The sequence below is a fragment of the Dipteris shenzhenensis genome, chromosome 3 (genome assembly GCF_047967505.1).
Source record: "Dipteris shenzhenensis isolate YYH24624 ecotype China chromosome 3, Dip_SZ_1.0, whole genome shotgun sequence".
NCBI classification, from domain to species: Eukaryota; Viridiplantae; Streptophyta; class Polypodiopsida; order Gleicheniales; family Dipteridaceae; genus Dipteris; species Dipteris shenzhenensis.
The window spans coordinates 15,914,944-15,987,032 of record NC_141598.1 but is presented as its reverse complement, the minus strand read 5'-3'; the positions used below and the strand labels follow the sequence as shown (position 1 = coordinate 15,987,032).

General features: G+C 40.2%; 1 pseudogene; it reads right to left on the bottom strand.

The window, feature by feature from the left end:
* Window positions 1-23,149: 23,149 nt before the first annotated feature.
* Window positions 23,150-25,819, bottom strand: LOC147903427 (uncharacterized; annotated as a pseudogene).
* Between the last annotated feature and the right edge of the window lie 46,270 nt (window positions 25,820-72,089).

Genomic DNA, 72,089 nt, shown 5'->3' with positions numbered 1-72,089 from the left:
GTGCATTCACCAAGATGTACATTGCCTCATCTGATAGCACCGTTTGGGAAGCTTGTGGAGGCAGTGCTATTGTGGACCTAATGGGTCATAGAGGTGGCCTCAAGCCTTGCACTAGTGGCAGGATCCATTGGGTTGCTAGTACCACCGTTGAGCTTGTGAAGCCTACTCTCCCATACATCGGAGCTGCGGCTACTACAGGAGTAAACTGTTGGCCTCCCGGAGGAAGTGGGCTACCAGGCATATGCATGGATGTTCCTTGCATTGGTTAATATGCCAACGGTTTTTGGGTTAGCGCTAAAGCAATGGTGGCAGTCGGATGGTTAGCTGTAAGTTGACGGGGCATGGGGATAGAACTAATGATATGGTCGACGGGTTAGTTGCCTTGGAGGGATGCTAGAATGGCAACGGTCGTAGGGTTGATAGTATGGTGACTGATCATGGGAATAGGCTCACTGCCATAGGTCAATGCCTATCAATTTGATAGGATAGCAATCCCTAACACATCATAAATAAGGTGGCGGACTAGGTGTCTAGTAGGTGTCAGGTTGTGGGGATGGTCTAAGGCGATGGGTCACGAGGATAGGAAGCTAAAGCAACGGGTCATGGGGATAGAAACTTGCAGTGTTGCCAATTGGTATTTGATGATTCTTGATGATTTTGAGGTTTCTGTTCAAGTTCTTTTGGGATAGGGGGATGCCAAACTACCTATTCTACCTACTCAATACAAAAAACAACAAAAAGCAACAACATTTGAATGAAAAATGGAGGTTTTGCAAAATGTGAGTTTCTCCTTCCAAACCAATTTCGAAATTCACTCAAATCATCACTTTTGGATGTTTTTGTTGGAGTTTTCTATCACACACACCTTAGCAAACCTCTAAACTATATTCCTATCAAATCTAAACACTAAAAAAGAAAAAAGCTTCACACGATCCACAATGCTTTCCAACAAGAAAATAAGAGCTTCATCTTTTTCCATCCAAAATTCACACTTCTTCACTCATTTCTCTCCTACCACTCTACTATCAATACTCCTAGCTAAGCTTGAAGCAATGAGAATGGGTAAATGATGAGAGAAAGCAAGTGCAATGCAAAATCATAACTTGAACTCCCTAGCAACAACGATGCCAAAGATGTGTAGCCTCAATGGGGACTCACGTGTCGTGGGGATCTTGAAGGAATGCCGATGGAGCCTCCACTCTAAGCTACTCCTCGTGAGAGTAATGCAAAGCATGAGCCATCTGCAAGTGTCACTCAAGTGGCTCTTGGATTGTTGCAATGTGTTTTCATGAGAGAAAGAGGGGAAGGGGAGATGGGAGAAGAGGGGAAGGGGAGATGGGAGAAGAGAGGGAGAGGGGGAGGGGAAGGGAAGAATGAAGGGGGAGGGAGTGGCAAACACAAAGGCACTACAACAGAAAGAACACCCAAAGACACTCTTTGAAGAGAAGAGGGAGCTTGTATTCCAAACTTGTGCACACAATAATGAAGACCAAAGTCAACCATTTGGCCTTTTATACAAGTCACCTTTTGAAGGGAGGGCCAACCCTTTTCCGTATACCATTCTCTCTCACCTCTCTTTTGCTACAACCACTTGGGACCACATGGCGCCAAGGCATTCTCTCAACCTCCTCTTGTCTTCAAATGACTCTGGTGTTATCCTTGCCAATTTGGATGATCCCGATGCCTACCTTTGTCCTAATCTATTTGAGGCTCAAAATCCATGGGACTAGATTGATGTTGAGCCATTTGTGGCTCAAAACCCATAGGACTAGATTGATGTTGAGCCATTTGTGGCTCAAAACCCATAGGCTAGATCCGTCATCGTGCTCCATGGTTGTGGTTGTTAACAAACAATCTAGTTGATGGGAGTTCAACTCTTATGTCAATGAAAAACTCATTTCAAATGCTTACTTGATGCAGGCATTAGAGGCCTAAAATGGGATGACATTCCCTAGGATGTGATGCAATTTCAAGATTTTATGGAGGGAGAATAGCAATGAATTTCATAAGCATTGACCTAGAGCTAGCATTAGAGGCCTCAAGTGGGCATACATTTTTGGGTGGGCACTTTTCTAGTCTTGGAAAAAGCATTTAACAACACGTAGGTGAATTAAGAAATAGAGGCATGATATGAAATTTACAAAAAAATGGCTTCTCATGAAAACACTTACTAATCTTGGGACCAATTAGCAATGTGAATAAGAAAAAAGGCTTTGTTAGAAATTTGGCACTCACATACTTGATTTCAAAGATTATTAGGGCTAATAATAATATTTATTAAGAATTGGTTATGAATCTTGATAAGGTTACAATCTTACAACAAGAAAAGGACAATGAAATAAATCTTCAGGTAATTAAATTATTTATATGTGAAGCCTTTTATATAAGCCAATATTTCAAAAGTATTGTTTGAATGAAACAACTCATGCAAATCTAGTCTCTCCTAGATTTGCATGGAGTGATTTTACTTTAGAGTCTTGAAACATCTGCCTTGATCTACTCATCGATGATGTAAACCCTTTTGGTTTGAAAAGTTTGACATGAAGTACTTCTCTTGTGTGTCTTATAAACTATAGTCTTCTTCCACCATGGTCACTAATAAAGAGCTAGCATCCTTTGATGGCATTGATAGTCCATAAAGAGTACAAAATATCTAGCATTGTATCTTGGACAACTCATTAAGGAGCTTTGAACATTGTGCTTTGTCATGCCTTACTGTAGGTGAATTTAGTCTAGTGTTTAGGCAATTTAATAGCTCAATCAATGGTGGTATGTAGACAAATCTTTGGATGATTTTCAGGTGGTTTACAATCTTGAGGTGCTTCTATTGCTGTAATCAATGATTTCAATTTCTTTGATTTATGATGTGAAATGGAGTCTCATGAAACTTGTACCTATTTCTATGTTTGCTGTGCTTTTATTTTCAAGCTTACCTTATTTTCTTCCTTAGCCCACCCTTTTGTGTACATACATAGAATTGGTACATTCTCTTGACAAAAAAGAATATTTAGAATGCCAATTTTGGATATGTTAAATGAATTGCAATGTTTTGTCTTGAAGAACGCTAACCTTCACTCACTATGAGTTGCATATACCTCCAATAGATATCATTGCATGGTAGTGGCGTGTATCAGAGGATTGGCTATTGGATGCTAATGTGGCTTTCCTACTTTTGATACTATTTCTAGACCAACTACTGATAGTAGTGTGAAGTCCAAATCGTGCAGCTTATCAATGTAATGGATGAATATAAAAGTTTGGCTAGCCACGTGGCATTGCCATGGCATCTATAATTGCATCTGTAAAAGACAAAAGCTAAATGATAAAAAATTGTAGCTATTTCATTTGCACGATAGGTAGTGATTGTTGATTACTTTACAATAACCTTTTATACCCAAGTTTTATATAACTAGCAAATCCAACTTGTTCTACATAAGTAGTGGTAGAGTAGACTAAAGAAGTCACCTGTGAGCAAACACGACTTGAGGAGTTGCTTGACTAGTGCCTACAAGATAATGAACTAGGTGGAGAAAGAATTTTGGAGCATTATTCTAGTGGTTGATGTTGTTTGCACCATTTGTGGCTGCCTCTACAAGGCTTTTGCGAGCTCAAGAAAAAGAACTGCCCATAAGAGAAACTAGATAGAGCGGAGTTTTGTATCAGTGTACCAAATAGCTACAGCCATGATAGTCACAAACACAACTATGTGAATGTAAGTTTTGGGAGGTTTGTTAGTAAAAGATGACCTATGAGACAACAAACTGAAAGCTGGAAGCAGATGATAGAATAAGACTTCGAAGCAATGACTAGTAGTAGCAACCATCTAATGACACCAAAGCTTGATCCATTATGGGTCTTTTCTAAAGCATTTCTTGACTTTCTTCGCGATAAAAGTTCTCCTTTTCTTCGTCTGAAGCCATATTCTTGGATGCCTCTTTCGCTTTTGTCTGGTGCAAGGTGCACTAAATTCTGAGCCTCCAATGCGCTGAAATCTTCATTCTGGTGGACAAATTCATGGCTGATTTGTTGCAGCTTGCTGGACGCTAGAAGGTAGTCAAGGATAGCTCCCTCCTACCAAAGTCTACTATCTTCTATTCAACCATCTTTTGAGGTTGTTTCGAGTTGAAACATGCTCCTTTTATTGGTTGAATTCTTGTCTTCTCCTTCTACTTGTGCTACTATCATTCTTGCTGAGTTTTTGGAAGGGTGGATGCCCTGCTGTTGGTGGCCTGGGAGAGGATTGGGGTACTAGTTGTGATACTCTTTTCCTAGGGAAGCAGTGGCAAGCCTTGGGCTCAGTAATGGCTTTGGTTTGTGTAGATGCATTGCTTGGCATGATGTTGGGTTGTTCTACTTGAGATATGCTTGGCTACTGAAGGGAACTGAGAGGATAGCAGAGTTGGTCACTTGTAGAGCCACAGGTTGGCATTGTACTAAGTTGCACTTGCGGGTAAGTTCAAGAAGGGAGTCCCTTATATTCGAACTAACCAGTGAATAAATAAATACCCCAAGGGGCACCAAGTGTGTCATTGTGTATGCTATTGAGTAGGGGCATACTAGCCTCTCTTGTTTTGTATGGTTCAGTGATGCTATGCTATGGAATTGTATGCTCTAAGTATTGTGTTTGGGCAATGGCAATGGAACATGGTGGTTGTATTTTGGTGTTGTGAGAAAGTAGAGTAGTCAAAGGCCGGTTGCATGATGTACCCCAAGTAATGTACTTCCTCCAAGAAGCAACTGCTTACTTAGAAGTTCAAAGGTCACCTACATGAGGATGAGGAAGCTCATGTGAGCAAATTTCTTAGTGCATGCAAAGCCAAAGGTGTAGAGAATGAGCATGCCTTTGTACACATATTTCCCTCATCATTGGAGTATAGCCAATTTCCCACTGACCATTTTCAAACTTGGATAGCTCTAAGGGAGGAGTTTTACTAACTTTCAAATTGGAGAAGTTTGAACATATGATTTTCCAGGAGTTGTCCATTGACACCGTGAAGCTTGGGAAAAGCATCTCTGAGATGTACACAAGGTTGAGGGTCTTGGCAGCAAAGATGTCTATGCCACCTAATGATGTTGTCATGAAGGGGTGGTTTTTGAAAGCATTACCCCCTACCATTGCTATAAGGCTAGCTGACAAATTCCTTGAACATGCCTCACTCCAAGACTTACTAAAGGAAGCAGTCAAGATGGAACGGTCATAGTTAAGTTTTGCCTCATTATAAATTATGACCACCAAGTTCCCAAGAGAGGAGGGATCATCCGCATGGTAGCAACTTAAGGAATTAGAAGAAATTAAAGGAGGTCTGAAGGATAAAATAAAGATGGATGGCCAGTCCTTCATTGAGGCCCAAGTTCGAAGTGGTCTTTGGTGCATAGAATGCAAGGGTTCTAACCATGGTCACTGGGAGTGTCCCTCCAAGTGTAAGGTACCTATTTCTACCTCATTTTGTACATATCGTGAGATCCATGGACGTGATGCCTCTGAGTGTAAGTAGGTCTCAAAGGATTAAAGAAGCTTCTCATAGAGTATACTTTAGGGGAACCTCTAGTTGCTCTGTAGTCAATAGAGCTGCACCAATAACTTCTAGCCTGACACCCGTACCTCCTTCTTCTCCTCTTGCAAAAGAATCTAAGCCACCTTCTCCTCCTATCATTTTGCCCCCATTACTTTTGACTCCCCCTTTGCTCCAAGCTTCCGCACCCAATCCGATTGGTGCCCCTTATTTCTATCCTCTACTATGCGTGCAAGAGAAATGCTTGGAGGGTACCATTGCGTAAGGGGCACAATGACTTGGATAAAAAGAAATCTGGCTTGCAAACCTTTGAGATGAATGCTTTCAACAATGTCTACTTAAATGTTGAGAAACTGCAACAAGCAATGGTCAAATTCTATGGCATGAGAGAAGATGGTAAGAGGAAATCCATTATAGCATTGCAATTTACTTAGTTCATTTCCTATATCATGTTTATCCTAATGATTTTTCTCTTTTATTGTACAGATTACAATGGAAAGCTCATATTTGTCATCAAAATGGATGAAGCTCAATTGGTGAAAGAACACAAGTTAGAGAGAGTCACCATCTGCATTATGAATAAAGCCTTAGCCTTTGTTCAAGGGGATGAAGAAGTAGAGCAAGATTTCTCAGTGCAATTAGAGAAAGATATATGGTGTCTTGCAACATTTGAGACTCCGAAAGAGTGCCATGAGACATTGAAGTGGGTTCTAGATAGAACAGGAATCCCATCAACCATCCAAAGACAAGAGGAAGGGCAAACATTGACAGCCGATGGCCATGGAACCTTTCAAGTTGAATGGCATCTTGCTGGTGATTTGAAAACCCTCAAGTGCTTGCATGGTTGTGATACAGGGGCAAATGCAATGAACACATGCCTTTATTGCATGTGTTCACAACATAAGCAAAAAGCTGGCTCACAATGGGAGAATGGCATTCTATCTTGTAGCCAAATGCAAGCTCCGAATCGTGACAAGAAGGATCCAAAGTGGGATCCCATCTTGCCCATCCCACTTGACAGAGTACACATATGTACTTTACATGCAGAATTGCATGTACTTGATAAGTTGTTGTATTTGCATCTTTTTTATGCTTGGAATTTAATTCCACAAGAAGTATCCACATGGTGCATTGCAAAAGCTGAGAAGTTGTTGTCAGAGATGGGATTTCATGGAGGACATGTCAAACTTAAGGAGGATAAGAAAATGTCTAGGGCAACATAGAATCTTCCTGCAAAAGTGTCCATGGGTGGAGGGAAGACAAGGAGATTCCTATCGAACCACAATCTCGACAAAGACAAACATACATTTTCTCAAAGTAGTTTGGGTTGGGAATACTGGAAAGCATTGTGTGAATGCACGACCAATAAGGCTTCTCATCCTCAAGTAGCAACCAGCTAAAGTATGGACAAAGGTAGATGCATTGATAAAATTGCTTCGCCAAGTTCAAATCGATGAGATGTATTATGAAAGGTTCAGGATGGCTGTGAAAGAGTTTATGCAATTAATGGTGAAAGCATGGGGGGAGTCGCACATTATGCATTACATGGTAATCTTGGCACCATCGTAATATTTAGCACTTGCTTTATAAACACTTTTTGTTGCTGATTTGATTCTCATCATGTTTGCAGCATATTCTCTATGCACACGGACCATGGTTTGTACAAAATTGGGGTCCTTTATCAATTTGGAATACACAAGGCATGGAGAAGTCGCACTATAGAGCCAAGGCAGCCTACTTCAAGAACTCAAGGCATCGTGGTGGTGTCACTTGCAGCAATGTGTTGCATGAGATGTTTGATTGGTTTTTTAGATGTTTACTAGGAAGGACTTTGAAGTCTGAAAAGGCAAAGGCACTAGAACTTGCAAAAGCAATTCAAATTGTATCAAAGAATAGAAGGCATAGTGCTTGGAAAGCATCCATAGGAAGTCAAGGAGTCACATGTTGGTTGCAAGCTAGAGTGAGAGAAGGGAGCAAATGGGTCCAACCATCAATAAAAGTTATGATGTAATTGTATACAAATATGAAATAAATATATTGCTTATTTTGACCACAATTTGTGTACTCACTCTTTAATATCTTGCTTATTTTGACCACAATTTTTGTACTCACATCACGTTGGGAAAAGTGGGGACATGGTGAAGGAGGGGGGAGAGAAGGGAGGGGTGTGGGGTAGGGCAAGGGGAGGGGTGGAGTGGTAGAAAGGGTGGGGGAAGGGGGGGATGGGGGAGGGCGACGGGTGTGGGTGGGGCAAGTAGGGGGAGGGCAAGGGGGGGGGAGGGCGACGAGGGTGGGGGGGTTGGAGGGGTTAGGGCGAGGACAAGGGGCATGATGAAACCCTAAATGTTATTAAAAGGGATGTCAAAACATGATGGGCCCTTATAAAAAGTTAAAAAAAACCCTAACTCTCATTATTCAATGGCAACACTACTAGACCCACTGGACGCTGCCTCTACTCTTCCTCCTCTAGCTCCACCACCTCCATGGCATGCGTGCACATGAACCTATCTAGGTCTGGTGGCACCTCCCCTGACTCTCGTGAGCCCTCCCCCAAGTCCCGTGATCCCACTTCCTAGTCTCCTGAGCCTTCTTCTCCTCCCAAGTTTCGTGAGCCCACTCCCCAGCCCCAAGAGCATGAGCCTTCCCCTCAGCCTTCTCCCCAACCTTCCCCTCAACCTTCCCCTGAGCCTTAGCCTCAACATGACCCTCAACCTTCCCCTCAGCCTCAGCCTTCCCCTTAGCCTCAGGCTCAGCCTCCTGACCCTCAGCCTTCCCCTCTCAGCCTTCCCCTCAGCCTTCCCCTCGGCCTTCCCCTCCCCATTATATCCCTCTCCCGATCGAACAAAATGTGTTCGATAACCTCTTGGATATAGAGAGGCTTCTTGAGGGTCAACAGACTACTAGGAAGAGCACCATCTTCCCTCTCCTAGAGATACAACCCATGGCAGAGATGACCCCTATGCCCATGAGGAGGGTAAAGCAGACTCCGAGGAAGCCCCATCCCAAACAAGGCCAAATCTCCAGACGTCAGCGAGAGGACTCGGAGGAGGACCAATGCAGATAGGAGCAATGGAAGAAGTTCAAGGTAGACAGGAGGCCATGGAAAGGTGTTCAGGTACCTATAAGGCCCCCACCAAGAGTCAAGAAGCCGTATCGAGCAAAACTAGGAGCACGGGCCCTGAGGGAGATCAGGCAAATGCAGAAGACCACCGACAACTTGATCCCGTGTGCTCCCTTCCAATGTGTGGTACGGGAGATCGCATAGGGATACAAGGATGATGTGTGCTTCAACACAAGAGCTATGGGGGCGCTCCAGGAGGCTGCAGAGCAAGTGACCACCGCTCTGTTCGACGATCCAACTTGTGTGCCATCCATGCAAAGCGCATCATGGTCATGGACAAGGACATGGCTTTGGCGAAGCGACTACGGAGTGACCCATGTTTGAAGCCTTAGATTCCCTTGCAGTCCACTCTTAGGACTTAGACCACCCCCTAGCCTTGAAGGCACTATCTTGTATCTAAGGCCCAAGGGTCGATCTTTTAAAATAAAATGTATCAACATTCTCTATACTCTCGCATTGTTGTATATTTTCCATTTCAATGCTTGTAGTAAATGATCATTTTAAGTTAAGTTTTGAATTCTATCAAATCCTAAAGGAATTTCACTGTCGCACAGAAGGGAAAAGTGCCCGGCACGTCGGTAGGACCCCAAAAAGCCCAAAACCTACCACGGTGCAAGCAAATTCGGGCATTCTAGACAAATCTGCCACGAGAAAAGTGTCCGACACGTCGCCAGGACCCCAAAAAGCCCAAAACCCACCATGGTGCAAATTTGGGCATTCTAGACAAATCTACCACGGTGCAAATTTGGGCAGAATTTGCACCGTGGCAGGTTTTGGGCTTTTTGGGGTCCTGGCGATGTGCCAGACACTTTTCCCTTCTGTGTGACAGTGGAATTCCTTCAGCATTTGACAACAATGAACTCTTGATACCCAGAATTGGTGAAAATGATACTAAATTGGCTAAAAATTTATTAAATTAACACAATTAAAATGATGGAGAAAATATATCATCAACGACTTAAACAAAGTACAATGGAATTCATGATGAACAATGATAACTTAAAACAAATAATAAAGACATGTAGTCATGTATCCATTGAAATATCCATTTAAATATATGTTTATATATACAAAAGGCCTCACAGGCTATCTTTCTTCTTGGCTAGTTTGAGTACATCGAGAATAGGGGTCTTTGAATCCCCTAGTGGATTCCTAGATATAAATCTAGCTGCAACAGCACTAACATCCTCCTCTCCTGCTACCAAAGACATAGTTGTTGCCGTCAATGCCCTGCCATGAATGTTCGATCCAAAGGCATTGACAATAGCCAGGCGGTGTACCAAAATGAGTTTGTCGACATTCTGAGTAATGTTGGAGTATCCAATAGTGCGTGACAATGCCTTGCACTTCAATAGCTCTGAAGGACCTCGAGGAGAGAATTTGCCGTGAAAGACCACGATATGCTCTGTGACTTTGCCAAGGTAATGGGCCAAAGAATGATCTCGCCCAAATGTGCTACGAACATTACCCCGTCGAGATGAGAATTCATCAAGCTTGAATGCATCCTACAATAATTCAACAAACATTAGAAGACCGACAAAACAAATTATACTAAAAGAACATCAAAATAAAAAATATTATTCAGACTTACCACTATAGCGTTGTCAGCTTCTATCCCTTCCTCATTTGCAATGTTGATGGAACCAGGTGCTGTGTGATGTTCCATTTGGGAGGTGGACGCTTTCTCCTGACCTGACCTATGTTGGAGGTGGAAGCTTCTGTAGGAGAGGGTTGTGCATCGTATACGGACATGTCTGCATCTCTCTTTGAAACCAGCGTCGTCAAGAGAAAGTCTTCCATTGTCTGGTCTTCAGTACCTAAAACCCCAGGATCTTCAACACTTGTGTCAACATCGAACCCTGATAGGACTCCGAGTGCCTCATCCTCTCGTAGTCCAAAAAAAATCTCTATGTCATGGAGGAATACGTACTCTTCTCCATCGATGATGAGGGGGGACAAGGACCATAATTCTGAGTCTAGGTCAACGGTCTCCGATGCAGATTCTTGCTCTACTGGGGGCTCTTAAGTAGGCTCAATGGTTGAGCTGCTTCCATCTCCTCTGTCAGATCATCAAGACTCTCTTTTATGTAGATGTCCGAGTCTAGTTTAGGGATGACCAGATCAATAGTTCTAATAGAGGGGGTGCTAGACGATGAGGCTTCTTTCTCTAAATTTTCTTCTTAGAGAAGGAAGATGAATGCCATCTCCCATGAAAGGAATTTGGTGCCTATATTTCCTGTGATCCCTGCATCTAGGATGTCTTGAACTTCGACTGTTTTAAATTCTTCATCTGTAAGGTTGTCACAAAAGCGGGCCAAGCGCTTTACAAACTTGGGTTCCTCTATAAACAGTTACTTTATGTAATCTATAGGAACCCATCTCTTTGAAGTGTGGTCAAGTGTATAGGCAAAATTTGAGAAATTATCTTGCATGTAAAGGATGAGATTTGAGAAGTCATCCTTGGCTCACATATATGTGCCTAGGATATCTAAAGTCCACTAAAAATAGCTCTTCCTCATGATCTGCAAATGTAGTTCATGAGATGAAGTCATGGAACACAGTTCTAGCTAAATCCATGGCAAATAGTAGTTGATGCAGGGACAGAAGTTTCTATGGCTCTCTAAATGTGAAAGTGAGAATGTGATGTAAAAAGGGCTCTTACCCCTTAATATATATCAAAACCCTAAAATTTAAAATTAATCATAAAATCCCCAAATTTTTTGAAAAACATGTACCACCATGAACTGAAAGGAGAAAACATTAAAAGAAATAACATTTTAATTTAATTGTCCATCATCTTTTGAAGCAATAACTAGGATTTGATAGACAAAAAATTAAATGCTGCACTAGTCAAACACATTGTTAGCAATCTTCAAAGTTGCAGGAGGAATGAAATTGGCACTATGCATGCACTTCTCCACATGACTGCTGATCTTACCACCATTTAAGGTAAAGTAGAAGCACTCTGACTTGCCATCCTCCATGACCAATAGGTGTTCTTGCACATCCCTTAGAGTCCATTGCGATGTGACATTCACATTCTTGACATCTCCCTCTTCAACATCAATAGACAAACTTATCCCTATATTGTCTTCATCATTAGAGTCTAGGGGAAACCACCGGCCACTTGTTTTCTTCTAGTGCCTATATTGAAAAGCTAAATACAACATCTGGCGTGACAAATGGTATCTAATAACCACATTGTCTTTACATGTGTGACATTGAAACACATCACCCTTTTGGTCACTTGACCTGGTTTCCCAATTCATCCCAAGTAAATCTTCCAGAGCATTTTCATCTACACGCTTGCAGGACCACATAGTTTTTGTTCTATGCATATGTATATTCTGAAATAAAGAAGCAAAAGTATGCAGAGGCATAAACCAAGATAACCTTGCCCATTTGGATCCAAATGTAAACTTCATGGCCATGCCCACATCCTTTATAATCTTGTCCTTGTACGATTGCAATGTCCTCGAGTCCACATTGTTGCAATCCATGTCTTGAAGTTGTGGTGGTGCAATGGTTTGCAGACGGCCATAGCTTGATGATATCGTTGGAGTGATATATGTTGCATTATACCAATACACATTCTTCATTCGCAAGGAGGCCAACTTCTCCCTAGCATGCATTTGCTTACCTAAATCCTTATGAATCGCAGTGAACTTGCCTATGAATGATTCAACTGGTTCCCACTCCTTGAGGTCCAAGGGGAAGACATCTACCACCATGAATAAGAGCTCTTAGAAACCAAACACAAAATTTCCAAATGGACTCATTACACTTACAGGTGAAAAAGGTACATAGATAGAAAGGCTCACACTGTGATGGTATCCTAGATTGATTGAATGATGGAGGAAGCTGCGTATCTTTTCCCATGTAAACATGTTGCACTTTTGTGAGCCATCCTTTCTTCCCAAACTTGAACTTCAAGATGCGCCCCTTCCACTCATGCAAGATTCACCTCTCTTGCTCTTGGGAAGCTTATGTGGACCTTTGGTTGATCCTTTCATCACTATCCAGTCATTTAAGGTGTAGGTGTAAGGGATCCACTCATCCAATGCATTTCTGGTGATGTGGAAGACATAAGAGGTCACAACATTGCGTAGTCTTGTGACCTTTCTCCTCACCATGCTTGCAGAGGATTTAACAGCGAGAATGGGACTCCTACACAAGGCAATGTAGCTCTAAGAGAGGCATAAAAGAGGGAGAAGGAGAGGGACAGAGCAGCAGTAATAGAGGCATAAGAGAGAGAGAAGGAGAGGGACAGAGCAGTAGCAATAGAGGCATAGGAGAGGGAGAAGGAGAGGGACAGAGCATTAGCAACAGAGGAATAGGAGAGGGAGAAGAAGAGGGACATAGCAGCTCCAACAGAGGCACAGAAGAGGGAGAGGAGAGAGAGAGAGAGAGGAGCTGCAGCAAGTAGGCCAGAGTAGGAGGGAGCAAAGAAAGGGGGGGAGAGGGAAAATGCATGGGATTTGGTTCAAATCTGAGCGATTTGGCAGGTTGGACCAAAATAGTGGGGGGTAGAGGTCCTAGAAAGAGGGAGGGGAGAAGAAAAATTTGCCACAAGGGCCCTACCATCCCATTAAAGGTAGTTTTGGGCTCATGTCAGAGAGGTGCACATGGTAGGAGGGTCAAACATGGGTTAAGAGGGGGGGGGATGGTTTTGGGTGGTCCCTAGTGTAAGAGGAGCAACCAATAGGGACTCTCTATAGGCCTGCCCACCCTCCACCTCAACATACCATTGCCCCACACCTTCTAGCACTCTCATTGGTACACCTCAAATCACTCTCTAAGCCCTTGAAATTAGGAAACACTAATTGGAGGCCCTTTTGAGACCCCAATTCTCCCCTAATGTCAGAGTCATCTGCAGAGGTGCTCAAGCTATAGTTGTGCTATCCATGCAATACAAGCAAGTAATCATTTTCTTATATGGATATCATTTTCCCTTCAAGTTCATTAAAGCTTGCATGAACATATCATGGATTTTTGTTTTAGGTGGTCTTTCAACCCGATCGAGTGGACAACTAGTGGGGGTTTGTGATTCAATCTGCACCCAAGACATTGACATGTATTTGAAGATCTAGGAGTAGAGAATGAACTGGAAGATCAAGAAATAGATAGGTTGGAAGCTAGTAGGATGATTTGTAAGCACTCAATTTTATAAATGTTGCTATATAAAAAGCTGTATTTCTCATACTTCATCTTAATACATTATTATTGTTTTAAAAAGAATTGGAGAAATAATAAATGAAAGACAATTAAGAATACTAAATTTAACAAGCAACACAATATGATATTTTCTAGTTTAATGTTTTCTTATATTGTTCTTCTACTTTGCATACTCTTTCCTCTATTGTGTTGTCTTGTCCTCTTTGCTTTTTTGTCTTTCTTGTTGGTTTTGCTTTCATGTTTTATTCATGAAAAATTCATAGATAAGGGACTTTTAAATTAGGCCTTGAATGCACTTGATATAGAGGATTATATAGTGAACCCCCGAGCAATTTGTTCCTTGTGCCTTGACCAATCTTTTTAGCTTTCCTATCCCATAGCTTTTGTATAGTTCTCTTGCAAGCCATGACGAGTTGCATCTTGCCATTGACACCATGGAGACGATTAGTGAATCGCCACCAGAATAGAGACTAGGTAGTAGCTTGTGAGGAAAGCAAAGAATAGAACATGAATTACTCGAGTAAAGAAGATAATGCCAAACCAAAAGAACGTGGTCGCGTTGAGCTAACTTAGCATGGGGCATGTTGCAGGGTGGGAGAAGGAGAATTTACTTTGTTGGATGACAATGAAGATTTATAGGATAGGAGATGAATTTTTTTGAAAGTGCACAAGGATAGTGAAATTTTAGCCACCGCCGTGATTTCCCTTAGTCAACAAATTGGATATACCAGCTGCCCTCAAGCAAGTGCAATGTGGCCCAAAGTACTTCAAAATACAAATAGGTCAAAGGGCAAGCTATTGGATTTGAAGCTCTATATTATAAAATGCAATGATCTTTGACATGCTTAGAGCCATATAGCAAGGAATTGCATGGAAAGAACCAATACAAAATTGTAAATAGTGTTGGATTTATTAAAAGATCTTTGCACATGCACAAATTTCACATTTTCAAATTCTTTCACTCTAGGGTGAATCTAAATACCAATATCACCAAATATCAATGTTTTAAGACCACCATGCACTAGTCCCACTAGTTTGGCTTTCATTTTTTCAATTAGTTTTTAATAAAACATGAAAAATTTATGGAGCGTGCCTTTGAATGGTGTGCATAATTTTAGCACAACATTGGAGGGCCCTTAAACCACATCTAAGGTTCTCAATTAGGTCTGTCCTTTGGTTGAGGAGAATCTTATGTAGTGTAGTCTTGAATGATCACTTGGTTGTATGTATTTGTAGAGCAAAATTTTGTTGTTTTTGAATAAATTGTTATATCCTATACTCTTCACGATGCATGCTTCACATGCAACATAGCACTTGTAGTGCTTTAATAGTCTTGTTCCAAATATTTATTCCATATGTTTTTTGGTCTCATGTTCAACTTTGGAATGTGTAGTACAACTTGAAGACAAATTTTGTTGAATTCCATTGAGCAATGCATAAGTTATGGGCAAGATACCCATATGCAAAAAATGCCGTGAACCTCACGAAAATGGCTACAGCCAAGCAAATATTAGCCCTATGTGTGGATGCTTTTGGGTATGCTACTCATATCATATTGGCCCAACCAAATTGGAAGTTGGATTATCTAGTGTATTATGCAAGCTAATTGACAACACAACTTGAGTCCATGTACATCAACCAAGCGTGAAGCTCTTGGCATGGCATATAGTGTGTAAAAGTTTTGATATTATTTGCTCTAAAATCAATTTATTTTCTATGTTGAACATCAAGATTTGCATTAACTCATTAATAAAACAATGATCCAAGGTAGATTGGTGAGATGGATGCTATTGCTATAGGAATTCAATTTGCAAATTATTCATAAACTAGGGAAATTACATGTGAGAGCTAATTGTTTATCTCAGTTGCCAATCTCAGGTAAGAATAAAGGTGTTGCTATTGAATTACCAGATGCCCATTTGTTAGTAATTGACCTATAGAAACCCCATAGAAATTGAGTATGATAAGATGCTACACTATTTACCCAAGGGAACTTTTCCCAGACATATGACAAATGGTAAGTGCATACAATTGGCCTTGAAGGCTTGGATGTATAGCTTCATTGTGGTAGTGAGTTATATCTATGCTAGGGTGCTGATGGCATTCTACAAAGGTGAGTTCTACCATATGATTAAGCCGTGGTACTAAATCAGACACACATAAGCCTTGCAGGAGGTCACTTTGGTGGTGACCATACTACTCAAAAAGTTTTACAAGCTAAATTATTGTGGTGGAATACTCTCTTTAAGGATGCACATACTTGACGTATTTCTTCCTTTAGATCACATGCCATTGCAACCGAGTCAACCATGGGAATCATTCTAGCATTAGGTTTTGGATTACATAGATCCATTCAAGAATATAGCTCAATATACATAGAATAAATATATTCTAGTAGCCATGATTATGCTACTAGGTGGGTTGAGGCTAAGTGCTTAAGGGAAAACTCAGCTCGAATTGTAGCGAGACTATAGCAAAGTTTATTTTTGAGAGCATTATTTGCAAGTATGGCTACCCAATTGAATTTCTTAGTGATCAGGGAACTCATTTTATGAATGAAATGTTTACGTTGTTGACCAAGGAATTGATGGTGGAACTACTTACTATCCTTGATGTAATGGACAGGCTAAGTCTATCAACAAAACTCTCAAATTGGTGCTTAGGAAGACTAAGAGTAGACACTGATAAGACTAGGGTACAAAGTTTCCTATTGCTGTATTCTCGACTTACCAAATAGCTTATAATTTCACTATAAATTTATCTCAATTCTAGATGGATTTCGTATTGAAAGCTATTAGCCCCTAAGTTTGTGAGTTGTAGTTGACCATCACTACAAGAAGCAATCACAAGGCAATCATAGTAGCTAGTTGAGCTGGATGAGTTGTGCATTTAAATTAGATGGGTTATAATCGATCATATAGAGGTGGAGAAAACCTAGAATGATAAGGAGATTATTTGAAACAATCTTACAAAAGGAATTCTTACACTATTATAGCATGCAAAGATACGGCCAATGATTACCAATCTCAAACTCAGATGGAATGGACCCTCCATGCTAATAGATGTCCATTAGTAATGGTACAATTCAATTGACTAAAGTAATTGTACAATTAAATTGATTGATTTGCAACGTCAAGTATATCTCAACTTGATCAATGGCCTCGAGGGGGGGGGAGGAGGGGTTCACTAAGCAATATGTAAGATAGCACGTGCAATTAATAGAACGATTTTAATATTTTTATGTAGTTAAAATATTCATACATGAGGCCCATTTTTTCATTCAAAAAGTGGAAACTTCCACTTTTTGAATGAAAAAATTTATGGAAGGGTTGTATACTTTTATCATCTAAAAATTTATAGAAGGTTTGTATATAGGTTATAAAAATCCGTAGGTAGGGAGTTTTTTAATACCCAGGTTGATCGCACTTGCTATATGGGGGTTTTACATAGTGACCCCCTAGGGGTCAATGGAAGTCATACCAAACTGCTAGAGTGAGTTTAGTGCCAGTGTGTAGTCCACAAGTGCATAGGAAGATGCCACATGGTGGAGAATCTCCTTATCTCACCTTAACTAAAGATAATCATGGCATTGATAGCAAGTTTGTTCTGATTGAGGCATCACATGGAGCACCAAATCCAATGATGGATCTTCTCCAATGAGTTGTTGCTACATGAAGAAGCAAAGAGTGCTTTAGTTTCTCAGCAATCACACCTCATAGTGCAATTTCTTGCTAGTTGACCCACTTTCTTCCCTTGAATCACGATTCACTTCAACCACCCACAATCTTGTATCACATACTTGTTACTGCTACTATATCACATACTGCATCTTACTTGTCATTGTTACTCCCTTTCTTGCCTGTGACATGGCTTCAGCTCCTCTTGGACATGGTGAGAAACTTGTAAAATGATGTAAGATGATTCTGCAACTTACAAATCCTCATCCAATTGAGTACCCAAAGACAATTGTGAAGATGTGCAAGGGGAATAATCTCCAAGCTATGGAAAATCTTCCATGGCATGACAGTTGGAGTGTAGAGGTTGCTACTTTTAACTTATGATGTAGATATGCACAACACCATGATCAATAACAAGCAAGTGCATCTCAAAAAATGGTTGTTAGTAGAGATTTTTCAATTATCTCCAATGACTTTGGGGATGCCGAAGCATACTCTAGTGCTCAGTCTAGTGTATTGTAGCAAGATTTTTTAGCCCAAGACCTTCCACTAGTCTCAAGGCTATCTTATCAATAAGGCCATTAGCCCAGATATGCAACTTTTCTTTAGGTTCCTCTTAGAGTATATGGGGATGAAGGAGAGCACCAATTACAGCCTAAGGGTGTATGTGGAAAAAGCCCATGTAGCTAGCTTATGAAGGCAAGGTACAAATCAGCTGGCTAGAGGTATTTATGAAGAATTTTGACTCATATATTGAGCATGTATGTCTAAATTATCAGTCCACACTTGTACATGATAACATACAAGTTGATCTCTGGAGTAGTTTCATGGCCAGAGATGCTTACCTAGAAGGCATAGCATCATAATTTTTGTTGAAAATGGTTCCATATGCATTTGAATTGGCTAGTGGATCGAGAGCATCTAGAGGTTCGAGATGTGGTTTTGAAGACCTTGATAGAATTTGAAGAGGTGAGTGTTCTAGAATCATTATCTAAAACTCCTCCACCCCCTCCTCTTCCAAGATAGTTTTATTAAAGAACCTGATCCACTACCCTATGCCTTCACATGAAGCTCACTCCAATCCATGAGTCTCCTTAGCCCTCTCCCCCAAGAAATGAGCCACACTTCCCTCTCCAAACCATCTCAAATCCTCCTCTTGACATTGCCAAACACAACCTCATAACCCCCTTCCAAGCAGCAGACCACTCTTCTTGAGAGACAACCTTCTCCCAAGACGTTTGTTGAGAAGAAACCTATTATAGAGACATAAGAACAAGTGGGTGGGACTATGATTGTGACTAGTATTGGTGGTCAGCTTAACCATGTAGAGTTTGAGGATTTAACTCCTCTAGCAAACTCTAAGGAGTTGAGTTCAAAGAGCTAGACATAGTTAGATCTTGGGTTGGAGACATAAAGAAGGATTCTCTGAATGGCAAGGTGAGACTTGAACCAGTTATTGAGAAAGAGGCACAACAAGATGAGGAAGAATAGGTTGATATGGAGACCCCGTGAGCGTCGAGAAGTGCACAAAGAGCACATAGAGGCCATTGATGAGACAATAAAGACCATTCTCAAGGGATAGAGCAAGGTTACCATAGACATGGAGGAAGCTACTACCAAGTCAAAGCAGGCCGCTGCTATAATAAGGAAGATTTCTATTGAGGCCAAGAAGACTGCACAATTGAGAAACTATGCTTACCTCCATGTCTGGCAATGTCGAGGTGTTTCACTATATCTCCACAATTAGTTAAAGGGGAAGTAATAGACTACAATGACCATTGACAAGGGGATTGTCACCGACCCATTAGACTAGAGTCGAGTGATCGACTTACCATAGAATAGGCACCCGGTCCCCTACTTAAGACTTTTGTGACACAATTCCCAATTGATTAGGGGATGTAGGTGGTAGATCCGAAAAGTGCAATTGTAGCTAGAAAACTACATATTAGAGATGCCTAGATGGAGGGTTGATAGTTTTAATTCCATTTTCCAAATGCCACACAAGAAATTCCATTGCTACCTCCTCCTTGATGTGTACTCCTAGGAGGTGGAATTCACCAATTGTGATGATTTGATATGGACTCCCAAGGTGTAATTTTTGCGAAACACATTGCTGCACATTGGGAGCCTCCCTAAAGGTGATGGAGATGCCATAGGCAAGGTGGACTAGCACAACTAACAGAGCCGATGGACTAGTTGAGTGTGGTTATGATTGTACTAGTGATAGGAGCAAAAATTTTAGTTGGGTGAGCAGAGACTTAAGTGGGAGAAGGAGTTGGTCTTTAAGATCACAACACATATTGTACTTCTCTTGGATTCCAAGTCTTAACCTCCCAAAGAACAATTACCTCCCTGGATGACAAATTTTGATAAAGTACACAAACTTCTCCCCCATATTATTTTGATACTATGGACCAATTGTCCCTAGAGGAGGATCCAATGTTTAAAGATAATGGATTGGATGATTTGAGTGACATGGTAAGAGTTACTCCTCCTAGATATTTATATAAACCACCCCTTAGAGAAATTTGGTTTTCCTGACAATATGGAGAGTAATATAGTTCCATGAAGCATTTTTGGATGCATTTGATAACCCTACTAAGGTTGGGAATATGGTTATTGGTCAAATCTAGAGGTGAGGAAAAGACCATCAAATAATTCTTAGTGAGTGTTAACCCTTGGTGACCATGAGGATTCACTTGAACATGGCTAAGGTGACAGTGACAAGGTGGTAGGCAAGTGGTAGGGGTTTCAGGCCAAGAACCCCTAGGTGGTTGGGTAGTGATGGTCGGAGGGACATAGATGCACACTGCACACTATAGGATCAATGTAAGAAGCCAATACAAGAAGTGGATGGGAGTTCACAGGCATAGGCCATCCCTTTTAGAAGGGATGACAATGACTAAGCTAAGGCAGAGCTAGAGTTAGGGTGAGAGTTGGAGCTTGGAGGAGCATAGTTGCTTGTATTCTACACAACCATGCTAGTGAAGTGTCCACACCACATTGCACATATACTCACATTATTTCTGAGTGGGCATCAAGCCCCTTCTATAATATAATTTGACATTTCCTTTAAGTCTTGATTCTATATTCTTTGATGAGCATTCCACATGTCTTCATCTCCATGTTAGAGCATTTAAGCTAGGACTCTTGGCTTGGCTCCCCTTACAACCTGGAGCATCGATAGTAGTATGGTGTTAGGCTAGTAATAAGAGTATCTTAGCAAGTATATGAGAAGTGAGCACATAGGGTAGTGTCCAAGTTGAACCATGTAGCAAGGGAAAAATATGTCAATAGGTGGGTGAGATTGCTCAACAAAAAGAAATTATAAGGAAGATGATGGAATCTTTGATGGAGAAGGTAAATAAGTTTTGTATTCTTAGTGGCAACGACAAGGAAAAGTGGATTGAGAAATATGAGAGAGCACCTGCAAGGAGCTAATTTTGACAAAGATGTAGGACACCATATCCAAGGGACGCTACTCTTCAATTCTCCCCAAAGATATATCATGTCATTTGCTACAAAAAGCTCTCCATTAAGGTGAGAAAGATAGGAGACAATAAGTGAGCATGAATGGGAGATTGCAAGGGGATGCCATCTACAAGTAACCTACTTACTTATTAATTTGGCTCAAACTTATAATTATTTGCTTATGAGCTATGATACACATAGCTTAATTTCAATGCAATTTTGTTATAGTACAAGAAGTATAATGAGTTTTGGTCATATGGGTGGAACTTTTATGTGAAATGCATCAATTCAAATAGGACCACATTTGATTGTGAAGTCATGGCTAGCTTAGATAATTCAATATTTTTACTTTGAGGTAAAATGGTTTAGAGTTTTCTATAATGGTCCCAATACTACAATGTAAAAGATGGAAGTGGATTTTAATTTTTTCGCCATAGACTAGAGACAAATTAAAGTGATAGCCCTTCTTGAACAATGTGAATAGGTACATAAAAATGAATTAACCTAATCATGACCTTGCTTTGAAGCATTTCTTGTATGTTTACTAATAATGCTATTTTCAGGATGATCATAAGTTATCTTTCGTCCCAACATTCTAATCAAAGACGATGGTATGTGCCCTAGTTATTGCTTGAGGTAAATCATCTTCATAATATAGAGATGTGTATATGCAGATGCCAATGTTTCCCATTGATCCATATATTGCCGTGGAGAAGAAGTCATAGAAATGATTCATAATCTTCCGAGGGATCTATGAATAGTACATCTTCTAGTGCTTCTACTGCATCATCATCACCACCTGAGGATCAAGATTTAGCTACTATAGATCATGATGATATAGGAGACTTAGGGATAAAACTAGAGGTAGACTTATACTAAATGCAAGACTTAGTTCCTTTGCCAATTAACTTGTATTTGCATTATGACATTTGAATTTTTTATTGCATCATGATTATATGAAGGTATGCAAACCCAAACTTGGTGTGGAAAATTTTAATATTTTGATCTTTTTTTCTATCAAAAGTACAAAGTAATACTTCTACACAGTTATGCAAAACCAAAAATTGTAAAAACTTTAGCAATCTTAGTGTTGGTATGTTGGTATAAACACTGGTATTATTTTCAAAATAGATGCTAGTTAACGTGTCCCATATTGATGCAAATACAGACAACTATACCATTAATGTACTATACAGTTAATACTATTAATATAAATACTGACAACTATATCATTATTCATATCGATGAATGTACTAATGATGACTTAGTTACTAGTGCTCCACTACCATTTTGGGCAAAAGGCCCTTTTTAAGTTGAAAGAAACTCAAAATACCTAAAAGCTTTGCAAATAAGCGATGAAAATGGCCCCTTTTGTAATAGTGTTTACACATGTGTGCACGTAGAATGGGGACTGATTTCATCTATGCATTGTGTGATTCCTAGGCATAATTCCACTTAGTGTTGGCCGTAGCATGGAACCTCCATCTATTATCATAAAAGGTGGTCATTTGGAAAGTTACTTGTACCAAGGTCCAAAACCTTACCCCATGGTATCCTCCTAAAGGAATTTACTATCAAGGAAGGCAAAGTAGGTTAGGCCATGCCACTTTAATGTAGTGAGAATCCCATAAGGCAAGAACAGAGGAGAGTAGGGGTGATTTGCCAAAACTGTTTGTCAGGGCTAGCATTCACGGATATCATAGCATCACTGGTATCATCCAAATAGCTTGCCATCGATTGAAAATGACCAGCCACTTGTTTTCTTTGAGTTGAGTGGCTATTTTATATATATATATATATATATATATATTACATGCCGCCTTGAATTAAGAGGAGGGATGGTCAGTCCCAAAAGTAAGACCATATATCAAAAATGGGCCAACTCAAGGGGCAAGCGCCCGTGGCTCACAATCAGTGCTGAAATTTGAAGGCCTGGGTAAGCATTCATATGGAAGGCCTCATACAATGAGCGGCCTTCGATAGAGAAACCCAAATCAAAATTTGGCCTTCAAATGTAGCCCTAGAATAAAATCAGACTTCATGAATTTGTTTTGAGTTTTCATCGCCTTTAAGGCATTCAAAATTCACTCTAGGCAATGAGAAAGAATGATTCATTTAAAAAAAGAAGAAATGCCGGATATATTAAGTAGGTTGGTTAAGCCCATGGAAAAGACCAGTACATCAGAAGGCTTTTATGCATCAAGCCGTAGAGGCCTACAATTTTTCATATTCAACCACGCCTCATAAATCTTTGCCCAATCAACTTCATTCAATGATTGAGGTGCCGTGAGGGATAAAAACATTAGTGTCTCCCGTGTTTCAAGGGTAAGACTGCTTCTATCATCATCTTTAATCCTATTTTGCTTTGAAAATCCATGCTCACATGAAGCCATACTTACTAGCTTGCAACCATTCGATCTCACCACCACATTGTTCCCATGTTGCATGCAAGCCACACCTTGGATATGCCCTATGGAGTGTCAAACAAAACCGCTCAAGCTCCACCTCACATCGTGACCTGTCCATAAACTTATGATTTTCGACCCCAAACCTACCACACAAGTGACTAAGGAATAGCCTTAATTGCTTGTCTCTATCATCTTCATCTTCATAATAGCTTTTGGGACAAAATACTTTTGCTGCATTAAATAGTGGCAAATCCAAAAAAAGTGCATCCAATCCCTCAATGATTTTCATCACAAATGCTTTTCCTAAGGCAATGCATTTACCAATTGATCCCCCAATAGAAGTATTGTAACCAAGACATGAAAAATGCAAGCCATACCGATGAACCACACCATCTTTGTCTATGAAAGACATTACACCATCTTTGCAATTTGCCAAGAACTCTCATAAGTTTCCTCAAAAGTCCTATGAGAACTTCCAAACGTGTACTGATCTAAGTGATGTCAATGTTTTCCTTTTGAAATTGCTTGCTCAAATCATTCATCTCTACCAGAACATCTGCAAGAAGATGAATTAAGAACTGTACTTGAAATGTTGATGCTGTTGTAAATAGTGAAGCATCATTTTGAAGAAAGTTCTGAAGCAAAGCTAGCATCATTTTAACGAAGCCTTTCCATGACATGTCCTCCAGACATCCATCGAACGTCATAGATTCTTAGAAGTTCCAATGGTGTGAGTTTAAATGCTTTCATTAGGTCCCCTAAGTCTTCATGTCTTCGTATGACCTTCCGACCCATGCATGAATTTTATTAGCAAAGCCATCAATGAATAAAAATTATGGAAAGTGCCCACAAGCATCCGAGACTACTGATGCCTCTCTATGGGCAACACAGTGTACACCCACAAGGCAAGGCACCTTTTCTCTAATTCTAGTATATAAACCTGTTATAGGACCTATCATGGATGATGCTCCATTTGATGCAAAACCAATCAAAAGTGTTAAACGTAGTTGCATTCTTTCCAACAAGCTCATCAAAGCATCGAACTTGGTTTCAGCCTTTGCATCCATGATTGGTAAAAGTGTCACAAAGTTGCATACAATAGGTCCTTTTTCGTCCTCCAGCAAATATGTCATGTAAACAATTAAGTGATGCTCAAATGTCGCATCTGTGCTGTCATCGACCAAGATAGAGAAGAATGGACTTTTAGAAATTTTACTATTTAATTGTGCCCAATAGATCTCTTTGGCTACTTTTAAGAAATCCATTCCTGAAGTTCAATTTGTATAAGTGGAATATTCATCATTTACAGGCATATATGGAGTTTTCATATACCTGAGGAAGTCACAATGACTCTTATATGGTTCTAGAGGCATGTCCGATATAGCAACATCCTATGTTTCTCTGACTCTACCAACAAATCAATGTGCTTTTCAATGGGTAAAGCTGATCCCTTATCCTTCATGTTCCATCTTTGAGCAGCTAAAAGATGAGACTTTGATTTTGCATGTTTATCTAGTGCTTGTTGTTTAATTGTGGTGCTTCCCTCTTTACCAAAAGTATTTTCCATAGAGTATTCAGTGCACCAAGTGCATTTTATTCTCTCTTTACCATTAGCATCTTTGATGCAATAGGCCCACTTGTGGATAAATTTCCACTCTATCTTGAAGCTCCTCTCCTTCCTTTTTTTTTTCTTTTTGGGATCATTAGAAGCTTCAATATCTTCTCTTAGAGAATGTCATGTATGGATGCATTAAGATCCAAGACAACTGACTCTTGAGGTTGAGTAGGTTGAGTAATGCAAAAAAGCATCAGCAATGGTCCTTTGTCTTGAATCCTTTTTTGGTCTACCAAAACCACTTTGCTTGTATCTCTTTCCATTGAGAATGCATTTAATGATAAGACCTCTAACCCTGGCACAATTAATATGCATAACACTTATAAGCAAGAAATCCAATCTAGCCATGTTTTAGCAAATCATAAACTTAGCCAAGTTTCAACAAATCAATACATTGGAATCATAAATATAGCCAAGTTTTGGCAATTCAAAACTTGCAACCTTCCTACTCTTGGAACCAAGGCGCTCGCCTTTGAATGGGTCTATGCTCAACATACAAAGGACACAACCACTCGGGAGTGTGCACAAAATCAATACACTTGCAGGTCAAAGCCCTTTGATGGATGGCATCATCAAGACATAATGCCCTTGATAATTTCAGAGGACAAGTGCAAGGCTCAAACATCCTCTCTCGTGCTCTCGTGGAGCACAATGAAAGCATAGACATGTGGGTCTCTCCATTCCAAAATTATATCCTGCATTAAAATGTAGTGTTTGAAATTCATACTCATATAATCATTCTCTCTCTCATGCAAAAAAAACATTGGAAAAATGAAACTCACCTGGGCTCCACGGATATTCAGAAGCAAGAAAGCCTTCGTCACCCTCAATAATGGCATCTAGAATCTCTCTCTACCTGTTTTATTGATGACCAAAACCGCACCAACAAAATGAAACCAATAACACCAAAACCACAAATATTAGACCAACAAAATGAAAGCGAGAAATGCAATTTCCAAAAAAGAAAACCAAAGACATGGTTGAAGCAATGACAGACAGGCAGCGAATCGCGATGGCAATTCATCTGTAGTAGGATTGATAGACAGCGATGGCAAACTACATAAAACTTCCGGTGGCACATTACCATGCCCTTAGCCAATTCAGAATCAGCAGCAGCAGCGGGAGGGTTCATGTGTAGCTGCGGATGCCGCTTCTCACAAACCACAAATGCAAGTGGTCAGAATGGAAGAACGTGGAGAAGAAGGTGGTGGACGACGAGAAGTTATAGGTAGCGAAGGGAAGCTGGAGAAGTTACAGGTAGCGGCTGAGATGAGTGAAGCAGAGAAGTTACAGGTAGCGATAGGGGAGCTGGAGAAGGAAGAGCGTGCGCTGGCAGAGGATGAGATGAGAAGAGTCAAGACGATGCTGTAGGTGAGTAAGAGATTTGCGTGGCTCGTGAGCTTGAGGGGTTCGTGAGATAGAAGGGGAAGATGCAAAAACACAGGAGGGGCACGCTTCACTTCCAACTTCATTCGATGATCGGATGCAGAACTCAGCCAAACAAGAGACATTTATAGAACTCACCATTTGTCTGTGATTTTGGCCGACTCTCCGACTCCGCTTAATGAGCCTCACTCGTTGGCTTTTCTCCATGGAAGTCGAAACTGTGGCCGCTGGCGTTGTGACTATTGGCGATTCACACTGGAGTTTGGCATCCTGGAGGCTGGCGTTGAGAAGAGATGCTGCAGCGTTGGGGAGAGATGCAGCGTTGTGACTGTTGGCGGTTGACACTGGAGTCTGGCATCTTGGAGGCTAGCGTTGAGAAGAGATGCAGGCTGCAACGTTGAGAAGAGATGCACTGCAGCCGCCAGCCTGCTTGGTGCCTCTAGTCTCCCCGCCCCCCAAGAGAAATCACACACACACATTAAATTTTTTTAACAGGTTCGTCTGCATATAAGGTCTTCTTTTGCAATCTGCTCCCTGCACGTGGCATTCTATGCATGAAGGCTAAAATTTTGGAGTGAGTTTCTTTTGCAGGCCCAAAATTTTCCCCTACTTCGTATGAAGGCTTGGAACGCTTTGATGCCTGATGAAGCCTTCAAATTTCAGCACTGCTCGCAATAAACAAACTCGAGCTGGTGGCTTAGCTGATGCATGAAAAATGAGCCCAACTTTAACAAAGGCATGGCTGTTAGGACATGGGCGCCGCGCATTCAACTGCGTTCGCTTGCTCAGACGTGAGCATTTTCCTTTCTATCCATGACTTGTCATATGTTGATACGCGACCAACTTAAGCACTATTTTTGGTTTTTGGATTAGAGCGCTATATTTGTTACGTTCAACGTGGCCACGTTATTCGAATTTCGAAGCCCAACACAGACACAAACACAACCAAGCCAAGCTCTCCTGGAAAGTGGTACTTACAGAGTGTTCCAAGCGTCGGCCTCGGATTGCGATGGTGTAGCCTCCTCATGGGGCCCGAGGGAGTGTGGAGGAAGCCGTAAAGTAAGCCTAAGACGAGATTAGCTCTTTGTGCTTCCATTTCTTTATTCATGAAAGCAGATGAAAATTTGTAAGGGCCTTATGTCATGGAAGGGAAATACTTAAGAAATAGCCATTTGTGTTATGTTGTGCAAATGCATTATGGGAAATAGGTGGGAAATATGCTCTGCAAATGCTCTATATTTCAGGGTGCTATTTCCCACACTCTTGAGAACCATTGATCGTACATTTCCTTTATAGCATGTCTCATTTTCCCTTGGATCATTATGTCATGCATCATAGGAAAAACATCCAAATTAGGCTCTTCCAAGGGAAAAGCATCCGAAATAGCCATCATTATTTCCCTCCATGACATAAGCCTCTAAGTTTGGAAAGTGAGAGTGCCTGTGTCAATGTGTGGACTAGGGCTCGTTGTATTAATTAATTTGTGTATGTTTGGGAGCTTGCGATCATAATTAAGCTCACGATGCTCAATTAATCGTAGGAGGCTCGTGGCTTCTTCGAGTAGCCTCTCACTCCAGAAGGTTTTTGTTGTGGGTATAAAAGGAGGAGGGGGGTGGTAGAGTACAGGCAGGGGGCCTGTGAAGGTCTCTCCAATGCAAGGAGGAAGAGAAGGGGATGATGTTGGAGAGAGGAGTGGGAAGGAGGAAGGGGGAAGGGGAGGAGTGAAGGAGGAAGGCAAAAGGAGGAGGGGAGGAAGGAGGGGGCGAGAGTGGGAAGCACTCTACCTATTGTAAGGTTTTGTCATTCTCTTGTGTGCCTATGCTTGGTCTGTGCCATAAAGTCATGAAGATTTGCTATGCAAGTGTAACCAAAAGTAGGAACATAGAATGGAAAGCTAGCATCGAAGTATTTCATGTTGCTTTAGTAATAATCTCTATGATATAGTCAAGGAGCTAGGAGGTAGTAGTGTGGGACGAGTCCAAAGTTCTTGTCTTTACAACTCCCAAAGCTTGGCAAAGCTTCGACCTTGGTTTAGTTGTTCTTCTACTTATCCTGGCGTTGCTACAGTGGCATGTAATACAATTACGATACTCGAGGGAAGGGAGAGAGATATCACCCTCAAGGGAGATGGAATTAGAGGTCTAAGGGATGTCAAAGGAAGAGGGCAAAAGTGTTAATTGAAGCGACAAAACAGAGGGATGTTGGGTCCTAAATTGCATCCCTTCGGGCTTAGACATGCCTTTTTGCATTGTTGTGAGCCTTACATGACACGTGTCTTTTTTCCCTCTCCTTTAAGCTACCACATGTCCTTCTTTTCTCTGTGGTTGATATATAGAAAGATGTCAGCCTTACGAGGTCTATGCAGGTATATGTATGTTTGCTTTGCAAGGGTAGTTTATGCACGTGGTCCATGCCATGTAGTCAACGAGCTCTTTTGCACCTAAAAGTAGCTCAATAAGTTTCTCTATTGGACAAACACTCCACCTTGCTTTAGCTTTAAAGGCATGTAATTTCTTATGGCATGCGCAATTTTGAGGTGTGCTTACATACTTGGTTTGTGCTACCTAATCAAGGAGCATTGTTTATCGATTTTGGATACTTTTGTTGATTCAATTGTTGCTAAATCAACAAATGCCAATGCACTCTGTGAAACAAAGACAATTTATCTTTTGCTATGTGGGTTATTTATTGCATGCAAAGTCTAAGCACGACCCTATGCTATGGTTATCTATTAATATATTGAGAGGAGAGAATGGTTCTCAAATGGTTATGACCATTAGAGGAATACAAACCTTAAGATTCGATTTGGTCAATTTGAACAATTGGATGCCATTGGCAACCACCACCACCTTGCCCACCTCTCTTCTCTTTCTCTCAAGCAATTTTGTCTTTTGTATACAACATTGTTGCTTTATTAGGTTTGTGGTCTCTCTCTCTCTCTCTCTCTCAAGCAATTAAGCATTAAGCATTACAAGCCAATAATGATTGAAAAGTTTGGATCCACGCCAGTTGATTTAACTTTGAGCCTTTCATGGTTGATCTCCCTTTCATGCACTTGATAAATCTCTCTTCCTACCAAATTGTGTAGCTTTCTTGAAGGGAGTGGACTCAAGTTAGTTTACTTTTGGAAGAGAGTAAATGCACTGAAATTTTCTTCATATGATCAAACATTTATTCACAACAAAAAAATAAATGCAAATTTGTTAACTTTGTAAGAGAAGTCATAGGATGGTTTTACAGAAGAAGGTGATGGTGGATAAACAAATGCCACAAATTGGGTGATTTGGTAGGTTTCTCAATAGCTTAGATCCTAGTGCAAAATATAAGCTTCATGTTAGTGTAAGTTAACCATACACCTAGTCGTATATGTGAGCTAATATGCATAGATGTGACTTAGTATTCAAGAAAGAAACACACATGCACTTTAAGCAATCACACATGCATTTATTTGTTGTAGCAATCCATAACAAAGTCTAGCAAGTAAGAAGTTTAGCCAAACTAGTTTGCTCATGTGTAGTTCACAAGCATGCTGCATGTTTTATTGATGCTATGCCTTTATATTTGTATAAAATCTTGGTGAAAGTTTATCAAGCTCATTATTTTGGTTTCACAATATTAATAGCATGTAGTACAATTTTATATATGTTCTTTTGAATTTTGAGGTAAGAAATGTAAATCTTAATGGGAAAACTTTAAAATTTTTTGCAATTCAAATCCTTGTGAATATTTCAAATGCTTATTTTTATTAGGACATACAAACTTTTGAAACCAATATAAAAGTTTAGCTGCTTAACGAAACTAATTAAAAAATCACAAGATCTACAAGGAATAGAAATTAGAAAAGTTTTATGATTGAATTATTTAGTGTGGGGGCTTGGGGGGGAGTAAGGGCCCACTACAAGGCATAGGCCCTTTTCCGATGAAAATACCGACGCTTTTTACATTAAAATTTTTTTTTTCACGGGCACAAACATCGTTATGAAAGTCGCTAAAAGCGTCGAAAAAGAACCCTCGCTATAAAGTGTTGCTATATAGCGACGCTGTTAAACGTCGCTATATAGCAACACTGCTAATTGTCACTATATAGCGACACTGGTAAACATTGCTATATAGCGACGATTAACAGAAGTTAAAAAAAACATTAGTGGGGCCTAACAGGGCCATAGCAAGCCCTGTTTTGCCCCACTAATGCTTTTTTTTTTAAAATTACAAAAAACAGTTTTTTATTACAAAATTTCCCTTGCGAAAAGGGTGATACAAAATCGCTCAAATGAAATGATCGAGCAACAAAAGGATATACATGTCGAACATATACAACATTGTTTGTTACAAAATTACCCTTTCGAAAAGGGTGATACAAAATTGCTCAAACGAGTGGACATACAAAATGACATACATGGCGAAGTATATGCAAACTGCTACTACTACTACTACTACTCATTCGAATCGTCCTCGTCCTCCTCCTTGTCTTGTTGGCTTGATCCTTGGTCCTCTTGAGTTGCACCTTCTCCCTGATCCTCGTCTTGTTGGCCTGATCCCTGGCCCTGCTAATCGCTCACCTCCGATGATGGGATGCTGGAGCTTGCATCCTAAGAGTGAACCATATAAATTGAAAATTAGATCGAAACTTAAAGAATAAAATAATTTAAAAAGTGAGATTACAAGTAGGAGTAGACTTATACCGTGCGAGCAGCCACCTTAGCCCAATCGACCATCGCTCCCATGTCCTCTTGCTCAATAAACCGCGGTTTTGTTCCTATGTGAAATGTGCATCGCGTCTCTGCATCTGTAGGAGGACGACCCATCGCAACTTGCTGTGGATCCAATTTACGAGAGTTAGAGTTAGATAAGAGGAGGGAAAGGAAAGAGGAGAAGAAGAGGGAAGAAGATGGAAAGAAGAGGGAAAGAGAGAAAAAGAGACATATGCTTATGCTTATGCATGAGCATAAGAACATGAGCATGAAAGAGGGAAAAGAAGGTGGAAAAGAGGAGAAGAGGGAACGAAAAGAGAGATTGGAAAGGGGGAAAGAGGGAAAGAAAGAGAGAAGAAGAGGGAAAGTAAAGAGGGAAAAAGAGACATATGCTCATGCATGAGCACATGTCTCATTCTCTTATGCTCGTGCATAAGCATAAGCATGAGCATATGTCTCCTTCTCTTATGCTTATGCTTATGCTCATGCATATGAGCATAAGCATAAGCATAAGAGAAGGAGACATATGCTCATGCTTATGCTTATGCATGAGCATAAGCATAAGCATAAGCATAAGAGAAGGAGACATATGCTCATGCTTATGCGTATGCATAAGCATAAGCATAAGCATAAGAGAAGGAGACATATGCTCATGCTTATGCGTATGCATGAGCATAAGAGAATGAGCATGAAAGATGGAAAAGAGGGGGAAAAAGAGAGGAAGAGAGAAGAAGAGGGAAAGTAAAGAGGGAAAAAGAGACGTATGCTCATGCTTATGCATGAGCATATGTCTCCTTCTCTTATGCTCATGCATAAGCATAAGCATGAGCATATGTCTCCTTCTCTTATGCTTATGCTTATGCTTATGCATAATAGGATAGAAGAAGAGGGAACGAAAAAAGAGATTGGAAAGGGGGAAAGAAAGAGAGAAGAAGAGGGAAAGTAAAGAGGGAAAAAGAGACATATGCTTATGCATGAGCATATGTCTACTTCTCTTATGCTCATGCATAAGCATAAGCATGAGCATATGTCTCATTCTCTTATGCTTATGCATAAGCATAACAGGATAGAAGAAGAGGGAACGGAAAGAGAGATTGGAAAAGGGGAAAGAGGGAAAGAAAGAGAGAAGAAGAGGGAAAGAAAGAGAGAAGAAGAGGGAAAGCAAAGAGGGAAAAAGAGACATATGCTTATGCATGAGCATATGTCTACTTCTCTTATGCTCATGCATAAGCATAAGCATGAGCATATGTCTCATTCTCTTATGCTTATGCTTATGCATAAGACTCCGGGAGCTCAATAGTATTTCTTTAGGAAACATGGTTTTTACACTTTTTTTTTCATTAGAACTAGATTCCTTTATCATAAAATTATACAGACTAGTCACTCATTTATTTTTACATAACATAAAGCTTCTTATTCATAGACATCGCTTTGTACCCTTGTTATTATCTAAAAAAAGTGTTGAAAAATAATTCCTTTAAGAAATATCCCTCATAATCACTCTCAATGTAATAATATTATACATAAATAATTGTCTCTCTCACCCTATCCCCACTGTCATCTTCATGGAAATGGAGACTTCCTCCATGCATTTGGAGAAATCTCTCGGTGAGAAGAAGTCATTTTTCATCATAGCAGGTCTAGAAAGACTCCAAGTTTACTTATCCATGGGGCACAAAAAGGAGTTGTCTGCAACACCTAGCATTCTCATCATAGCTACCTAAAAAATAGAAAGAGAGATTGGAAAGGGGGAAAGAGGGAAAGAAAGAGAGAAGAAGAGGGAAAGTAAAGAGGGAAAAAGAGACATATGCTCACGCATGAGCATATGTCTCCTTCTCTTATGCTCATGCATAAGCATAAGCATGAGCATATGTCTCCTTCTCTTATGCTTATGCATAAGCATAAGCATAAGCATTATGCTCATGCTTATGCATATGCATGAGCATAAGAGAATGAGCATGAAAGAGGGAAAAGAGGGGGAAAAAGAGAGGAAGAGAAAAGAAGAGAGAAAGTAAAGAGGGAAAAAGAGACATATGCTCATGCATGAGCTTATGTCTCCTTCTCTTATGCTCATGCATAAGCATAAGCATGAGCATATGTCTCCTTCTCTTATGCTTATGCTTATGCTTATAAGCATAAGCATTATGCTCATGCTTATGCCTATGCATGAGCATAAGAGAATGAGCATGAAAGAGGGAAAAGAGGGGGAAAAAGAGAGGAAGAGAGAAGAAGAGGGAAAGTAAAGAGGGAAAAAGAGCATATGTCTCCTTCTCTTATGCTCATGCATAAGCATAAGCATGAGCATATGTCTCCTTTTCTTATGCTTATGCTTATGCTTATGCATAAGACTCCTCTTATGCATATGCTCATGCTTATGCTTATGCATCATAAGAGCATGAGCATGAAAGAGGGAAAAGAGGGGGTGAAAGAAGAGAAGAGAGAAGAAGAGGGACAGGAAAGAGAGATTGGAAAAGAGGAAAGAGGGAAAGAAAGAGAGAAGAAGAGGGAAAGGAAAGAGGGAAAAAGAGACATATGCTCATGCTTATGTCTCCTTCTCTTATGTTCATGCATAAGCATAAGCATGAGCATATGTCTCCTTCTCTTATGTTCATGCATAAGCATAAGCATGAGCATATGTCTCCTTCTCTTATGCATAAGAGGAGTCTTATGCATAAGCATAAGCATATGCTCATGCTTATGCATGAGCATGAAAGAGGGAAAAGAGGAGGGGAAAGAGGAGAAAAGAGAAGAAGAGGGAAAGGAAAGAGAGATTGGAAAAGGGGAAAGAGGGAAAGAAAGAGAGAAGAAGAGGAAAAGGAAAGAGGGAAATTAAAGAGACATAGGCTCATGCTTATGCATGAGCATATGTCTCCTTCTTTTATGCTTATGCTTATGCATGAGCATAAGAGCATGAGCATGAAAGAGGGAAAAGAGGGGGGGAAAGCGGAGAAGAAGAGGGAAACAAAAGAGGAAAAAAGAGGGGGAAAGAGATTGAAAGATTGAAGGAGAAGGAGAAGGAGAAGGAGAGGAGGGAAAGAAGAGAAGAGAAGAGGGAAAGAAGAGGGAAGAGAGGGGAAGAGAGGGTTCCTATGCCTAGCTGCAGGCCAATGCAAATAAAAAAAATAACAAATGGAAAAAAGAGGAAGCACTTACCTGGAATAGTACGTCCTGCTCGGTGTTTTGTGGACTGGCCCTACAAATAGTAATTAAGCATGAAAACTAGTAAGCAGCTTTAGCAATACAAGGAGAAGCACTCACAAAACGAAATCTCACAAAAAACCTATCTACATTGTTCAAAGAGACTCACCTCTTCAAAAACTTCATTTCAAGAAACCAAAGAGGGAGAAGGGTGGAGGGGGAGCACAAGAGCTAGGAGAGGGGTGAATAGTGGTGAGGAGTGGAGAATAGAGTGGGAGGTCATCGGAAATAGGTGGGAGAAGAGATTGCTTTGCTTACAATAGAGATTAGAGAGTGCTAAAGAAAGCCGCGCATCATGACGGGTTTCGGTTTTAACCCATAGTGTTGCTATATAGCGATGCTTTTCCGTCGCTATATAGCGACACTAAAGAGTTGCTATATAGCGACGTTTAACACTAAACCCTAAACCCTAAACCCTAACCCTAAAAGTCGCAATATAGCGACTTTTAATACTAAAAGTCGCTATATAGCGACACTTAACCCTAAAAGTGGCTATATAGCGACCTTTTACCCTAAGTGTCGCTATCTAGCGACACTTATACCTTAAAAGTGTCAATTCAAGGCACTTGATCTAAGAAGAGAGGGAAGGAGCTCATGGGTGGCTATTTTTTGGATCTTAATGGATTTCCTTGCATTTTGTATTGTGACTTTAGAGGTGTGCAGATGGAAGGGACGAGTGAAAGCTTGTCAAATGATGCGCCAATGCTCGAGAGCGCAGAGTGGCTTACAGAGAGGTTGTATTGTCATTGCACTCATTGCAAGCAAGAAGTATGACATTAACGCCGTATTGTCATGCGCCACTTGAGGATGTATGGGGAGGAGCCCAAACCAATACCCACCGTTGGTGGTGCACATGGTGATGGATCATCAAAAAGTCATTGCTATTTGAGTTCATGATTAATATTGCATGTGTACATGACACGAAATCTTGAGATAGGATGAGGAGGGTGGTGTGCATATACCTTCACACTACCAATGTGGATATGAAGATAGAGATCATGTGGATATGGAGATGCCACTACCAATGCCGGATCCAATTGATCTAGATGGATTTAGAGAAGAAGATGAAGATCACAATATGAGCCAAAAGAAAGATGTGCATAATGACATCATATGGGAGGAAGATGGAGATCACGATATTGAGGAAGAAGGTGACGATCATCAAGAATCACCCGACTTTATTGAAGAAGATAATCAAGTCTATGGTGAACGTACGATGATGATATAGGAGATCAACTCAGTATAGAGTTGGAGATAGACTTGTTTGGCACACAAGACTTGGCTCAAGATGAAGCCAAGTCTCAAACGCAGACATGAATATGTGAGCTTCGAACTTGATGTACATGCTCTTGTACTTTTATTCTTTCAAAGGATCAAACATGTACATGCTCTCGTATTTTTATTCTCTATGAGATCAAATGTATGAAAATTTTAAAAAATTTATCATTGGAAAAAACTAACTTTTAAGCCCTATATGAGTAAAAAACATCTCTGGAAAATGTCGCTATAAAATAGTATCTCAGTGTCGCTATATAGCGAAGTGCCTAATACGATGAGGCACGAGTGGCAAGAGCACTAAGGGATGGCGGACACCTAGACAGGATGACACAGGGCATGGGCATGAGTGGGGTGAGGGGGTATAAAGAGAGAGAGTGTTAGAGAGTGGTGAGGGGTGGAGTTAGAGAATATAGCGACACTTAAAAGTCGCTATATAGTGACCTTTATAATCATTGCTATATAGCGATGTTTGCTTAACGTCGCTATATAGCGATGCTTAACGGGACGCGCTTTTCATACGGACGATTAGCACCCCGTGCACGCTAAATGTCAGTACATAAACGTTGCAATAGTATCCATGTGTAGTAGTGCCGGGGAAGAGAAATGTGAGAGGGAAAGTGGTAAACTTTGAAGAAAGGGTTCAAAAGAAGTTTAGACATGTTAGCATATTTAAGAGTACATTATGTATGTGGGGAGTGCATGCTCAATGTTTCTCGATATATGTGGGCTAAAGAATAATGTGTGGGGAAGGGAGGGTCATTTTCACTTCAAAAGACATTACAATTTCCTTAAGACCACATGGGATATATGGGTCTAAGCATGCTACAATGTATGTAAAAGGTATTCTTTTTGGCAGAGTATAAGCATAGATAATACTAATTCATATAAAAGTTATGATTTGAATGGTTCCCTTGCACAACCAGGATTCATGGTCTCTCTCTCTCTCTCTCTCTCTCTCTCTCTCTCTCTCTCACACACACACACACACACACACACACACACACACACACACACATACACACACACACACACATATACACACACACACATTGTCAAGGAGCCATCTCAACATCATATGTTCAATATGTGCATAGCACTAACCCAATAGAGTGCTCTAAAGGAAAGGTTTAGAAACCCTAACCCTAACCCTAAAGGGGTTTGTATATATTCTACATTTTCAACTAAATCTAGTGTACTGCTGGTCATTTGTGGTGTGCTTTCTAGCTCTGCCCACTCTCCTCATCTCCACTCTTCTCCTCTCTTCTCTCCATATTTGTTCATGGTATCAGAGCTCCCTTGCCTTCTATTGAGGCATCGAGATCTGTATGAGAGTGTGAGAGATTGAGAGATCAAGAGGTTCTCTTAGTGTTCTCTGTGAGAGTCTACTTCCATTGAGAGAATTTCCATCCATTGGCGAGAGATTTCCATCATTCTTGAGAGAGAGAGAGATTTAGATTCATTCGTCGATTCATTTGGTTGAGAGATTGTGATAGTGAAATGATTTGAGAGAAAGATAGGAAGACTTCAAGAGATTTCTGAGATTTTGGTGAGATTCTTCTTGAGGTGAGAGAGAGATATCTTATTCTACTATTCTAAGTGCATTATGTGAGAGAGTTTTTTTATTAGACCTCATTCTTGAGTGGTAAGGTTCTATGAAGGTTTTTTCTTCAACAGACTTTTGAGCTTCAAGGCTTTATGCCTTAGCAAGCAAAAGAAGTTGTAGAGTCTACACGACTTCTCCTTGCAAGCAAAGACTCAGGCATTAAGGTGCTATCAACCTCCTTTATTCAAGCCCTCTACATAGCAAGCTAAAGCGAGTGACTTAGCTTCTCAGCCCATGTATCTATCACTACCTATGCCAACAGCCGCCACAACAGCACATGAGGGTGACTCTCAGATCGAACAAATGACCTTCTCTACAAGCCCGTGCCATCGGCTTCCTTCTACGCCTCAGTGCAACTAAACTCTACCTTCAGCCAACACCTAAATCTTAGCACAACGGCCACACTGCAAAGTAGCTACATGTGCACATGATGTCTTTGGAGACGACCTCTCAGCTACAGCTGGTGCTTCCATTGCCAACGCTTCCATCATTGATCCAAAATAGCACTCTAGCACTATTGATGCCTCAATGACTCTTAGAGCCAACATGCTTTGCCTGCCTGTCAAAGATCTTTGACATGTCCATGCAATAGTGCCAACTACCAACTTGTAACTCCAAAGGGGAGACTCTGCTCCAACCTATCGGCTAGTGACCACACTCAAGCAACAAGTACAAGCACCCACGACACCATCTACAACCAACGTGACTCCAACAACCAATCAGCTAAGATGACCAAATCCCTCAGCTACAATGAATGAACGAATTCTATAGCAAGCCGACTACTCTTGACACAACTGGACAACCACGGGGCCTTGGATTACAACTATAACAAGGCCCAACTAGAGCTTCACGCGATAGCCTCTGTGACTCCAAGCTCCAAAATACCGTCGTGACAGAATTCTTAACCACAACAAAATCTTTTTTAGATTTTGCAAAATCTTTTCTGGCCCACAAAGAGCTGACATGTGGCTTAACCCTATCTCCAAGGGTTACCACACACACAAAGGCTTGGCTCGCTTATCAACACGTGGCAACCACAGACATTTGACTTGTGGCCACCGATGCTACATCAGCACCACCGAGTCAATAAAAGATCCCATCTCCAAGCGTTACCACACACACAAAGGCTTGGTTGGCTTATCAACATGTGGTAACCACACACGTCTCACACATGGCCATCGATGCCATGTCAACACCACCGGTTCATTGAAAGCCACGTCATCTCTTATCTGCCATGTCAGGAGGGCCAAACCTGCTGACACATCATTTGTCCACATCACCACCAACCTGCAATATCACCAGACATGTCATGGGTCGACCTCTATTGCCACATTAGCATCGAGTCCTTAGAGTGCCATGTCATCATTTTTGCCACATCATCATGTTGACTCATCACTACCACATCACACATCATCTTTGACCAAGTCATAGTGCCATGTCATCAGTGACATGTCAATGCCACCTCAGCACTACCATGTGGCACTGACCCCCTCCTTGGTGCCTTTACCTCTTCATAGGCACTACATATGCACATAGGTGCCACTGCATATGGGAATGTTTATAAAGTAAAAATCATAGGAAATCCATGGATTTTGGATTTTACTTGGAATGTAGGAAAACAATTCAAGGGCGAGTCAACAAGGCAAGGTAGTGAAGCAAATGAGAACAATCGATGCAAACTATTCTTATACCTTTTTGGAATACTACACCATTCTTTAATGGAAGAAGCTTAAACCTATTTTAATAGTTTTTTATTCCTGAAGTAATTCCCTTCTATTAAATTCCCTAGCCAATCCTTGCAAGTTCACCTACATCTTACATGTCCTTTAAATTTCATTTTTATGAAAGTGCACCCACCCATTTTTTGGAATGAATGATAGTATTCATCTTTGCATCTTTTGTTCTTAGCTCCTTTTCTTGAGTTCTCCCACTATGTCTCTATCATTTCCATCTTTTTGTTGAAGGTATCTTCTAGCCCTCAACACTTTGATGACCACATAGTGCAAGTAAAGCACTATTGGTCATGTGCTTCTCTTTAGGTGCTAGACTAGCTTATGAGGCTAGTTTTTTTAAGGATCTCTACAATCTATTCATTGATTCTTAGGTACTCCATTTCCTTTTCTAGGAGGATAAGTTCTCTCTCTCACTTGAATCCACGGAATCAGTGAAGTTTAGACCTCAAAAAATATGCCCTAGCATTTTTGAATCTAGATTGATATGCCCGTCAGTCAACCATTACAAAAAGCACCTTTGATTGCACCCTCTTTTTATTAAGGGCAATTTGTTGCCCAGTTTTGCTAGTTGGCCATGGCACCAAGGCCACTTTCTCCCTCATTTTCGTTAAAACTTCAAGAAACTAATAGAGAAGCCCAAGAGAGCATTTTCAATCTCTAGACTGAGATGATGGAATTAATCCTACTCCATGAGCAACACTATATTTTTTGTCTCTACAAGAAAGTCTAAGAACCTTAGTATTCTAAAACAAACACACTATTCAAAATTTTTGGACTTTCTCTCTTGGTTTGGAATTTTTTTTGGAGCATATCCTCTCCACTCAACTTCACTTAGTGAGCTAAAAAATTGGGTTTTTTGAGCACTTAATGGGTCACTTATATACAAATATGGCCTTATTAAGCTAGTAAAAAGTCAAGTGGTAACCTCTAATTTAAAAAAAAATGGCTCACTGAAGCTATAATTCCCAAACTCATGCATGGTGCCCCATCCAATAACTATAATAATAATAATAGTAGTCTCCTAACTCAAGTTCAATTTTAACACTATGAAGTGAAAATATGACACCATATGAAAAGAGTTTGTTGAATTCAACATATAAGTGGTGTATGGATACACCATTTTTTTGAAAAAAAAGAGTTTGTTGAATTCAATACATAAGTGGTGTATAGATACACCCTTTTTTAAAAAACAAACCATACAATAAATTATCTTATCGGTGGTGTATAAATACACCATTTGTATGGAAAAAAGCATACAAAACATTATCTTATGCATCTGAATCTCGTTCAGAGTCATCAGATTCATGTAATGTATTTGAGCTTGATGGGTCAAGTCTTGCCAAATGATGTTTAATATGGACACGACTTGGATCAGGGATTGTGATACATTTTTCAACATTGTATCCATGCTTCTTTTTAAAACTTCGTGTCCTCGATTTCCAGCAATGAATAATGCTACTGACTTCCACCTCTGTTAATCCCTCATTATTTGGAACCCATTCACGTTTCTTTTGCAAGCATCCCTCATAGAGTTGTTTTATTGTATATCTTCTCGGGAGATTTTTTAATGGCTTTGGTTCATACCATAAAGCTGTAAATGTTATAGGAGTTCCCTTGTCATCCCTTTCTATCTTAGTAACCTTTGCAACCCAAATTGGGCCACCTTGGTCATCTAACTCTGAACCTGGATCAGATGCCCAAACTGCAACAAATAGACCCTCTTCAATCTCATTACATGGTATAAACTCTGGTAAGGGTTTGTCTCCCTTCCTGCCACAATATTTTCGAGGTAAAAGGCATTCCTCTGCTTCCTCCATATCTACTAACATATTTATATCCAAAGGAAAACTTGGTGACCTAGCTTGTTCCGGCCAAAAGGATTCAGAGTATTCAATGCTCATTAAGTTTTCTTGTCTTTCTAAAGATTGGATAAGTGCTTTAGTTGATTTAATTGTCTCCAAATTCTTAGTTGATTGCGCATGATATTTTTGCATCATACTTTGAAGATGTTTAATGAAGGCTTTCAAGCCTTTCATTTCATCTATGTCAAGTGATTTGTTTTTTGCAAGAACAAATCTAGTTTCCTCCAATGGAATTATTCGTTGTAATAAAGCATATGACTCACTCCATAAATGATCTCCATCTACTGAGTAGTGCTTCCATTGCATCACTGGAATATTGTTATGCATGTGAAACCGAAAGTAGTGTGGATTTGTGTGTCCTATTAGGGCATCATCTCCTGTTTGTAAATGTGGCTCTATAAATGCTCTCCAATCTACCATCCTCTCTAAGATAGCCACTTCTGATTCTTCCTTGCGAGAACCTCTAATTTTTTTCCCGATTCGAAATAGCATATCCTCCATTGTCAAAACATCCATTGCCTTCAACTCACCAGAGATAACACTGAAGATTTGATCTATGTCTTCATGTGTATGGCCGACAAGAAGAAAGCCAACTTCCACTTCTTCAAATATTTTCAAACCAACCAACATAGAGCATAAAGCAAATATATATTTATTCTTGTTCTCTCTCCAACAATTATCAGCTTGTATTCGCAATGTGTTAGGCAAACATCCGTGAGCATCTCTGACCTTTCTTATTGCTTTCATGATTGATGTAACAACCTGGTTACTATCATGGTCATGCAAACTATCAATCCATACATCACAAAAGATTCGGTATCCACGTACTAATACTCCACATAAGTGTGTTTTTAGTCCACGTTTGCCCTCCAATGCCGGTGGGATACGTCTATATCGTGGCAAAGTGGTTGTATTCTGGTCCATGCCATCAATGGTGATGCACATGGACTTATCGACATGTGAAATAGCTTCCTCTCTCCAAGAAGCATACAACTTTCGAGCATCCTACACATGACGTAAATGGATTGATCGCCATTTAATATATCTTCCTCGTTGCTACTCACATTTACTATGTTCAATGGCATTTTTTAATTCATCACATGTCTTACATTTTGACATCCTTTGCTTTGATGGTGTCTTGACATGGCAAAAATCTCTACGCCAAATTTTGTACAAGGTTGATCGTGAAATCATGCTCTCGTCTCTGTCTTGTAAAGTTTTATTGATAGTCTCTAGGATGACCTTCTTTGTCATTCCCAAAGGAAGATGTTGTTGGCATTCGACACGTCCATCTAGCATTGTTTGTTGAAGATGAGGCTGCGGTAATGCATGGTCTTCGAGAACTTGCTTTAATGTTGCGGTTGCATTTATAGTGCTTCCATGGCATTTAAGCTTGTAGGTATTTCCATGAATTGTATGAATAACTTTTTCTTTCACCTCTGCCCAGATGGTCCAATATGTGCCATGTGATAGTCCAGTTAACCATTGATATCCTCGATTGCAAATGGGTCTCCCATTAACCATGGGTTTCAATCTAGATTTACAGTGTCCTGTGCTCAAATCTTGATTAGTGCCTTGATGAAGAAAGCATGAAAACTCTTGAAGAAAATAGTTATGTCTATTAGGCGCTGTCTTACTCCAAATACCAAGGCGTATGGCTGCACAATCATCTTTCCCAACTTTTCTAATGCAAAGTCTCTTGCAACAAACTCGCATAAGCATCCTTTCCATATTCTCCTCGGATAGCATCACATGTCTCTTTGGTTCTAGAATTGATGCCATGATTCTTCGCCTCTTCACACTCACATACTTTCTTTTTGTAAATAGTGTCTTGTGTTTTCTAGTTGTAAGACCATCAAACCTCGAATCCATTTCCCTTGAATCTTCATCTTTATAATCAAATGCTGTGTAGGCTTGAGAATTATTTGATACCTTATAATATCTTGGAAATGGCAATCTGGTCGACATGTTCATTGATGTCAATTTGTTGCCAATGCCTCTTGAATTTTGTGGTTGAACTGTTTCTCCTTTGTAACTCAAGATTCTCCCATCTATATTCTCTGGCATGCTAGCAACAATATTCTCAGATTCTCTGCCCCTTTTGCCTTGTATTCGAGTGGTAACATCATGATCATTGTCACTAATATCATCAATTCCTATTATTGCATCACTTATCCCATTGATCTTTGCGTGTATTTTTCTTTGTGGTCGCATCTTATTATTCTCAACACATCTTCTGTCTTTTATATCAATAAGCATGTTTGAGTCACGTGCAGCACAAGACAAGTCTTCTATACCAGTGAGCCTGTTCAAGTCACTTGCAACATAGGATAAATCTTCTATACCAGTGAGCCTATTCGAGTCACTTGCAACACATGACAAGTCTTCTATACCAGTGAACCTGTTTGAGTCACTTGCAACACAAGACAAGTCTTCTATACGAGTGAGTATATTTGAGTCACTTGCAACACAAGAGACCTTTTCTACATCAACATCTGTTACTATAATGTCCTCAATACCTGTGAGCATGCCACTATGATACTCTTGATTACTACTATAGCTTCTTATCAATTTGGATCCCATTTGTGTTATAGTCTTTTTCTTTTGATAATATTCTGTTGTGTCTTCCATGACATTGAAGGAAACTGTCTTGGGCAAACTTGATTTCAAGAAAGCTAACCCCCATTTACACGTACTATGAACTTGTAGTTGAGACGTAGTATTATGGACATCTAATTGTGAAGTACTATCCATTGCATTTTGAATGACACCTACACTAGTCAACTTAATTATCTCCACTATACAGAGAAAACTCTGAGCATAGCCCTTAAAGTTGCCAATTGCTAAAACTTCTCCAGAGCGAGATAACATCTGTACTTTTTTCCCCTGGATATAAGTTTTCTTGATATCTTGAAAGTATGTCTTTGGAACAATTTCGTCTTGGTCCCAGAGTGTTCTGTGTGCTTGCATATCAAATATGTCACATTGTAAGATATCTCCCAATGTTTCAAAGTCTCCATGTGGATATTTTAAATGTACTTCAGGATTTACAACGTTGGTGATTATCACTACACATCTTCTCTCATCACAACGTTGAAAATGACACACATTCATAGGATCAAGACTATGAATTCGTCCAAAAGCCACCACTTCATTCTTCTTATATAACACCACATCCATACCCTCTGTTAGGGTGAATACCTATTTTATGTATAAAAGTAAATTAGCAACTCAAAATGAACATTTAATAAATAATCATTGAGCTTATTATTACTTAGTAACTTCTATATCAAAACTAGCAGAGAAGGCATTAACCTAAACCCTACATCCTAAACTTTAAATAATTAATACCAAAACATCTTAACCACCGTAAATCCTAAACTTTAAACATTTAATTCCTAAACCCTAAATCCTAAACTCCTAAACAATAAATCCTAAACCTTAAACCCTAAACTCTAAATCCTAAACCCTAAATCTTAAATCCTAAACCCTAAATCTTAAATCTTAAACCCTAAACCTTAACCCTAAAATACAACCAAAATTTCATGAATTTTTTGAATTTGTGCAATAGGTTGGATATATCCCCCAACTTGTTGCTTGAGCAACTGGTTGGATATATCAAGCAAGAGGTTGGGGGATATATCCAACTTATTGCACAAATCAAGAATTTTTCTTGTTTGTGCAACAATTTGATATACAATTGGGGAATATATCCGACCTACAACTGAAAAATTTTGATTTGTGCAAGGTTGAGCAGTAGTTGGATATATCCCCCAAGCAATAGGTTCAACAGTTGGATATATCCCCCAAGAAACAGGTTGGAGGCTTGTTGTTGGATATATCCCCCAACCTGTTGCTTGAGCAACAGGTTGGGTGGTATATCCAATTTGTTACACAAATCAAGAAAATTCTCGATTTGTGCAACAAGTTGCATATACCCCCCAACCTGGAGGCCTGTTGTTGGATATATCCCCCAAGCAATAGGTTGGAGGCCTGTTGTTGGATATATCTCCCAACCTGTTGCTTGAGCAACAGGTTGGGGGTATATCTAACCTGTTGCACAAATTTAGAAAATAGGCCTGTTGTTGGATATATCTCCCAACCTGTTGCTTGAGCAACAGGTTGGGGGTATATCCAAGCCATTGCACAAATCTAGAAAATATATATCTCCCAACCTGTTGCTTGAGCAACAGGTTGGGGGTATATCCAACCTGTTGCACAAATCTAGAATTTTCTAGATTTGTGCAACAGGTTGGATATACCCCCAACCTGTTGCTCAAGCAACAGGTTGGGAGATATATCCAACAACAGGCCTCCAACCTGTTGCTTGGGGGATATCCAACATGTTGCACAGATTGAGAATTTTCTTGATTTGTGCAATAGGTTGGACATACCCCCAACCTGTTGCTTGAGCAACAGGTTGAGGAGTATATCCAACATGTTGCACAAATCAAGAATTTTCTTGATTTGTGCAACAGATTGGATATACCCCCAACCTGTTCTTGATTGCACAAATCAAGAAAATTCTCGATTTGTGCAACATGTTTAATATACTCCTTAACCTATTGCTTGAGCAACAGGTTGGGGGTATAATATACTCCTCAACCTGTTGCTTGAGCAACAGGTTGGGGGATATACCCCCAACCTGTTGCTCAAGCAACAGGTTGGGGGGTATATCCAAAATGTTGCACAAATCAAGAAAATACCTGTTGCTCAAGCAACAGGTTGGGGGGTATATCCAACATGTTGCACAAATCGAGAATTTTCTTGATTTGTGCAACATGTTGGATATACCCCCCAACCTGTTGCTTGAGCAACAGGTTGGGGGGTATATCCAACATGTTGCACAAATCAAGAAAATTCTCGATTTGTGCAACAGGTCGGATATACTTCCCAACCTGTTGCTATTTTCTCGATTTGTGCAACAGGTCGGATATACCCCCTAACCTATTGCTCAAGCAACAGGTTGGGGGTATATCTAACATGTTGCACAAATCGAGAAAAATCATAAAATTTTGATTGTATTTTAGGGTTAGGGTTTAGGGTTTAGTATTTAGGGTTAAGGATTTAGGGCTTAGGATTTAAGATTTAGTGTTTAGGGTTTAGTGTTTATGATTATATTTTTAGGATTTAGGGTTTAGAATTTAGGGTTTAGGGTTTAGGGTTTAAAATATAGGGTTTAGGGTTTAGCTTTTAGGATTTATGATTATTATTTTAGGGTTTAGGATTTAGGTTTTAAGGTTAAGTATATAAGATCATGAGCTTAGAGTGTAGAATCTAGGGTTTAGAATTGAAAATTAGGTTTTAGAATTTAAGTTATAGGGATTAGGATTTAAGGTTTAGGGATTATAACTATTATATAAGTTTAAGAGCTTAGATTATATAACCTAAGATTTAGGAAACTTTAGGATTTAAGATTTAGGGTGTCAGATTTAAGATATATAGACTATATAAAATATGCATTCTAAAGTATTTAGTTTAGATATATATAGACTATATGTTATATGCTTTCCAAAGTGTTTTGTTTATAGGTACGATACATTGCAAAGGCTTTACTTTAAGTAAGTATAAGTCTACCTAGTCAAAGTATCCTACTGATTAGGGACAAGCACATAGGCTAAAAGCACACCGATTCATATTTTTTTATATTCATGTTGCATGGTGTATCAAAAGGTACGATCCTTTGCAAAGGCTTTACTTTAAGTAGTTACAAGCCTACCTACTCAAAGTATCCTACTGATTAGGAACAAGTACATAGGCTAAAAGCACACCGATTCGAAGAAGTGATGTATGCACACTGATTAGGAACAAGTGCATGGTGTATGAGAAGAAATGAAAAAGTATTTGATAAGAAATATTCGAAGAAATATATATTCCATATCATGGACATTCTAAGAAATATGTATTCCATATCATGGATACCATGGATATCTGGCGCTTGCTAAAGTAAAAAAAATGATATGGATGCAATGATACTGTAGTCTTCTAGATTCTATGGTTTTAAATACCTACCTTACAAATACATTATCTAATTTTGCATTCTTTCGACTAACTAACAAGTATTATACACATGGAATCATGGATATCTGATGGTTACTAAAGTAAAACAATGATATGGATGCAATGATAGTGTAGTCTTCTAGATTCTATGGTTTTAAATACCTACCTTACAAATACATTATCTAATTTTCATTTTTCGACTAACTAACAAGTATTATACACATGGAATAAAAGCATACATGCTAAAAGTAAGTGTGTAAATTTTAATATTTTCTTAATTTTAAAATTAATTTAATTCTTTTATTGACTACTTTTTAAAATTGAAAGATTATTAGTATATAATCTACATAATTTTAAATGTTATTAATGTATAATATTAATTATTTATATATTTATTTAAATTTATATAATAATTAATTTATATTTATATTAGGTTTTAAGTTAATAATGTATAGAAGAGCAATATATTCACTAATTCTTCATTGTTTTAAGACTAAGTATTATATAAAGCACATATGCTAGAAGATCTCCTTTCAACTTTTTTCTTAAATTAATGTATTTATATATTTATTTATATAATAATTATATAATATTTATATTAATTTATAGATTAATAATATATATTTTTAGCAAAATTATATTTTAACATTAGTTAATAAAAATTTATTATATTATGGGGTAAAAATATTATAAATGGATTTCTTATATTAATAAAGTGTAGTGAGAAGAGTTTTTTGAAAAGATTTATGATTAAATTTTGTTTTGAAGTTGTTGCATACGCAATAGGTAGGACATTTGAGTGGTTTTGAGGTTGATAGAGATATTTGTAATAAAGTGTAGTGAGAAGAGTTTTTTAGAGGATTTGTGATAAAATTTTGTTTGAAGTTGTTGCGTACGCAATAGGTAGGGAGGTTTGAGTGCCTTTGAGGTTGAGAGAGAAATGTGTTATAGATTGTTTTTTTTTAAAAAGGAGTTTTTTAGAGAGATTTATGATTGAATTTTGTTTTGGAGTTGTTGCGTACGCAATAGGTAGGGAGGTTCGAGTGGCTTTGAGGTTAAGAGAGAAATTTGTAATAGATTGTTTTTTTGGGTTGATGAGTTTTTTTGAGAGATTTATGATTAAATTTTGTTTTGAAGTTGTTGCATACGCAATAGGTAGGGTTTGAGTGTTAAATTTTGTTTTGAAGTTGTTGCGTACGCAATAGGTAGGGAGGGGTTGTGAGAGTTTGAGTTAAAGAGGAAAATTTGTGGAAAAAAAGATTTAATGCTAAAATGGTTTTTTAAGTTGTTGCGTACACACAAGTTTTTGAGAAAAAGATCGGATTTGAAAAAAAATTTAAATTTATAAAAACTTGATTCTTAGAAGTTCTTGCGTACGCAATAGGTTAGAAATGAACTCACCTCTTGCAACATTTTGAAAATTTTTGCGAATCCTGCAATAGGTTGATGAGAGGAGAGAAGCGTGGAGTGTAAACGAATGATCTTTGAATGAAAGAGAGAATGAAGAATGTTCTACTTATAGTGAACCTAAAAGAACTAAAAAAACCTTAAAAACTAAAAAAAGCTGACTTGACCTAAAAGCTATCCATTTCCTATAAAACTCTACTTCTCCTCATTCTGTCTCATAACTCTCTTATTCTCTCTCACAACTCTCCTGGAGCTCCACCACCTCTCCACTCAGGTACTTCCTCCCTCCCTCTTCTCCAACTTCCTCTCTCCCCTCCCCTTCCCCTCCCTTCCCCTCTCCTCTTGCTTCTCCCCTCCCTTCCCTTCCCTTCCCTTCCCCCTTCCCCTCTCCTCCCTCCCCAAGGCCCCTTTCCCTCCCCCTTGCCTACTCCCTCCTCCTTCCCTCCTCCCGCCCCCTTCCTTCCCTTCCCCCTACCGCTTGTCGTCGCTCCCCCCTTCCCTCCGCCCCCCCTCCCTCTGCCCTCCCCCTCCCTGTCGTCCCTCCCCCCTTCCCTCCCCTCCGCCCCCCCTTCCCTCCCCTCCGCCCTCCCCACGCCCCCCCCTTCCCTCCCGCCCTCCCCACGCCCCCCCCCGCCCCTGCCCCCTACCCCCTGCCGTCGACCCCTCCGCCCCCCCTTCCCTTCGCCCTCCCCACGCCCCCCCGCGCGCCCACCCCCTGTCGTCGACGGAAGGGGGCGGGCGTGCGGGGGGGCAGAGGGAAGGGGGGGGCAGGCGCACGGGGGGGCTGGGGGGGCGGAGGGAAGGGGGGGGGTGTGGGGGGAGGCGGGGCGAGGGCGACGGGAGGGGGGGTGGGGCAAGGGCGACGGGAGGGGAGGCGGGCGAGGACGCCCTCACCTGTTGCCACCTGTTGCGCACGCAACAGGTGAGGGGGGCATCGCCCCCCTCCCCTCCCCGCCCCTCGCCCGGCCCCCCTCCCCTCGCCCCCCTCGCCCCCTTCCCTCCGCCCGCCCCCCCTCGCCCCCCCCTTCCCTTGCCCCTCCCCTTCCCTCACCACATGTGTGCCGTGTGGTGAGGGAAGGGGAGGGGCAAGGGAAGGGGGGGGCGAGGGGGGGGTGGGCGGAGGGCGTGGGGGGGGGGCATGGGGGGGGAGGGGGGGGCGAGGGGGGGGGCTGGCGGAGGGTGTGGGGGGGGGGCATGGGGGGGGAGGGGCAAGGGGGAGGGGGTGCGGGGATGGGGGGAGGAGGGGCGAAGGGGCGGGCGAGGGCGAGGGGAGGGGGGGCGGGCGAGGGGAGGGGGAAGGGGAGGGGGGGCGGGCAAGCGGGCGAGGGGGCGGGCGAGGGCGAGGGAGGAGGGGCAAGGGGGAGTGGGGGCGAGGGGGCAGGCGAGGGCGAGGGCAAGGGGAGGGGCGGCGGGCGAGGGGAGGGGGAAGGGGAGGGGGGGCGTGGGGAGGGCAAGCGGGCGAGGGGGGTGGGGAGGGGGGCATCGCCCCCCTCACCTGTTGCGCACGCAACAGGTGGGGGATCCCCCCACCTGTTGCATGCGCAATAGGTCCCCCCACCTGTTGCGTGCGCAACAGGGGGCAAGGGGAAGGGAAAGGGGGGCGTGGGGAGAGCAAGGGGGTGGGCGGATGGAAGGGGGGGCATGGGGCAGGCGAGGGGCGGGGAGGGCAAGGGGGCGGGCGAGGGGGAGGACACCTATTGCGTGCACAACAGGTGGGGATCCCCCACCTGTTGCATGTGCAACAGGTGCGGGGCGAGGGCAAGGGGAGGGGCAAGGGGAAGGAAACGGGGTGCGTGGTGAGGGAAGGGGGCGAGCGGAGGAAAGAGGTGGGCGTGGGGAGGGCAAGGGGGTGGGCGAGGGGCAGGGAGGGGGACATCGCAAGGTGGCGGGCAAGGGGTGGGCATGGGGAGGGTAAGGGGAAGGGAGCACGGGCGAGGAGGGAGAGGGGCTCACCTGTTGCGGGGCAGCAATGCCCCTCTACCTCCCCCTCCCCACCCGAGCCCCCTCCGTCTCTCCTTTGCCCACGCCCCCTCCTCGTCCTCGCCGTTGTTCCCTCCCGTCCCGTCCCCTCCCGCTCCCCCTTCCCCGCGCTTTCCTGCGTCCTGTCCCGTCAAAATTAAAAAAGTTAAAATAAATAAAACTTAAAAAATATCAAAAAATTAAATTAAATTTTAAATATAAAAATAAAATAATTAATTAAAATAAAATAATTAAAAAAGAAAAAAAATATTTTATTTTAAAAATTAAAAATAAATAAAACTTAAAAGAATATTTAATTAAAAATTTATTTAATATTTTGAGTTTGAAAATCATTATATTTCTCATTTTTTATTTTTGATTGTTTTTCAGAAAACTATAGCTTCCATGGCTTTCAGTTTTGGTTCCAAGGTGTCTTTCAAATACCTTGAACATGCTTGGTATTTTATGGAGCGCAAATCAAAGTATTTTTTGGTGATCACTTCAGAGAACATATCAAGCCCGAAATATTCTGCAGAGGCAGTAAGAAATGGTGGCATGGTATCAAACATCAATATTAAAGAAAACAATTTGATAGAAATTGTGTACCAAGGAAAGAATGACGAGGTGGTTTACAAGTTATGAGTTACTCCGAAGCACTTCTTGAAGCCGTTACCAGATTCAATTGAGGGATCCCAAGAATTACTTAATGCCTTAGAAGCATTAAAGAAAATGTGGGATGCATTTCCAAGTGGTGGTGTTGAACCTTCAGCAGCACTAAGTATGCCATCTATAACATATAACCCTCAAGTACCATCAATATCTGTGGCGGTAACTCCGATAACTCCAACAAGTGTAACTACAGTATCTCCAACTGTACCTATGCCATCGACTGCTGCAACTACAGGAACAAGAAGGAGTGATCGTGGAGCAGACCCAAGTGCTATAGCTATTCCCAGAAAGAGAGCAAAAATAACTCCTACTCCACGTGGAGATCGCTCAAGTGCAGGCTATTTAAAACCAGGCGAAAAATTGGATAGCGATGAAGAGAAAGATCCGCAAGAAGAAGATACAAGTCTCGAAGACTTTTCTATAAGTGTGGCGGACTTACATCCTCCAGAGGATGAGGGATACATTTGGGGATTTTCACAATTCAGCGTGGCCACAATGCTTATTGATCGAGCTTCATTATTCACAAATCAAAGAAAGCTCGATAAGATATTTGCAAGCAAATTGTATGAAGATACAAGGAAAACAAGAACTCCCGTTGCCACTAATATCACTCTTCATCCTATGGCGTTTAAGAGACTTCAAGAAGATGATCCTACATTGCTTGATGTCACATTTCAAAAGCGCGTGGACTTTCTTGATGCTTTTGAGAACTTTAGAAGGAGTGACTTTGTTCGTGGAGAGGCTTTGTACCAAAGCCGATATGGGAGTGACATCGAGAAGAGATACATGCTGGCAAAGAATAGATTCTTAGAAAGATGCAGGTTTGAGCCCATTGATGGGCAACACTTTTGTGAGGCTTGCAGGATCGCCCTTGATGAGGGAAGAAAAGGAAACTTGCCACAGATTGAGTGGATGGAAAAGTTTCAACGGGTCATTTGTCATATATGCATATTTAATGATGACTCGAAGTACATTCTAGAATCAGAGAGGCTGAATTCTGCTCCATTTAGGTTGAAAAAAAGCTCTTCTCTTTCTGAGATCTTGATAAAGGCAAGGGAGTTATGGATGGGCTATGGAAAGCCACAAACAGTGAAGGGCAGGAGACCTACATCGGAGTACATGGCAAAGAGGACTCGGTTCTATAGATGCTTGAAAGGTGTTGTAAGCAATACGCAAGGCATACCAGGTAATAAGGTTGAGGCAAAGGATTTGAACACCGCCGTTGCAAGATACAGGGATGTTACCTGCATTGTCTTCCATGAGGACTCAGTGTTTCAGAGCATCATGGATGTTTGCCAAGCATATGAAACAGGAAAGATATCCTTTGAGGCACCAGAGCACATTGCAACTCAGAGGAAAGAAATAAAGAAACCGATGTCTATTGTTTGGTGGAGAGCTTTAAGGTTTGTTCCAGATGCAATAACAGAAGAAGTAATACGCAAGAAGATCCTAAGTGGTGACTGCTTCTTTGGAAAGAAGAGCAAGCACAGCAACTTAGATGAAGTGGTCACCCGAATGATTCAAAGTGAGGCTGCTCTCTCGGCACTATTATTTTTATTGAAATTTGATGATGAGTTAGTTGGCAAGTCAATTGATGTGGATAAGAAGAAAGCACTTAGCCTAGGTCAACTCCTTGATAAGACATGGGCTAGAAAGTGGTTGGCTTCAATAGATGTAGATGCCACACCAACAAAGGATCTAAGAGCTAAAATGCCAAAGGTTGTTGAGACAGAATATATGGACATTAAGAAAAAGGCCTTACAGTCCAATACCCAAGGTAGAGCAATTGGTGGTTTAGATGATGGTTCTCCATTCAGCTTCTCTTATGATATCCTGCTATCAGAGAATGATACAAAATTTGCACACATCAATGGCATTGATACGGAGCATTTCATAACAATGAGCGGTCATGCTTGGGAGAAGCCATGCGTATTTTTCATAGATGAATTGCAAGACCTTGCAGTGTCACGGATAGTTGAACTTGTGCGGTTTATTGTTGAAGGTCCTATGGCAAATAAGAAAAGATCAACGTTGGTCCTGTTCGTGACAGAATCACAAAGGGATGCCCTATATGCGAGTTTGACATCTTCATTTGGGTATTTACTTTCAAAAGTATACCATGGTATAGTCCTGCGTAATCATATGACTGTCTTGGAAGGCACTGCCATTCAAGTCTTGCAGCCTTTCTTGATGTGCTTCTTATTGAGGGGTGGTGGTAATCTAATCCAAACTCCTTTAAGGACTCTTGAGCTTCATTACTTTGAGGACCATAAGGTTAAGCTTGATGCACCAATGGTGGATTACAGAAAGCCGATGGATCCTGATGTGATACTAGAGATGACAAAGAATTTATTGAATGATGGGTGGGAAGTAGCATTGTATCGAATGGGTTTTGCTGCTGAGAAATTGCTACGCCAAGGTAGAAATGTAAATGTCATTGATACCCCCCATCAAATTGAGTTCTTTGACACATATTACAGTTGCACTACTTTCTTTGAGGAGGAAAATGTCAAAGAAGAGGGTAGTGAGTCTGAGGGTGATGATTCTAGCTCAGGTGATGATGAGGATGAAAGCTCTGCATCCGATGACTTACGACAAGAAGAAATCCGCACAAAGAATAAGGGTGATCAATTGTCAACTAGAGTCAAGGAGGTTCCACTCATCATACGGGAAGGTTCGCGGCAGCAAGAAGTTACAGTAGTACAGCAGGTCACAGGTAAAGATAAGGCTAAAGAGGTGGAAGCACTTCCCTTAAAATTAAAAGTGAGGAAGGCACCCTTGATCTTGGATGAAGGACAGGCAAGTGGATCGATCTTGGGTGAAGGACAGGCAAGTGGATCAAGCAAGGAAGCCTTACTCAAAGAAGGTATGGACGAGGCAAAGCATGACCAGGAGGAGTTACCAGGAGGCATAGATGGTTCTTCAACCATGACCTTATAGACTCCAAAGCAGCCTACTAGTCAGGAACCTAGTAGCCAGGTCCCTACTTACCAAGAACTTGGTTATGAGACTCTAGAGCAGCCTACTAGTCAGGTGCTTGGAACTGAAGAGCAAACTAGTAAGGACCTTGCTACTGAGACTCCAGTCTTAGAGCAGCCTATTAGTCAGGACCTTGGTAGTCAAGGGCCTAGCATTGAGGACATTGGTACTGAGTAACATGTTGGCTAACGGCTTTGTAATCACAAGTTTTAAACTTCTATGTAAAGCTAATATCTAATAAAAAGTTTACTACTTTTTTGATTTCTTTGCTCTCATTATTGTGTATAAAGATTGTTTATGAGGGCCATTTTATACTTAACGGTGTTTTTTAATACCAAGTGTGGTGTATATGTACACTACTTACACATAAAAGGATTTATCTACACTACCTTTCTAAGGGCTTTATGTACACCACCTTTCTAAAAGAAATGGTCATAAAGGTGTGTGCACACCACTTATACATAAAGGTGTTTATGTACACCACCTTTCCAAGAGAATTGGTCATCTATTGATGTTCTTAGGTGATTATGAAGATGTTTATGTAGACCACTTTGTAAGAGAATTGGTCATCTATTATTGGTCAGGTATTGATGCTCTTAGGTGATAGTTGCTCAATTCACAAGAAGTTATGAAGATGTTTATGTAGACCACTTTGTAAGAGATTTTTGTGAAGTTATGAAGATGTTTATGTAGACCACCTTTGTAAGAGATTTGGTTATGCATTGATGTTCTTAGTACTTAATCATTAAATCTTTTGTTTTAAGTTGGCAAATCTAGTTCAAAATCATTAAATCTTTTGTTTTGAGTTGGCAAATCTAGTTAAAAATCATTAAATCTTTTGTTTTGAGTTGGCAAATCTAGTTAAAAAACAACATTACTAGTATATTCAAAATTTTTGGACTGTTTTTTAGTCCATTTCTCAAATTGGACTTTACACAAGTCCAAAAATTTTGAATAGTGTGTTAACATCAACGACAGACTCGAGGGGTTCACCTAGAATATATGTAAGTTACCATGTGAGTTCAAATGAAGGAGTTTTTTAATTTAAAAATGTAAGGTAAATTTACATAAAAACATTTATAGAAGGGATTTTTTAAAACCAATTTTGAAAAAACCCAAAATTTTATAAGCAAAAAGGGCTAATTTAATTAATGAAAAAAAATTAGATAAGGGGTTTTTTAAATACCTTATAAATGCACATTATCCATAGGATTTCTTAGTTGTGCACCCCCCAAGATGGCACCTACTTGATAATCTCCATGAGTTATTCCAAAGAAAATGATGGGATCAACAGATTCAGAAACCTCATGTCTCTGTGAACTATCAAGGCAGTGAGGTTGCAAACCACACAACAAAGCAAGCAATGAAGTACCCTTCAGACAATTGTATCAGCAAGATTGTAGATGAAGATCTAAGTGAAAATGGTGCGATGATGATGTTATATATTTCTTAGTTTTGAGCTAAGATTATGAAGGGAATTGAACTCAAAGTTTTTGGCCGAAGTTTCTTAAACTCAAAGTTTTTGGCCTTTTTTGAAGTGATCTCTTAAACTTAAAGCTTTCAGCCAAGTATCCAACTAGTTGGCTAGTCCAACAAGTGTTTATTTAGACGTCAAATAGTTTTGACTCTCCAAATAGCTCCGACTTCCACCTTATCTTATCTTTGATTAGTTGTTGTTGTTTAACTTGACCATAGTTTTGACTTGAGTTCCCACTTGAGGTTTGATTGCCCAATCAATTGCCAACCAATTGGCCAGACTTTGATCAAATGTCCAACCACGGCTTTGAAAATAGGTTTGACTTGAGTTACCACTTAGTTTTTGATTGCCCAATCAATTGCGATAGTTGGTGGTTCCAATGATTTTGATAATGGTGATAATTTTGACTTGATCCAACTAGGATCTTTAATTTCTACTCTTAAATGGGAAACAAAAAGGGAAGTGAATTGTCTTATAATTCATTCCTAATGATGCAAGTATTTATTTTTCATCCTTTCTTGAGTTTAAAATTGTATTCCCTTTTGGCATTAGTGTTTGGAGCAATGTAAGGTATTGGATTCATTGTCAGTACTTGAAATCATCAAATTGGAGGCACATGCAATGGAACTATTTATTGGAGTCACTTTGAATCTTACCAAAAGATGGACAAAATGCTAGTTTGTGACCATCCATAATTGGCTTAAGATTAGAAGAATAGTTGTAAGATAATATTTGCCTCAGGGGGGTCACTATGTATAAACCCTATATATCACGTGTGTTCAAGGACTGTTTGTAAAGCCTCTTATCTATAACTTTATCATGAACAAAATATAATCTTTTTCTATTCAATTTGTGGATACCCCCTTTATATTATATCCTTTTGTATGAAAAATTTGTAGAAGGGGGTTTAGAAAACTCCTTCTCTTGAACCCGCATGTTATGCTTACATATTTATGAGTGACCCCCCTGAGATATTTTCTTGCCCCTTCATCTAACATGGTGATTTCTTTGCATCATGAGCTCTCCTCCTTAGGACTCATGTTATGGTTAGGGGCAGAGTCCTCTCCCACTACTTCCACATTTGCATCTCTTTCATCTTGGGGTAAAGGAGGATCGAAGTGAGTGCTATCATGTCCTGCATTATTTCATCCCCATTCATTGCATCCTCCTCATCAACCCTTCTATCCTATTGCTCAAATTTTGCTCTTGATGGGCTCTCAGTCTTCCTTTAGATCATTTTGATGTTGTTGGGACAACATTAACTCATGATGAATGTTATGCAATGCATGTGCTCTCAATCACATACAAGAAAACATTGCCCGAATTGATTGCAAACATCTATAAATTGGAATCCTACCTTATCATTTAACTCAACCTTAGGTAAGGGCTAGAATCTATAAATCATTTTATCTATGTCATTGATATGGTGTGTACTCTCCTTGTGAAACCTTTCCATCGTGCACAATCACACAAGAGCTATTGATAAAGTCTTCCTCTACTTGTAGAGGTGCGTTTGGATGTGGACAAGCTTGAAGACATATGCAACAAGAACTCTAGACCTATTACACTATAGCACAAAATACTACAATCACAAAATGCATAAGGTGAAGAAAAATAGTCCAAATTTGTTTAGCTTCTTTACTCCATCCATATTTTTGTTGATATACTATCTAGAAATCCTAATAGAGTCGACATTTTCATTGATAAAATAGTTTTAAAAATGTCAACTTTCTACCACAAAATCCTATAATCACAAAAAATGCTCAAGATGAAGGGAGACAATCCAAATTTTTCTAATGACTCTGCTCTATCCTTATTTTTGTTGGCACACTATCTAAAATTTTTGAGAAAGTTGACATTTTCATCGATAAAATAGTTAAGTCAAAATCTTTTCTTCTAGTTTAAACTCCAGAAACTTGCTTCAATGAATTTACAAATGTCAAACGATCTCTTAGAACTGATGGGGGATGCATAGCATGTACTCACACAATTTGATGTGAATCTAATATCATTACGGTCTCCCTTGTCAAGAAAGAAATAGCCTGATTGTTTTCCAACTGAGACAAAGATTTTGTTTCCTAGCCATTGAAGCATGTGCAAGAATAATAACAACTGGTTTAGAATATTAGGTGTACTATTAGGAGTGATCATAATATGCAAATGGTTCCACAATAGTCATCAATGGAAGAACCCAGTCACAACAACTCTTCTTCCATTGATAGATATATTGCTAAAACATTTGCCTATTGCTATAGTGGCCAAGCTAGCCATCTCTAGTGGGTCAACCAACCAAGCTAGTTGATTGATAGACCAGCAAAGTTAGACAACCATGGTAGCAAAGCTAGATGGTTGATTTCAATCTCACAAGATCTGTAATACATACAATGAAATATAGACACAAATGGCTTCTAGCAATGTAATCTGTGTGTGTATGTGTGTTTATGTGTTTAGATTAAAAAGTCCCATCAATAATTGGGCCATACAATTAATTCCATAAATTGCATAAAAAGTTAAAAAAGGGAAACATATAAGGAAAAAATGTTTGAGACAGTTAAGTTGAAAAATGCAACAACTAGAGTTTACAAAAAATTCAATCAAAATTAATAATTTTTAATAATATTGAGTTTAATAAACATAATATTGAAAAAATATGTTGAATCTTTAGGCAGTCCAGGTTCCAACGTCGAGGTCCACTTATCTGCCACCATCCAAACAAACTAGGTGTTGGAACATCATAGTTATGTTTGGGTAGACGGGTAATGTCTGTTTTCCCCGGCTTGTTATCGCCTTACCTAGGAATATAGACAACCATATGGATTCTTAGACAAAATTAAAAAAAAAAAACCACAAGTGAAGTTTAAGTCACAAGTGGAGAAGGAGTGAATGAGTGCATAAGTTGAGACATGATTAGAGGAGGTATGGGACAGTTAGTGGGCTTGGTGTGTGGGGTGGTTAAAAAGAGAGTGTAAAGGGGAGATTTCATGAGGGTAAATGAAAGAATAATTCATGGTTAGAGAAGTATACATGTATGTGTGTGTGTGTGTGCACGTGCATAAAGAAATAAGTGTTTGTGTGTGTGAGATACATTTACTAATCAAAGTTGTGTGTATGTGTGTGTGGCCCATCCCCAACCCAGAGGGTAAGACCACATGGTGGGGAGTAAGCCCACCATCATGTGGAACTTACTCCCCACCTACTAACAATAAGTGAATTAAAGTGGATTTGTATGATAAGTGTCAAAATCAAAAAATGATGCCAATGGTAAATGTGTAAATCACTTCTGCAAAATAGATATAAAAGTTTGTAAAAAATAAGGCGGATCACAAAATGACTAGGGATTATCCATGCTAAAGAATTATATAGTGGATGTGAATTAACTATATGGCACTAGCCTGACCAAAGGTTAGTTGGAAAATCAAAGCGTGTTTAGATTAAAAAGTCCCAAAGCGAAGAAGATGCTAATAACGGTGGGTATAGATTATGATACCATCCATGCTTATTGTAATGATTGTATTCTCTTTCGTCATGAGCATGGAGATTTGGCTAGTTGTTCAGAGTGTGGGGAACAATGATATAGAGATCACTTATAAGGTGAGTAGATCCCGGTAAAGGTCTTGAGACACTTTGCCATCATTGCTAGAATACAACACATGTTCCAATGCAAATCCATAGCAAAGTTGATGACTTGGCATGCACTACACATCGGTCCACTGATGACACATTGAGGATTCCCATAGATTGTGCAGCTTGGAAGCACATAGACAATCAATGGCTAGACTTTGCAAGGCCATGCAACTTGGGCTCGCCATGGACGGCTTGAACCCTTTCGGGTTACGCTCAACATCTTAGTTGACATGGCCCATAGTCTTGGTGAATTACGATATCCCACCATGGCTAACAATAAAGAAGGGATACCTCATGCTTGCACTGCTTGTGCTAGGGAAGTACAAGGCCAAAAATATGGACATGTACATGGCACCTTTGATAGAGGAGTTACAAATGTTATGGAGAGGAGTGTGGGTCTTTGATATTTCCAGAGCTCCTAGACATTTCGGTCAGGGGAATCTTGATGTGGACCATGGATGACTACCTAGGATATGGAGAGTGCGCAGGTACATGGTTGTGTCTTTACATGTATAATATATGATCATGCTTTTATGACTCTCTTTTACACGCATGTTTTATACTAACACATTCATGCATGCATGCAGGACTTGTTACAAATGGGTACCATGCTTGTCCGTTTGTGGGCCGGGTTTGATGAAAGCACTTGCACAATACTTCAAACATATGAGGAAAAATATTTATGAAGGTCATGCTCGATACCTTCCGCTAGACCATCTCGCTTGTGGAGGCCAGCTTGATACGCCGCCACCATATTTGAAGGCAAGTGATTGGATTCAGGCTTGGAGGGCGAATGGAGAGGAGCCTCCTCTTAGTATGAAGAGGCTATCCATCTTTCATGAGCTTCCTTATTGGGGCCAGCAGTTACAAATCAATCATCTCTTGGATCCCATGCATATCTTTAAGAATGTGGGGGCTACTATTTGGGCACACTTGGTTGGTTCCAAAGACTCGAGAGGAGTGCAAAAAGACTTGCGCGCTATGAATAGGATGGCTTGTTTATGGCCCCAAGTGTGTGTTCGTAAAGTTGTCCTACATGGATCCTCTCCAAGAGAGAGCAGGCAGCGGTCAAGGCAGACATCGCCTCTTTTTGAACACGGACAGGATACATGCATTGCTTGAAAGGAGCATTTTCAAAGGACAATAAGCTTAGTGGGCTCAAGTCCCATGATTGGAACAAGGTCTTACAGGTATTCTAAGCTATATCTAGGATTAGTGTACCAATAATCGTGATGCGCTAGTGTAATTATGATTATGTTATATTATTGACATGACTTCTTTGTTGCTTGGATAGTTCATCCTCCCAATTACAGTGAAAGGGTACTTACAAGAAGATGTTGGAAATGCTATATTCAAGATCAGTGGTATTGTGAGGTATGCTTGCTATAAACTCGCATTGATTGCATTTTCTTCAATTTAAGTTGAATAATCTGTAGATTGATTATGAATATATCTTACATGGGCACGTGAAATAGGTGGATATCTCAAAAATAGATCTTCATATCTGGCATTGAGAAGGCTAGGGTGGACTCCATCAAAGCTGTATGCTTGCTTGAGAAGCACTTTCCCTTGAGCATTATGAAAACTCAGGTGCACTTGCTTGTACACATAGTTGATGAGGTGGCCATTGTAGGTACCGTTCATAGTCGGTGGATGTTTTTTCTCGAGCGGTTTATGAAAACTTTGAAGGGATTTGTAGGGCAGAGGGATGGCTTGTGCAAGAGTCATTAGTATATATCACGGAGTTTCTTGCATCCATGGATCCTGAAATGCTGCAAGCTTGGCATAACAAGGATGATGATCGCATTGTTGGCGAGGTTCCCCAAGTAAAAGGGATTGAAAGAAAGATGAGCGAAGAGCAAATGGAGAAATTCAATAAGTTGTATATCCTCAATTGAGAGATATGAAGCGGCCAAAGCAGAAAGAATAAATGCAGGGAGGAGATTCAAAGTAATGTATAGGCGATTGCAACCATATCCATAGGATGTCACCCTTCTCCCCACTCAGATGTCATTTGATTGGCTACAACTGACTCTACGTAAAGCCGAGCATGATGGAGAGATAATAAACGAGCGCGAATGAGAGTTATCATCTAGATGTATGATGAATGTAAGTTTCTTATCTCTTGATGTAATTAAGTAATTATTTGTGGCAATATACGCTATAAAATAGATGCATCCTCATTGTTTTAATGATGCTTTTTTGTAGTACAAAAAGTATAGTGCATTATGGTCATATGGACGACATTTTTACGTGGAATGCATCGATTTAAAGAGAGTCACATATGATTGCGGAGTCATGGCTAACTTGACACAAGATAGCCGAGCAAGTGCTTCGGATACCAATCTTCTCTCTTCATAGTTGGATTATTGTGGGACCATACGCGAAATCTATGAAATTGATTTTAGATGATTTAGTATTTTCATTCTTGCTATAAAATGGTTTAAAACTATTTACAACAGTCCCCATGGTTTAGAATATCCATTCTGCTGTCCAAAGAAGTTGGCACAGAGATGCTCGAACCGCTTGAACCACACAGAGATCACATACCACTCCCCTCTCCTACTCTCCCCTAGCTAATTAATTAATATGACTTTTTGAATGTTAGGGGCACCTATTATTGGGTGACATTGGGTACACACTGACTGCCCAAAGTTGGGTAGTAGGGGCGTGGATGGAGGCAGAAGCCACGTTGCAAATTATCATTGAATTTGCAAAAGTAAAGTGGACAAAATCTTTGTGTCCTGTCCCATCCCCACCCAAATCTAGAACCATGGATCCCATGAGTAAAAAACAAGAGTGTGACCAATAGGTTTCATGTCCCCTCGGCATGTAATACTGGGTCCACACTGCTCAGATGCTTGACTTTCAATAAGGGTGCCCTTTGATATGGAATGAACCCATTCATTTTTTAGTCCCTTGGAAGGAAAGGGTGTCCCGCTCCCCCCTGGTCCCCCTCCTCCCCCTCAACCCTAAGAGTTGGTCAAGAGTAGCTATACCAATTGGAGGCCTTGGCAGTCCTTGATAGCAGAAAACCAGGTTGGTGGGTTAGGAGGTGCTACTCGTGTTGTGTGAACACCAACACAGTGAGATGGACTCCCCTAAGCAAAGTTCCCTGGGTGCCAATTGGTATGAACTCAACCTAAAGCACACTTACCCATCTCTCAAGTGATTCGGCAAGTTCAAGGGCAGTGTATACCAAGCGCGACGAGTGGTTTCACAGACTGCATTTCCAAAAAACTTGGAGTTTCAAATGTTTAAAGGTTTTTTCTTGAAATTTTGCAAATTGCTTAAGATTTTGGAGATTCCAACAACCGCCACAGCGTAAAATTGATGGGCAGAAAGGGTAGAAGCCCAGATGCGATGCAATCTCATAATCTAGATGGCAAGCGAGTCTCTTGGTGCATACAACCTCAGCCACATGCAACTGTAGGACAAGCTACCTGCTAGTGGGCCAATCATGGCTCAAGCATTTGCCTATGTTTGTTGAGGGTTTCTCGGCTCTGGTTGAGCCTATAGCTACTAGCTCTTAGCTGAAATTTCTTTCTATGAATAAAATGTCTTTCTTTGAGCGCAAAAAAAAGATTTTGGAGGTTGAAAAAGATTGTTTTTATTAGCAGTGCTCTCCTAGAGATAGTGCTTTAGGATGGACTTGAGTAGGAGTTTTGTGATTATTCTTAGTTTTTTGGAAATTTTTATTAGGAATTTCTAACTACTTTTAGATGGCTATTGGCTTTTCAACTTTTATATGGTTGTTGGCTTTTCAGCTTTCAGCTTGTGTGTGGTTGTTGGCTTTTCAACTTTTAGCTTGTGTGTGCTTTTTACCCCCCTCCAACATGCCTATAAATCAATTTGGGATCTCCACTCTCCCTCCATGCTTGAGCTCTTCCTAGAAGATTGCCTTGGCTTCCTCTAGCTACAAGTCTTCAAGTTACTTCAAGCTTTCCGATCGCTCATCCAGGTCTCACATGTTTGTTTGTGAGCAAGGCGCTAGCAAATTCGTGTGTTTGTTTTTGTCAAGAAGACTCCCACAAATGAGGAATCAAGGTGAGAACCTTCCCCACGTCTATTACTCCATCAGATCAATTCTCATTTTTTGTCAAAAGTAAGTGTGATGAAAGCAAACAAGGAGATAACCGGAAGCTAAAATGTAACTCCTACCCCTCCAAATGCAAAGCAGCTTCCGTCTAAGAAAGAGTGAACCAAGTCAAGTGGCTTCGCATTTGCAAATGCAAAGCAAGTTTCGTCTAAGCAAATGAATAAATTGCCCGCAAAAATCTTGACACCAACTCAAGTGCCTTCGCATTTCCAACAGAAACCTTAAGAAGTTGCCAAAACTAATAAACACAACACAGTAGCGGCGGCGGTGAAAGAGCAGCTGTAGCCACTCCGAGATATGACCATCATTCTCAAGAGAACATGTGCCAAACAGTTCCATAATACTGGATCCTGCCGCTCCACCTGATACTGCCTTCAAAACGAGAGTGGGATCAAGGCCAGCCTACTTAGCATAGATCAGACCTTCCGACAATCCGGTGAAATTCACCGCAACACTGATCTGATTTACCAGCTTGCAAGCCTGCCCACTCCTGCAGGTACTAGGTAGGTCACTTTCTGAATAGAGCGAATGAATTGTTTAAGGGTCATTGTAATGGCTTCAATAATTTTCCTCCACTACGCTTTGAGATTGATCTTCCGCAGCATGAAGACTCTATTTCAAAACCATAAGCATTTCCATTATCTCAGCCAAATGCCAAGATGTGGTAGGAGCTTACTTTCATGACGTCGAAATACGATATCAGTGCCTTCCAAAAGCTACTATTCAAAACCTAAAATGTCATACGTTTTTGAGTCCCCGCCACCTTGTGAGAGTCCCTAGAAGAGGGAAGAGAACAAATTTCCGTTCCTTCACTATTAGGTGGTGCTTGCAGAGGTAATCAAGTGGAACGACGCCTCATGGGGCGTTCGGGCATTTCGAACAATCACCTTGTAACAGGCGATGGAGACCATACACAACCTTTCAATATCCCTGAACACGGACAGCACCTCCATGTTCCTCTCATGGACTATCCCGAGCGTGTGTAAAAAGACGTGCGTTTCGATCCTCAATAGGGTGCTTCCTTGCCTCCTGCCATGAAGGAAAGGGTTCCCTCTCTAGCTCCCACATCCCCCCAAAAACGGGGGCATAGATTGTACAATGCCCTAGTCTATAAAACAAGCCATTCAGACTTCTCTCAAAACAATAAGCTATTCCATACTCTCGTAAGATAGCACTCGATTGGAAGCTACGCCTCTCACACTGGCATATGAGATTACACTTTCACTCTCTAACTCTTCAACGCATAGCAAAGATCAAGTGGGAATCATCAACAAGGGCAAGGATCACCTTGAAAACTGAAACCATGATGTCACAAGGAATTGCCTCCATGTATTGCTTCAACTCCACAAACAAATTTGCAAATCAATATGGGAAAAAGATGGTATCCATGAGCCAATACACATGCAAAACAACACTCAGTTTCCAATGCACAACAAAGAAAGAAGGAATCCATCAACAAAGGCAAAAATCCCCCTCAAAAGTGAAACCATGATGTTGCAGGGTCACATCTGTAGACGTGTGTGTGAACCAATGTTGGAGTAGCATGTTATCAATGAGCAGATACTATTTGTAAAACAACACTCCGTTTAAAACCTGCCAAGAACATCGTAGATATGGTATATGGGTAACTCCACCATGCCCTTTCACAAGCATGAGTAATAAATTGGCCTCTTGACTTCGATATTTCTCTGTCAAACACATAGAGGCCACAGGATATCCAGCTCCACAAGTTGAAAACAAGTCATATCAGAAAGCAGTCACAAATCAATATAATAGTAGCTAGGCAAGACTGAAGGGTATGCAAGACCCAAAAGGCGACTTGCCCAAGTTCTCAACGTGTGAGATCCACTAACCAACCCCTTAAGGTGAACTAGCATGTTTCAAAGATAAGAAAACGAGGCAGCTGACAATCAAACGTATCATTTATGGCAAGGATTGTTGTTCCATGGCCTAGCCTATAAAACAAGCCATTTAAGACTTTTGAAAACAGTAAGCTATCCAATACTCTCCTGAGATAACGAGTCTTGGTTGCCGGTGGCGAGGCCGATTGTTTGGAAGAGGGTGGTTGCAGAGGCCAGACATGGCCAGTTGTAAGAGGAGGAGGAGCTTCATGGTGTTATTGCAAACAAGAAGAAGAAGCAGCAGCCAAACAAGATGAAGATGAAGATGTAAAGATGTCTCCCTCAATACATGTTATAACACATGAATATATTGAGCTCTTCTTCTAGTTTAGAAGAAGTTTCCTATATTTACCCTTCTAACACCAATAATATATATTAAGTCTTTGTGTGGTTGAAGAGCAGTGGCAAGGCAATCGGTAGTGTGTCTCGATTCACACTACCAAAAATCTTGATTGCTCCTCAGGTCCTTGCTCTGGAGTAAGAGCCAATAGAAAAACCAGTTGCTAGTTAATTAGCCTTTTCAAGTATAGGTTATTTGCAAACCACCCCTCTATTGTGAAACAAGCTCATAGGTCCCAGGCAATTATGCCCCTTGTTATTGACACTAAGTGTGAAAAAAATAGTATGTGCATGGTTTACAATAGGTTTTCTACTAACCTTTTCTATGAGTGAGAGCTCAAGGGTTGTGCACAAGAGGCCAAAAATGCTGAATTGGTATCATTGGCATGGAGCGAGCTACTTGCCCAACTAGATTTAGTCATTTCTTAAATCTGAGTAAGTGCAAGGAAGCTCTGTAAGTGTGAGCTAACCTTTTGTGTAGAGCCACTTGTACCACTTTGGATTGTTGGAGCAACATTGAAGCCACTCAAACCCAATAATTGTAAACATAATGGCATCCTTGGGTACAATTTTACACACCAAAGTCACATTGCAATTTCATCATTTGGCTCCTATCAGAGCTTGTGACCTTGGCAAAGTGCAATCAATGCTACATTTTTGGGTCCATCTACACAACCTTTGAGAGCTTATAAAACCTCTGGCATTGAACTTAGATCATGTCCACCATGAGATTGTATACTAGCTTTTCATTGAAGTGAGACCATCTCCATGATATTTTGCACTAGCTTGATGGATGTGTGGGCCATGTCTATGGCCAACAGTGAAAGGATTGTTGATTTCACAACACTCGTGTCCCCCTCCTACTCTAGGGCAGAAAGACACGACCTGCAAGTTCTTGCCCTAGCATTGCCATGGATCGGGACGTAAGGATTCATGCCAGATGTATTCATGTAGAATGGATAACTTACTAAGACATGATCTGCATGTTTGCCTTTTCGATTTTCAATCATGTTGCTGTGGAGAGACATCATTTCGACCAAATCCATTGACTAAATTAGAATGGATGAATTTCTCCCATATAAATTCATGCTTCGTAGGAAACTCACTTCAGAACAAGGGGACACATTCAATTGCACTGGGCAAGTCCTGATCAAAACTATCACTCAAATATGTAAAGATGACATGTCCACCTCATATCTCGAATCGGTTTCCTTAAATTTAGTATTGATGTCATGCAGACTAGTAGAAGATTTGCTTCTCATTTCCAATAGTCTGTGCCTTACTCACTTTGGTATGAGTGATGAAACATTGGAATCTATTATGCCCACCTTAATCAAAATACTAGGCACAAGGCTATACAATATGTTGTTGCAATTGGCAATGGACTGATAATAATGCCAACTCCAGAGTCAATTGCAACCATCCAAGGAAAACATAGAGCAAGGCATTGAAATGAATGTTATTAATTGAATCCATACTTTGTACTCTATAAAAAGACTTTCTATTTTGAGCAAAGCATGTTTTTGTACATTTAATTAGTCTTTTTAATAACAAGGGTGCATGTATGCATGAAAGCAATTGGCTCCAACTTGTGGGTTTTATGGTCTTTAGACACTATACATTGTTTAGTAAGAAATAATAAAAAAGAAATGCTTTGACGACTCGCAATATCCATTCTAAAGGCTTTGCCAAGGTTCTATAGTTATTTGCATGCTCTCGTACTAATTGCAAAGCCACTGCCTTTTCAAAAAAGAAAAACTATACTTTAAAACTGAAAGGTGAATCGGCGTTATTTTTCCTTGAAGGTTTTGTGAATGATACCTCGAAAGTTTTAATGTCAACTTTCTAGAGGTTTTTTTTGCTTTATTTTTATAAACAGAGATGACAATCTCTTCACCAGCAGGCATAAAGCCCATTAGGTAGGCATGAAGCTCATTTGGCTGGCATAAAGCCCTTTCAACAAGAAAATGGATTTTTTAAATAAGCAAACTTGCTTTTTTAGCAAACGGTTTTCTAGATGGAAAAATTTTTTCCCAGGCAACGGCTTCAACACAATTAATAGGCGAATCGGCTTTAGTGCCTTGCTCACAAACAAACACGTGAGACCTGGATGAGCGATCGAAAAACTTGAATTGACTTGAAGACTTGTAGCTAGAGGAAGCCAAGGCAATTGTTCTAAGGAGAGCTCAAGCATGAAGGGAGAGTGGAGCCCCTGAATTGATTTATAGCCATGTTGGAGGGGAATAAAAAGCATACACAAGCTAAAAACTAAAAATCCAATAGCCACACACAAGCTAAAGGCTGAAAAGCCAATAGCCATCTAAAAGTAGAGGTTAAGAATTTTAGAATTCCTTAAAAACTAAGAATATTCACAAAACTCCCACTCAACTCAATCCTAAAGCACTATCTTTAGGAAAGCCAGTGCTAATAAGGTTAGATTAATTTATAGTGGGGTTAAATATGATTTTGCTAGGTCCAAATATATTTTTGTTTTTTTCTGTAAAGGACTTTTTTGAAAACAAATGTTTTCCTTGGGATTTTCTAGTGAAACATGGGTTGATGTTAATTTAAGCAAGCATGTTAACTCTAAAGGCAATTTGTTAGCAAGTTTAAAGGCTAGTTAATAAGGTTGGTGCATAAATAGTGATCTCGAATGCGTGTATGTATATATTTTTTTCTTTTTTATGTTTTTATATTGAGATCTCTTGAGACAACACATGCAAGATGCATGTGTCTACCATCTACTTTGGGGTATCGGTTTGCTCAAATAGCACATGGGGTTCACAAGTGTTGGCCGATGAATGTACATGTTGTCTTCCCAGTGTTTCTTTTCTTTTAGATAGGTCATTAAATAATATGTGTTACTTCCATCTACTTTGGGGTATTCCCAAAAAGATTTGCGCAAATGGCACATGGGGTTCATGTGTTAGGGTGTATGATGTTTTTGTGTTGAAGTCTCTTGTAAGAATATTCTTGCATCTTCCATCTGCTTTGGGGTAGCCCTACAAGGGTTTGTTCAAATGGCACATGGGATTTGCAGGTGCTGGCCAATGAGTATGTATGTTTTCTTCCCAGAAATTTTCTTCTTTTAAATCATCCATTAAGAAATATGTGTTAGTTCCATCTGCTTTTAGGTATTTTCGAAAGGGTTTGCTTAGATGGCACATGGAATTCATTTATTAGGGAATATGTGTGGTAGAAAAATATACTTTTTAGGTCTCAGTAGAAGCTATGGCAAGTGGTGCTGAAAAGTGATGAGATACTCATTTTTCTAAATAGAGTTCTCAAAAACCATTGATGTCTCCTTAAATAGCACGTACGAAGATACATGTATCTTCCATCTGCTTTGGGACATTTTTAGAAAGGTTTGCTCAAATGGCACATGGGGTTTGCAGGTATTAGTCAATATGTTCTCTTTTCAATTGTTCTTTCCTTTCAAATGGTTCATTCAAGAATACATGTTAGCTTCATCTGCTTTGGGTTATTCCTAGAAAAAACCATTGATGACACCTTAAATAATACGTAAAAAGATGCTTGTATCTTCATCTACTTGGAGTATTCCTATAAAGGTTTCCTCAAATAGCACATAAGATTTGCAAGTACAGGTCAAAATGTTCTATTACCAATAGTTCTTTTCTTCCAAATGGTTCATTAAAAAATGCATGTTAGTTCTGTCTGCTTTGTCGAAGTTGTCAATGATTAATGGCCGGTTGCTTGTAATAGTTTACTAGATGTACTCTCGGGATTCGCATCTGTTGTTCTAGTTAGCATGTTTATTTACTAGGATGTTGGAGAACGTATGGTCTAGTGTGAGATTGAGACTTTGATTTGTATATTGATTTGTGTTTACTTTGCTCCGTGGGGTAAATCAAGAAATGCCGCAAAGTCTCATTCAGAGATCCGTGGGTGCACAATGCCGAAGTGCGGCTATTGTGATGGCCCTCTATATCATCAAAGATTTTCCCCACTTACGGTATCTACCTAGAAAGTAGATATTGTCATTCTACAGTGATGAAGTCCCTTGGGGCATAAAGACATTGCCATACTTAAATGCAATAGCTACCATCTACAAATTAGGAAGCGTAACATGGGTAGATGTGCGTTATTCATATTTGGACTAGTTTGCTCCTTACTTTGTGCATCATCAAAACCTTTTTTACAATTTTACCAAAGGATAAATTGAGGCTTTTCAATGGCACTAAGTGTGTACTAGTCCTAGGTTTCCAAGCCATGCATCTAGAGAGTCCCCTGAATGAGGCCGTGCAGGATGATGAGCCCAATGTAAAGAAATTAAAACTCTCTTCAGATAATGCACTAACTTGGGACGATTTGAAAGGCCCCACACGGGACTTGTCTCAATGCTCACCTGGGGCAATGGGCATCTGCTAGGCCTTACAATTTTTTGAGGGGGTGGCCCATAATATTGCAAAGTATCTAGTTGAGGATTATCCTCACCTACTGTATGATGATCATGATGAGAGGATCTTGTTTGAGTGTGGGAACATGAACTGGGATAGGCCCATGACAAAGAAACATATAGACATAATGGTGGTTATATGCTATTTAGGTGTTGTGAAGACTATAGATGTCAGTGATCAATGCATGGGTTGGGGAGAGTCCAATTATGCCAATGCTCAGAATGCACTTGTGCCACATCTGCCTAAGGAGAAACTTAGGTTTCACCACAAAGGGAAATATGCAAAAGTAATAGGATTCCAACACTAATGTACAACTTCTATATTTCCTTTTTAAAGCAAAGTATCATGTTCTTTCAGCTTAAATGGTATTTCCTACGCTTTTTTGGCATTACATCCCCTAGCTTTGATTTTATATGGAAAATTTATATTTCCTTCTCCTTATCCCTTTATGTTTTTTTGTGATCCATGTCGTTATTTTATGGATATTGTTCTTGGAAGTTCTATAATTTGATTTACGTAACCGTCACGCTCTATCTGGGAGCAGTGTGGAATTCTATTTGCTATTTTTTTAAAAAGTAGTGAATGAGTGAGCGATAAGGGGGCTGGTTTATTTGCTTTGTTTCAAAGTCTTGTTCAACGTATCTTTGAGGTATTCTATTCATGATGCAATTTATGTGTAGGTGTGGGGAATGGGAATGAAACAAGAGAATGGAAAAAATTATATAGCTATATACAATGGGAGGTGATCCTAGCCATTTCAGAAATGGATGCAAGCATGATTCAAAGGATTGGTCTCGATGACAAATTATTAGAAGCCTTCAAGAAAGTCATCGTGGAAAAAATTTGCAACCGAGAGGATGTGTTGTCCACATCGGTGCTCAACTAGGAAATATAGTGCATGATGTGTGGTCATCGGAGATACGCAGGCAAATCATGACAATTATAGGAAACAATAAGTGCCATGCTGAATTTTCCAGTAGCATTACAGTTTCAACTGAAAAGCTAGAAATTCGGGAGGAGACATGGGTAAAGCGAGAGGCACGGACAACTGAAACTAAGCTAATTGCATTGGCCAAGTAGAAAAATGAACCAATAGGAGCATGTATAGAGCCAGATGTGTCGATGGATATAGGTGCCAGGTTGAGTGCAGCTTCTGTCAATACGATGTTCTCAAGTAGCTACGTCGTTTGGTTACCACAAGACATATATGAGGTCCTTATTGATAAAAAGATTGGTTTTGGGACTAAGGGTGATATTTTTTTGGCTAGGATACAAGGAGTTGCAGGTCTAGATCCAGACAAGTTTTTTGCAACCAAATCTTTTAAGGACACTGCAGAAATGAAGTTCACAAAATCTTTGAAGGAAGCATCTATGCAACTGAAACACAGCGTGTTGGTACGAGTACTTGCTCTGATGATGGGTCAACATTGGGTATTTATGTCTTATTTTAATGGAGGCACATTATATGAGTTACTTTACATGGTGCGTAAAGGCTCAGTTGTAAACCAACCACACTCTGATAGGCTTCAACAAATTGTGACTTAAATGCACCAGAGCTTGCCTATGCTCTTTGCCTAGGATTGCATTCTTTGCATGAGTAGGGTTGGATCCATAATGATTTGCATAGTAGGAATGTTTTTCTAGATTGTACAACCAAGGGATAGGTGCGGGTTGCAATTGGGGCCACACGACATGTGGGAGAATATTTAAAGGAAACTTGTTGCCTAGGCAGCCAAAAGAAACAGATTCTGAGTATAACAAAAGAATGCAGATGGACAGAAAAAAAATTGCTGATAAACAATGGTTGGCACCTGAAGTATTCGACGGTGAAACCAAAAGACCTTGGACAACTACGACATATGTATATTCACTAGGCTAGATACTATCAGGGCTTTGCAAATGTAGTTACTATGTACATGACAACATGCCATAGTTTAAGGTTTTGCCACCGCACAGTCACTGGGCAACTAATATTAGGCTAATTAAGCACATCTCAACAGTCATGCTTAAGGAAGATCCTAGTAGGCGAATGTCTCTTGATGTTGCTTGTCGCTTGTTTTCCTCTTGACACATCGATCCTAGTGGTTTTATGCGGCCAATTGCGGAAATGGATTCTAATGTCACCATGCTTTAATTTTTACATATGATGTTTTATGATAGCTACCTTGTTCTCGTCTATTGCACACACTCAACAAATAAGAGGATCATCATAAGAGATTGCTCCTAGTAGCTGTATGAAGAAAGCACAATGCAATGTAGCCCTACTTAAATTTTTACATGTGATTGTTTCTGTTGTTACCTTGCTCTATTCTATTAGACTCATTTAAAAAAAGGAGAGAATGAGAGAATCCCATAACTAAGCATTTTTCATATATGATGTTACAACTCTTTGGCTACTCATTGTGTAGTACGATAACATTGCTTTCTTGCCTTTGTAAGCTTATTGGGATAGTCGGCGGACCAGGTATTGCACAAATGTACACATA